This window comes from Amblyomma maculatum, chromosome 6 (assembly GCF_055883805.1).
Source record: "Amblyomma maculatum isolate TAMU_Amacu chromosome 6, ASM5588380v1, whole genome shotgun sequence".
NCBI classification, from domain to species: domain Eukaryota; kingdom Metazoa; phylum Arthropoda; class Arachnida; order Ixodida; family Ixodidae; genus Amblyomma; species Amblyomma maculatum.
In genome coordinates, this window is record NC_139349.1 from 34,773,831 (window position 1) to 34,844,876 (window position 71,046).

General features: G+C 44.4%; 4 protein-coding genes across 4 annotated transcripts; all 4 read right to left on the reverse strand.

The window, feature by feature from the left end:
* Window positions 1-6,362: 6,362 nt before the first annotated feature.
* On the reverse strand, window positions 6,363-25,890 carry LOC146185482 (retinaldehyde-binding protein 1-like). Its single transcript, XM_084607837.1, has 5 exons — window positions 25,734-25,890; window positions 19,277-19,516; window positions 18,329-18,522; window positions 7,732-7,842; window positions 6,363-6,593 (listed from the first exon to the last, which is right to left on the reverse strand). Exons 1-5 carry the CDS (start codon window positions 25,888-25,890, stop codon window positions 6,363-6,365), a joined length of 933 nt encoding a protein of 310 aa, XP_084463963.1.
* Window positions 25,891-29,233: 3,343 nt separating this feature from the next.
* LOC146185483 (clavesin-1-like) lies at window positions 29,234-41,557 on the reverse strand. The gene is made up of 5 exons (XM_084607838.1): window positions 41,390-41,557; window positions 39,010-39,249; window positions 36,079-36,272; window positions 33,171-33,281; window positions 29,234-29,520 (listed from the first exon to the last, which is right to left on the reverse strand). Exons 1-5 carry the CDS (start codon window positions 41,544-41,546, stop codon window positions 29,290-29,292), a joined length of 933 nt encoding a protein of 310 aa, XP_084463964.1. The 5' UTR covers window positions 41,547-41,557; the 3' UTR covers window positions 29,234-29,289.
* A 5,673-nt stretch (window positions 41,558-47,230) lies between these two features.
* On the reverse strand, window positions 47,231-52,033 carry LOC146185484 (alpha-tocopherol transfer protein-like). The gene is made up of 5 exons (XM_084605535.1): window positions 51,857-52,033; window positions 50,556-50,795; window positions 49,411-49,604; window positions 48,525-48,635; window positions 47,231-47,540 (listed from the first exon to the last, which is right to left on the reverse strand). Exons 1-5 carry the CDS (start codon window positions 52,011-52,013, stop codon window positions 47,310-47,312), a joined length of 933 nt encoding a protein of 310 aa, XP_084461661.1. The 5' UTR covers window positions 52,014-52,033; the 3' UTR covers window positions 47,231-47,309.
* A 3,422-nt stretch (window positions 52,034-55,455) lies between these two features.
* On the reverse strand, window positions 55,456-62,237 carry LOC146185485 (alpha-tocopherol transfer protein-like). The gene is made up of 5 exons (XM_084605537.1): window positions 62,081-62,237; window positions 60,525-60,764; window positions 58,959-59,152; window positions 55,935-56,045; window positions 55,456-55,686 (listed from the first exon to the last, which is right to left on the reverse strand). The coding sequence occupies exons 1-5, from the start codon at window positions 62,235-62,237 to the stop codon at window positions 55,456-55,458; spliced, it is 933 nt and encodes a 310-aa protein (XP_084461663.1).
* Between the last annotated feature and the right edge of the window lie 8,809 nt (window positions 62,238-71,046).

The window sequence follows — 71,046 nt, forward strand, 5'->3', positions numbered from 1 at the left end:
TTATTAGCTTTTGATTCCTATCTAGCCGCACAGCAAAGAGCATATGTGCACCGAACAGTATACGCTTGGGTAATTGGTTTCGAGCGGCTCTCTGTAGGACGTCAGTGCGACATATCTTTATAACATCCACTAAAAATTCTTCAAATGTTTCGTATTCGGGGAGGTGTTCTGAAGCAATTCTGTGCCTAACCAAAGTCTCCGCAATGCTGTTAAGAAGATTCGTGCAGTTTCCCTCAAGTGGTATGCGGCGTGTAACGACAAAACGCTGCACGCATGTGTAAACTGTGAAGGACGCCCCCCCCCCCCCCCTCCCCCTCGCTATGTTTGTCTGTCTGTTGGCGCTGGCAAGAACGTCCCTTAGGAGCCATTGTGCAGCATCATCATGCTCGGCTAAGTACGAGCTGCAGGCTTCAAGCATAAAATAACAGCACGCACCTGCTCGTAGTCGTAATTCAATGTACAGGTTATTACTTCGTGCCAAGAAATATTCCACGTTACATTGCCAATCATTTTATGCGAATGCTCTGCGGGGGTTCCCATTGCGAGGCACTCTGTGTGGATGCTGTGTGTTCCCTTGATCCTGTCACGATTATAACCTCTCGTATGCCCAAGGGCCGCCATAGGAAAAACGGCCTAACGAAAATATTTATTCGCGTCCACGTTTTAACGCCTGTAAAAGCTTTTTAACCATAGCAGTGCGTTCGAGAAGAGCTTGACCACATGTGACCTTTTGCTCCACTTCATGTTGCGCAGTTTTGAATCTTTTGTAGGTCCGAAATAAACGAGCGTCTTTTAAGCTGGCGTGCATTTTTACCTTTTCCTCTCCGCAGGAGCTTTAATATAAAAAGAGCTTGCAACCAAGTCAGGAATAACATAAACCTGATCAAAAGTCTTTTGTGAAATGGTTTTAAAGACTGCATTTTACTTTCACGCTTTGAGTTGCGGTAAACAAGGGAGCAGCTTGTCCACAGTGGTTTTTCCTGTTAAGACAATAACATTTCCCCGTAATTTCCTGGTATGGGCGGTGGATGGGATATTCAAAACAATCTATGAAATTCTTTCCATTCTATTTTCGAGAACTAAACTGTCCAATGCGAGCGATCGGCAAACGATCCGCAAACATTGACATCAGAGGGGGGAAGGGGGGGGGGGGGGGGGCGTCCAGACCACACATTCATAATTATACTCTAGTGATAACTGCTGTGTGTTCAGGGACAGATGCTGTGAGATTTGGAGCGGTAGTTCTTAGTCTGGCTGACCGGAAAATCAGCAACGCAGCAATTCTAACAGCACGAGAAAATATTTACTGAAAAAAAAAAAAGGGGGGGAAAACCGGAGGCAACGATACCATGAAACTACGGGATAGAACGACACGGAAAGGCTGTCGCAAAGAGTCTAAAAAAAGAGAGACGCAACAACAACAACAACAACAACAAAACAAACAAACAAAAAAGAAAATGAGGAAAGCGAGTCAAAAAGGAGACGAAAAGCCGAGCAGAATCCGATGGCACCTGGGATATAATAATAGGAAGAGTGGAGCAAACGAGAGCAGAAATATGACGACCGAATACGTCAGCCGAAAAGGAAAGCAAACAAGGTTAAGAAACAACGATATAGCAATATACCTGTTCAGAAGAGCGATGGCGTGAATTTTACTTTGGCTGGAAATCTTAATAAAAGACAACGTCACCCACGCATTGTAAAGAAGGAGAAGGAAAGGTAGGGATGTTAACCAAAAGAAGAAACCGGTTGGCTAACCTACCTTGGGGGAGAAGGGTGAGTGTACATTAAAGTGAAGGATAGGAGACAGTTACCAGAATATGAGGTCAGTAAAGTATTTATTTATTTATTTTTTTATTTATTTATTTATTTAATTTTTATTTATTTATTTATTTATTTACCCTCATGGCCCGGGGGCATTACAGAGGGGTGTGGGATGCATAAAGTATATGAAAGTGCAGCACAGGTAAAAAAAAAAATACAGTACAAGTACATAAAAAACATGCGCAAAAAGAAAAAGGAAAAGAAAACTTCACAATGCAGTGGGGATAAGTAAAATCTATGTCAGGAAGTAAAGGGAAACAACATAGTAACAAGCATACATACATTCAAAGAGAAACAATGGCTTTGCGAAATGCGTCGTTATCTGTTATGCATGCGATGTCATAGGGAAGGTGATTCCAACTGACACTTTTTCTAAGTATGAATGAGTCATGGAAACATTTTGTGTGACTAGATGGAACCCCAACTTTATGGCGGTGATCAATGCGCACTGATATGTAAGATGGTCTTGTTAGTAATCTTTCTTTCAGGTAGCTGTTGTGGTAAATTTTATGAAAAAGGGATAATGATGCGACTGATCTGCGGTGAGATAGAAGTGGAAGGGACAAACTTGATTTCATGGCAGTTACACTACTTGTTCGGTGATAGTTTGACAGTATGAAGCGACAGGCGCGGTTCGGCACACCTTCCAAATCGGAAACGAGTGAATCAATGTCAAGTATATTCAGTAAATCGGTTTAGTCGGTAAATCACTGCCTATCGTGCAGACTCGTGGTTCTCAAAAAGTGGAGCAGTGTCTGGGAGGCCTTCATCGCGGACGATCGCCAAGACCAGTGGCCTAGAATCTTCATTACTATCAGCGGGCATCCACCTAGACGCTCCAACGCACGGCAGAGAGACTTTTTCGGCACTGTATGTGATGCACTGACAAATAATGTGGCATATTGTCCTGCCGCACCCTCAGGTGTGGCACATCAGGGCTGTTTGCCATACCTATCACAAATGAATAATAGTTGGTGAACGCTATACCAACCCATGGGCGGTACAGCAACATTACTTTACGTTGGGGTAGACTATCTGAAAGCCGGAGTTTCAGGTCAGGGTCCAGGGATTTTAAGCGGGAGTTTGCAAACTGGCCAGAATTGCACAAGACGAGCGCAAGCTCCTGCGCCATTGTACGAAGCCTGCCCGCTCCGTCTGCTCTGGAAAAGGGGATCAACAAGCAACCACCGTCTTGGTGGGCGGTTCGCTCGACCTCGTCCGCGCGGAGATTGCCCACTGAGCCGCTGTCTCCTGAAGCCATTGGTAGATGATGTCATGTCCTTTTTTGATGGCATAGTGATGGTGTTCTCGCATTTCCACGACGAGTTGCTTATGGGCTTCATGGTGAAGAGCAGCTTGCAAGGCTTGCAGGGCTGCTTTGGAATCCGTGAAAATAGGCCACTTCTGAGAGCTCTGCTGACTGATATGCGAAACTGCGACACGAAGAGCGGTTAGTTCTGGGGCAGTCGAAAAACTGTGATGAGTTACCTTAATTGATTTTTTCTGGATTTCTTGCGAGGATCATCATGGAGACTAAAGAATTGATGGCGTTCACTGAGCAGTCGGTGTAGGTGTGCAGGCTGTTTGCATGGTGCTTATGGAAGTATTCAAGGGAGACTTTTTTGAGCTCTGTCGGCGATAGCTCGACCTTCTTCTTTATGGGGTTATTAAAATAAGCCCGCGGGGTTGTGGAGGCTCCATAGTGGAAAGTACGGTCTTGAGGCGGATTTAGACTGGGATGGCAGAATAGCGTGATGAGCATCAGCAGTCTCTGTAAACGATGTATGCGGCCTGGTAATGTTAAGACTCGCCAAATGATCAGAGGGAACCCGGGAAATATGTCGGAAGTGTCCCAAATGTGTCTTCAGAGCGTCAACTGTTCAGTAGGCAGAGGTGGGATGGCCATTGCCCAGGAAGAGCAATATAAAGAAGGTGTCCGAATTTTCATTGGGGACATCTGCCCTTTCAGCTGGCAATGATATAATTTGTGTGGATTAGAAATGCGTGTCAGTGATTTCCATCTCTTTCCTCTGTAGAATCTTTCTATATGCATTTTTTATTTCGAACATACTTTTATTATATATGGGTTTTAAATAGTGCACATATAACCTTCGATAGGGAGACCATGACTTTAGTTTCGATTTCGCGGCTTTCACTTTCGCTGTGAGTTATTTGACAACAAATAAAAAAGTATTTACTCTTCTTGCTAATTTATTCATTAGTTCATGCCAAAATCATCTCATTTTATCATGATTTCAGCTCACACCGTTCACGCAAGAGCTCAAATAGATCAAATTTGCGCGGGCCAAGCATGCCGGATTCGAATAGAGTATATGCAAACCACCCTTTCCTGAATCACCCCTGTCGGGACGGCGCAAGAAAAGAGCAACGGTCAGAGGGCGCGCAGAAGGTGTCTGGTCGTTTTTGGCCATTAGCGCGTGCGATTCGCCAGTCAACGCTATGCGTGGCACTCTCAGGTGCCAAGCTTCCATGAATCAGCCGCCTTCGGATTCTGCAGCAGGGCCAGCTCGAGTTTTGACGCCAGTTAAGAAGCCGGAGAGTAAGATCTCCCTAGTTAGCGGGATTCCGAGGACCGCCGTTGCAAATGGACTAACGGAAGCCTAGAGAAAGGAGAGAGTGGGAGGGGGGGAGGGCGAAAGAGGAAGAAGAAGAGCGATCGGAAACATTTTGTGCCACCGTCTGGAAGACGTTGAAGCAACGAGCATTAGATCATTGCTTTAGTAGGAATTTATACGCATGAAATAAAAATGCATTGTAGTACGAAAAGTGAAACGTTTATTTTGCGTACGATAGACACACTCATAATTCACTTCCACGCATCCAAAGAGAAGCTTCAATTCAGGTATCACCTTTTACTGTTAGATATTGTTACAGGTGCCTTGATATGGCCAATTATTGCAGCACAGCACAATTACCACATTAGCGCCCAGCTAAACGCACACACACTTCACATCGTCTTTTCTCAGCGTAATTGCTAGATTCTTTTTTGCCACATTACCCCCCCCCCCCCCCCCTCCTTGGGAGCGGAGAAGGCGTTTCTTCGCCCGCATTAACCAGTCGGCGCACGTGCAGGTACAAGTAGCAGTGAGCGCCATGAGCTCGCTCCGACCATTGCCAACATGGCAGCCTGCCGCTGCAACAGGACCGACGAGTCACGGCCGCAGCTGATTTCGTTCATTCAAACCAAGACTGAGAGCACCACAATCATGGCGAGCAAATGCTCTGGTCACGTGATTTTATTTGTATTTCGCGGGCTTTCTTTTCAGCCTGAGAAAAATGGTATACGTGGAAATAATAGAATGCGGGTTTCTGAAGGTGCTCTCCAACTTTCCAATTCACCTTAAATAATTGCAAAACAAAAATTGCCTATGGTGCTGTAGGCTTTCATTTTTTAGACTGTGTAAGCCCTGCTTGATCATACCGTGTTTTTTTTTTATTTTGTAATGCATCACTAATCTCATTAGCAACTACAATCTCGTTCTTACCGTTTCTGATGTCTGCGCATGTACGTAATACATTTCCAAGCGAGTCGAAGTTTTCATTCAAAGAGCATAAGTTGTTCCAATATAATGCAATAAATTTTTCTTATTTCTAATGGTATGGGTTGCCTAATCGATTACGTATAACATAATTAATATCCAAGGTGATCTCACTGCACGGAGGTGTTCAGAAAACAGCTTTTTGCACGTACTCTGCCAAACCTTAAAAGCAAAGGTCGGGAGCGGCCAAACTCCTGTACTGCTCGCGTGCGTTGGGAACATGTTGTTCTTCCTAACAAAAGCGGGTTCGTTAGTTATGTGCACAGTCAAAAATAATAATAATAAGCCAAACAATTCTACGAAATTGCGGCGAGATTTCGAGTACGCTTCCGTTTAATTTGCGTGCAATCTACTGACAGTTATCTACGTAAAATACTGCAAGGAAACAAATAAATTGGTTGGAATAACCGCGGACACAGCCAGGAAGTGCAGACATTGGAGCTCTAATATGATGCTAAACTTTCACTTTAGCCCTTCTACGCATAGCTAAAACTATTACCCTAGGATATACTTCTATTACTGAAAGTATTCTCTTCAGGCTGTTTCTTTGTTTTTAGTTTAAAATGCGGGCGAGAACATGGCGCGCTCGTGAGGAATTTCTCGCGAAGTAGGTGTTTTGTGCTTTCGTTGAGAGGTTGCGTAAGAACGCGAAAACTTAATAGACAAACGTTTAAGAACTACAGGTTTCAGTGGCAATATGTGCGTGGGAAGTACGCGGAGTATTACGCAGGGCTGCCTGCAAGGATTAGTGGAGTTGGTTGAAGTAATTCATTCTAGTATGAGGGAGAATATACATGTGTTAGAAGAGCATTTGCATTGCAGCTAGCTGGGATAATAACATTGACGATCAATTGCTTGATGTCATTTGCTCATGCTCATCGCATCAATTTCTTAGTATAAATTTTGATACACGTTAAGGAATGTGCAAGAATCTACTTTTATACACTTAAAAATCCTTCGTTTTTTTTCTTTATTTATTCAGAAAAACTCCAGGTCTTTTTCTAACTCCTCCTCCGTGGCGAAGTCGCCGAGGTACTTGTTCGAGTATCCGTAGCGGTTCTCAGCTTCGAAGCGGTTCTCCAGCTTATCCATTTCATTCCAGAAACCATCGTAATCAAGTGGCGGAGCACTCCCTCCAAGATCTGCCGGTAAACACACCGGTGGAATTTCCTTGTGCAGGCTCTCTAAGTTTTGGCCATGGAATTGAAACTTTAGGAGAGGAAACAGATGAACAGAAAATGTTTTGTTACAAGCGCACGAATTGCATTAAAATGCAGGCATGAGAGCAAAATTTTCACCATCAAGTTCAGAAAACATTTCATCTTGCTGGTCTCTTCACGCAGGACAAAGGCCACAAACATTAAACAAAACGTAATAATAGCAATTGCGTTAAAGCTTTCCGCGCTGATAAAGCTTATTAAATCGAGCAATTGATCTAATCTTGCAGAACTCAATACTATTGGTCACTATACCTGGGGCATAAGTTATACTTATAGATTATACAAATGACTTCACAATAGTTAACAAAGTATTGGTTATTACCTCATAATAAGTTCAAAAACTTACGGGCGCCCAATTCATGTAAACTGCGTGGTGATAATTCTCGACAGCACTAACCTATAACAGACACGTAGGTTACCGCAATCAGTGTTGTTCTAAATTCACTCGCTACCATATCAATTACAGGCGAGCAGCAGAAAGAATACTGAAGCAAACAAAAGAAAATCCACGTAGCCTATGGACGGAGATTAGGCTTTAAGACGCAAATCGTAGGACAGCAGGAAAGAAACAAAGCAGTGACCTCTGGCTAATTGCCGGAACTAATTGATAACTTAGTTTTCGCGCGCTCTGATATAACTTAGCTAATATTAAGAATGAAATACGATTGCTTAGCCCCTGTCAGCGTGAAACAAACGCGCCTGTCTTACGGTCGTGATATTATGACATAATAGGGGGCTTATTCCAATAATGCCGCTTAATTTAATACCCACCATCCACTATAATTGCTTGCTAAATGAGGGCGAATTGGTAGATTTATACAGTATGTCGCTTTACATATCTTCTAATAACTCGGGATTAGATACCAAAAGCCGATCCAGACTCCGAGAAGAATTACTAGTTGTGAGGGCGATCAGCGCGCATGAAAGCTCGATAAATGCTTGTATACTAAAAACACAGACGCTGTACCTTACCCTACTAGTTTACCCGATTCTTGAAGGGTTGTACAGATAAACTATTACTGCGTCAGTCAACCCATGCTGAACAGAACCGTGGTTTTTTACTACCGCTGAAAATATATAACCCGCCCACATTTTTTTTAGAACGTAACGTGATGGCTGTCGCTCACCCTTCTGGCCAGCTTGCTCTTCAAGAAAGGCTTCATGAAGGCGTACATTATGTCGAAAGCGTGCGCCTGATACACCACGTGGATGGCTTTCATCCTAGATGGCATGCAGTCCTGAAGAATTCAGCGTTTTGAGTAGAAAGAAAAAGGGAAAAAATCGGTTCGATTTTTATTATATAACAATTATGCTTTATTGTTTGCACTTGCGAAGCGCAGTATTTGCCGCCTTTCATGCAAGAACTTGTAGCTCGGATAAAATGTTCCATAATCTAATTCCGTAGTTCATTTCCACTTCTCATGACGTTTCCATATTTCCAATGAGGTAACACATGTATTTACTAGGATGTCCTTGGCAGCAAGTTGCCTGGCAAGTATACATGAGCCCTATGCAATAAAGCCATTAGCATTTAGCGATTGCTTTACGCACAGCGCATAGCATAGGCGATCACCTGCCTTTTCTGGCACTCCTTAAGGAAAGATGAATATTATAGTAATTAACCGCCGCGTAATTATCTGACAATCAAACTTTTCCTTAAACTTTTGCTACCTCTCACTGCATCACTTGCTGGGCTTTCTAAATGTCTGAAGGATATCACTTTACGCACTGAACTAATTATTTGATCCACTCGCCGACGTAAATATTTCATATATCGTTCAATTTTCATGAACTATTAACGCTGATTTATTTATGAACTTCACTTGCTAACACTAAGTTTTCTATTCTTACTCAGTAGCTCTGTTTCAACTTTAGTTTAACTTCTTTTTGTAGAGTAGGCCGTATTCGCTGTAATCACCTACTGCAGTACAAATAGAGTGTTATTTTATTCGCTACTTGTATGCGCAATTATTGTTTGATAATAAGTGTAATTGACAAATTATTCTACTCACAAAAACCTTTCTTCAGATTTCCCACTTATCACTTACTGTTTTGAGCTCCTTACAAGCTTTGCTTCAAGAAAATGCGGAACCGATAACGCCACTGTTGAATGAGTAGAAACAAATAATTGGCTAGCTAAAGCAGCAAAATTAGCTAAGAATAGTCTGGCAACAGTAATTACATCTATTTCTCAATTCCGTAAGCTAAGCTTTACTATTCTGTAGACACATGCTTTGGAATCAAAAACATTGAAGCGGAGCGCTAATAATGATGAGGTCGTATAGTTATGGCCGGACCTATATAGTTCGATGGATGCGTGCAGTTACTATGAACTATGCGGCTTTGCGTAGTCACTCACATACATACCGACATTCCGAATCGAAGTAGTGCCAATAGTATTTATACTGATTTAAGAGTGCATATTGCTGGGCTAGACGGTCATGCATGTGTAAGGAATGTAAATGCACCAAATAAACACGGACAAAAAGAGTACAAGGACGGGCGCAAACTCGCGACTGACTTTATTCTGGAAAAACGCTCATACTTATAGTTCCATGCCATTGCTTACATCGCACGTGCCAGCAACTTGCTTTCATTGTTATACAATTTGATGGACACATCACTTATGCGCTTATCACCTGAACTTTCAATAAAAAAAGGCCTCTGCCAGCCCACGTACCGTCTGGCCCCAACTGCGCTACAAGAATTTAGTTCTATCCAGCAAAGGCCGACTCGGCTTATTAGGCGTAGCCGAGGAGCATGCGCCGCAATATAAGGGGAAATTGGGCCCTTTCCCTTTATTAATTGAAAACTGATGCTTCCCCAGTTGCTTATTTATACAACGGCCCCTTTTGGCCTATGTATACTTTTCAGCATGTCAGAGGGATTTCATGCACGACCCCAACTGAACATCTGCCATACCGGGTGGCGTGACGTTTCGTGCATTCTCGCACGCACCTTTCCCCGGAGACGATCCGGGGGCACAAGGAAGCCAAATTGCGAGGTGCGGAGAAAACCACCGGCGCACCGTAGCGATTGATTACATTCTTGAGGTTGTGAGGCACCCTGTGAATAACGGTACAACCACCGGTTGGATCTTTGGTCGACCGTCACCTTCGGGAGGTGTTTCTACATTGAATTTTTGCAGAAGCTTCTCTGCGACACTATGAATGACATAGGCAAGCCAGCTTTCTGTAACCTGCCAACCTGATTGTTGAGGCTTTCGCTGATCAGGTTAACACATGACTTTTAGAAGGCCTCCTTCAAACATAGCATAACAATGGCACGTTTTACCGTCTTAGAATGCGTCGATTCAAATGGCAACAGGCCTTTTCGGGGTCGTGGCGAGTACATCCAATACCTGTGATCTGGTAATAAGGAAAGGATAATGCCTAAAAATTGCAATCTATTATCGTCAGGTAGATTGTGGGTGAATATTAAACCCATCCCGTGTCATTTAAAGACATATTAAGTATCTTGCATGGAGTCCATATGTATCAGAGTTGCTCTTTAGGAAAAATTAAATAGTCGTCCATGTATCTAAAAACATTACATAGCTTGTCGTCTATACAACTCACCAGATTACGATCAATATGGCCCAAGAAAATTTCTGTCAAAATAGGCACGACATAAGACCCGATACAAGTGCCCTGGCGTTGAACATAAACCTGCTTGTTAAAGAATACAAAGGTAGACTCAAGATAAAATTCTAGGAGCGTCACGAAATTGCAGGTTAACCCACTACTGTTCTGAAAATCCATGACACCTATATCTTTGATGCAAGAGCTAACGGCTGGAAATAGCGCATTATGCGGAGTAGAAACGAATAGGTTTTCGGTGTCAAATGAGACGGCTTAAAACACAGCTGAAGAGCTCTGCAGAAGAACTGAAATGATGTGGTCTAATTTCTACAGGGTACTTCCTACAAGAGGAACCCGGTTTGCACACACGCACTCCGTGAAAGAGACTTTATCTTTAACCGACATAGGATGCGTTTAATCTTCACCTACGAACTGCCTGACGATAATAGACTGCAGTTTTCAAATATCATCCTCACCTTAACAGATCACATGTATTGGATGTACTCGCCACGAGTCCGAAAAGACCTGTTGTCGTCTGAATCTGCTCATTCTAAGACGGTAAAACGCGACATTGTTATGCTATGTTTGAAGAAAGCCTTCCAAGTTTCTGCAGATAATCAAAGTAGAAACACCTCCGGAAGGGGACGGTCGACCAAGGATCCCAACCGGTGGTTGTACCGTATATTCACAGGGTGCCTCACAGCCTCAAGAATGTAGCCAATCGCTACGGTGCGCCGGTGGTTTTCTCTGCACCTCGCAAGTTGGCTTCCTTGTGCTCCCGGATCGTCTCCGGGGAAAGGTGCGTGCGAGAATGCACGAAACGTCACGCCACCCGGTATGGCAGGTGTTCAGTTGGGGTCGTATATGAAATCCCCCTGACATGCGGAAAAGTATTCATAGACCAAACGAGCCCTTGTATAAATGAGCGACTGGGGAAGCATCAGCTTTCAATTAATAATAGGAAAGAGTGCAATTTGCCTTTATCTTGCAGCGCATGCTCCTTGGCTACGCCTGATAAGCCGTGCCAGCCTTTGCTGGCTGGACTAAAGTTTTGAGGCGCAGTCGTCACCAGACGGCACGTGAGCAGGCAGAAGCATTTTTCATTTAAATTGCATATGATATGTGCATGAGTGATGTGTCCGTCAAATTATATAAAAATGAGAGATTGTTGCTGGCATATTTGCTGTAAGCAATGGCATGGAACTAAATATGTGCGGGTTTTTCGCCGATAAAGTCAGTCGTCAGTTTGCGCCCGTCCTTGTATTTTTTTTTTCGTGCTTATTTTGCATATGTTCGTTCCTTAAACACGTATCTATACTGCCCGGTTTGGTACGTAAAAAACCGCGGAACCTAAAATATTATCCCATGTAGAGTTCCCCAGGCGAGAATGTTGGTGCTGAACAGGAGCGCCGTAATTTAGCTTTCAGGCAGTAAATAAAATTGTGTTATATTGCCAGGGGGCGCTCGGAGCGAAAGACGTTGAAGTGGCGCTCGGAGAAAAAGAACGAAGTGAATCGGCTCCGGACTCGCAGGACGTACCAGACGTATTCCACCTGCACCGGCTCTGATAAACTAGCCCTAGTCGCCAACACCGTGACAAATCTGGTGGAGGTCAGGTCTGATGTCCCGTACCCCTCCGCTAAGCAGGAGTGCTGGTCATATATTCGAGGAAACGCCTGTTCACCGCACCAGCCGCAGGCAACGAGGCCTACCACCTGAGTTTTCCCCATCGGCTATGACTACCGGCAGCCACGACGTCGTCGCAATGCCTGGAGCGACCCCTACTTACGTAACGTTTCAAAACCCCCGCGTCCCAAAGACCTTTCACGGGGACACCTATGAAGACGTCGACGACTGGTTGCAGCACTACGAAAGGGTAGCTGCCTTCAACCTCTGGGATGACGCCGCCCGGCTTCGCAACGTCTACTTCAGCCTTGAAGATGGCGCTCGGACATGGTTCGAGAACCATGAAGACCAGCTGTCTTCCTGGAGTGAGTTCAAGCGTCATCTTGCGGTTACTTACGGTAGCTCAGATCGCCGCGAACGGGCCGAACGCGCCCTCCAATCTCGAGTTCAAATGCCTAACGAAACTGTCGCGGCATATATCGAGGACATGACACACCTCTTCAAGCGGGCAGACCCTACAATGTCCGAGGACAAAAAGCTGCGCTACCTCATGCTTGGCGTTAAAGAGCAGCTTTTTGCTGGCCTGGTGCGCAGCCCACCTAAAACTGTCGCAGAATTCCTTGCGGAAACATCCACGATAGAAAAAGTGCTTCAGCAGCGAGCTTCGGCACAGAATCGTACCGTCCACGCCACCTCCGTCTCTGCCGAGTTACCATCGCATGGCATGGACGCATCGGCGCTACGGGAGCTCGTACGTTCGATTGTGCGCGACGAACTCAGACTGCTGTATGGCGCACCTCAACTAGCTTCTACCTCCATTGCAAGCGTTGTCCGCGACGAAGTGCAGCAAGCGCTCCGGCCTCCGGTTCCAAGCGGTGAACCTCATGTTGCTCCTCCTCTTACGCCACCTGAGTCTCAGCGTCCCACATACGCCGAGGTGCTACAATACTCTCCACCCCAGCCGCCGACCCTCATGCCTGCTAACGCAGCTGCACCAACAACACCGGCCCCCGTGATTCAGTACGTAACGGATTCCCGACCATCTAGACGGAAAGCAGACGAGTGGCGTACCCCCGACCGACGCCCTTTATGCTTTCACTGCGGCGAACCGGGTCATGTCTATCGGCGCTGTCCCTACCGTCGACTGGGCCTCGAAGGTTTTTCCGCCGATTCTCCGCGGCCTCGCTACGGCGAACGGCCCCGAGCCGTTGAAGACTTCGTCAATGACCAGCGCCGTGGTGTTCCGTCTCGTCTGCGGCAATCTCGATCACCGTCGCCCAGGGCTCGCCCTTCGCCATCTGCTGCGAGGTCCTCATGGGCACCGCAGGGCCGACTGCCCAGCCCCCAGCGGGAAAACTGAAACCAGCGACCTTCGGGGGTAGGCTCGCTGGACATCGCTGCGCGGGAGACCCCCCAACGACGCGGACACGGAAAGACTACGAATCGACATTGGAAAAGTCCGCGGTTGCCGATTATAACGCTACCTCGACGCCACCACGACGCACCCGCAACGACGACGAATTGCCGGTGGAACCGACGACGCACCAACGCACCCGCAACAACGACGATTTGCCGGTGAAACAGACGACGCAACAACGCACCCGCAACAACGACGAATTGCCGGTGAAACAGACGACGCAACAATGCACCCGCAACAACGACGAATTGCCGGTGGAACAGATGACGCGACAACGCACCCGCAACAATGAAGAATTGCCAGTGGAACGGACACCGCAACAACGCGCCTGCAACAACGACGAATTGCAGGTGAAGCATACCGCGTACACCGACGCAGAGCACTCAAACACTCAGAAGCCTGATATTCGCGAGCAGCTGTCGTTGGACATACCAGTAATACTGGATGGCCGCCATGTTCGAGCTTTGTTGGATACTGGCGCTGATTATTCTATTTTGAGCAGCCAGTTTGCCGCGATTCTCAAGAAAGTTTTGACTCCGTGGGCTGGCACACACGTTCGCACTGCGGGTGGTCATCTGGTTACTCCTCTAGGCATGTGCACGGCCAGGGTTCAAATTCAAGAGTCGACATTTGTGGTAAGCTGCCTCGTTCTGAAAAGCTGCTCACGTGACCTAATTCTGGGCGTAGATTTTCTTCGTGAATATGGCGCAGTTATTGACCTCCGGGATTTTAAGGTCTCGTTTTCTACTGAGAAAGCAGTGGCCCTCAGCAGTACACAGCGACCACTCAATGTGCTTCGAGTTCATGCGGACAGTGTCACCCTGCCACCCCGAACCAGCACCTTCGTTAATGTCAAATGCAATGCACTTCACGATGGTGATGCAATAGCCGAAACTAATCTCTCGTTACTGTTGACGCAGGGAGTCTGCGTGGCTCGCAGTTTGATCCATCTTAACTGTGGTCAGTCCAGGGTACTTGTTACCAATTTTTCTCACGAGTATCGACACCTTTTTCGGAATACTTCCGTAGCTTTCGCGGAACGCATATCTGAAGTCTCCGAGTGCTTGTCCACAGAAACCGTGCCACCGCCCACATCCCTCGACAACCTCGACATTAGCTCAGAGCTATCGGTGAGCCAGCGTGAACAGCTGTTTTCATTGTTACTCGAATTCAGAGAGTGTTTTGCATCATCGTCAAAAGTGCATCAGACTCCCATTGCCAAGCACGAGATCGTGACGTTCGATGATGTGCGCCCAATTCACCAGCACCCCTACCGCGTCTCTTCGACCGAGCGCGAAATTATTAAGTCACAAGTTAAACAAATGCTCGAAGATGATGTTATCCAGCCATCGAATAGCCCATGGTCTTCCCCAGTCGTTCTAGTTAAAAAGAAAGACGGCACGTTACGTTTTTGCGTCGATTACCGCAAGCTGAACGCCGTAACCAAGAAGGATGTTTACCCCTTGCCGCGGATTGACGACTCTCTCGACCGCCTTCGGCGTGCGAAGTACTTTTCGTCAATCGATCTGAAAAGTGGCTACTGGCAGATTGAGGTAGATGAGCGAGATCGTGAAAAGACGGCCTTTGTCACACCTGACGGACTCTACGAATTTAAAGTTCTACCTTTCGGACTTTGTTCTGCGCCGGCCACATTTCAGCGGATGATGGACACTGTCCTCGCCGGGCTTAAATGGCAGTGTTGCCTAGTCTACCTAGATGACGTGGTGGTCTTCGCAGAATCGTTTGCACAACATCTTGAGCGCCTGCGGTCAGTACTTGAAGCCCTTCGATCCGCTAACTTGACACTTAAGCCACAGAAATGTCACTTTGGTTACCGAGAGCTTAAATTCCTCGGTCATGTCGTAAGCGCTGCCGGCGTGAAGCCTGACCCTGACAAGCTTACTGCTGTTGCGGAATTTCCGATTCCACATGACAAGAAAGCTGTTCGCAGATTTCTCGGCTTGTGCAGTTATTACCGCCGTTTTATCGATAACTTCGCTGATCTTGCTGAACCGCTGACTCGGCTAACCCGGGGAGACGCCCCTTTTGTTTGGAGTCACGAGTAAGAAGCTGCTTTTACCGAGTTGCGTCTCCGTCTCCAATCGCCGCCTATTCTAGCCCATTTCGATGAGCACGGTGAGACAGAAATCCACACTGACGCCAGTAACATTGGCCTTGGGGCGGTTCTCGTGCAACGTCAAGAGGGTGTGGAACGAGTCGTCGCCTATGCCAGCCGTACTTTATCCCGCGCGGAGATGAACTATTCAACTACTGAGAAGGAATGCCTCGCCATTATTTGGGCTGCTGCAAAATTTCGCCCCTACCTTTATGGTCGCCCATTTAAAGTGGTCACTGACCACCATTCCTTGTGTTGGCTGGCCAACCTGCGTGACCCATGCGGCCGCCTGACGCGATGGAGCCTTCGCCTACAGGAGTTTGACCTCACTATAGTCTATAAGTCCGGACATAAGCATGAAGATGCTGACGCGCTCTCTCGTGCGCCCGTCGAGCTCGCTTCACCACACAAGGGTGACTCTGGCAGTTTTCTCGGAGCTGTTGATGATTCAGATATGTCTCATCAGCAGCGTGCTGATCCAGAGTTACGAGCCCTGATCGATTATTTAGAAGGTAAGCCAGCCACAATACCTAAGTGCTTTTCTCGGAGCCTATCAACTTTCTGCCTGAGAAGTGGTGTACTCTATAAGCACAGCTCTAGATCCGAATCGAGAACCTACCTCCTCGTGGTACCCGCAGCTCTGCGAGAGGAAATCCTTTCCGCGTGCCACGATGAACCAACTTCTGGCCACTTGGGCTATACTCGCACACTTGCTAGAATACGAAAGACATTCTACTGGCCCAACCTTGCCACTGTTGTCAAGCGCTATGTTAAGACCTGTCGGCAATGTCAGCGTCGGAAGGTTCCGCAATCAAAGCCCGCAGGCCTCCTCGTGCCCATAATGCCACCACGCGCACCGTTTGATCAAGTCGGCATGGACCTTCTCGGTCCTTTCCCTCGATCTTCCGGGGGCAACCGCTGGATAATCATCGCCACAGATTACCTGACTCGATATGCCGAGACCAAAGCGTTACCTAGTGGTACAGCATCTGAAGTTGCCCATTTCTTTGTACACCAGATCATGCTGCGGCACGGTGCTCCGACCTGTATTATTACTGACAGAGGGACTGCCTTTACTTCACAAATGATGACCGAAGTTTTTCATCTCAGCGGTACGGCGCATCGAAAAGCTACTGCTTACCATCCACAGACGAACGGGCTGACGGAAAGGCTTAATAAGACCATTGCGGACATGCTGGCGATGTATGTCGACGCCCAGCACAAGACTTAAGATGCTATCCTACCATATGTGACATTCGCGTACAATACGGCAGTCCAAGAGACGACACGCTTCACGCCGTTTCGCCTAGTTTACGGCAGGGAGGTTCGGACAATGCTGGACGCAATGCTCCCTTGCGAAACAGATACCGAACTTTCTACCGACGCCGAACACTTTGCCCAAGATGCGGAGCAAGCACGCCAACTAGCACGCGTCCACATCGCCCAGCAACAGGACAGGGATTCACGCCGGTACAACCTCCGCCACAAACAAGCTTCCTACAGCCCCGGGGACCAGGTGTGGGTGTGGACTCCTGTTCGACGCCGTGGCCTATCAGAAAAGCTGATTTGCCGTTACTTCGGACCATATAAAATCTTGCGGCGCCTCAGCGACGTTAACTATGAGGTGCTCCCAGATGGCCCAGAGCAGAGAGGCCGTCGGCTTCCTCGTCCAGAGACAGTTCATGTCCTGCGCATGAAGCCGTATTTTACGCGGTAACTGAAAGACGGCATCTGCAAACTTCTTTTTTTTTTCTTTCCATTTGCTTTGGTCCACCTGTGTGCACGTGTGCCGCGTGCGTCACGCTTAAGGAGGGAGGAATGCCAGGGGGCGCTCGGAGCGAAAGACGTTGAAGTGGCGCTCGGAGAAAAAGAACGAAGTGAATCGGCTCCGGACTCGCAGGACGTACCAGACGTATTCCACCTGCACCGGCTCTGATAAACTAGCCCTAGTCGCCAACACCGTGACAATATGCATTAGTATAACGAACCAACGTATGTAGTCAGATATGACGTTCAGGTGCCTCCGGGCCAAGATCTTACAGGCTAATGCGCGCAAGAATGCTTGAGCAAAACGTTGAACCATAGTTGTGTTCAGGAATTCCAGACTGTAATCGTTTCTTGCTGCAAATACCTTCTTTATGTACCGCTGCGACAACTAAGTTCTTCATGCCGCACATTCTTTCATATTTGTCTATTACCTAGGGTGCTTCGACAATTACATTTGCGAAATGACTTCATCCATCACCCGCTCATGATGTGTCGTCCCGAATACATCGTGCCTACAAAACCGGTATCCTATATGTATCAACTAACGCTTTCGTCTAGTTGACTCTGTCACACTTGATTGCATTTAATTGGTAGGCGCATCTGCAAATGATTGGTAACAACAGCCACATCATGTTCAATTTTAACTTTGCTTTTTATTTTCTCTCTTTGCCTCTCTGCCCTTTCCTCTATCAATTGCTTTCGGCTATAAGGGCAGATAAAATAAACAATTGAGAATGCACAATCTCGTTGAGACAGCAAACTACAAATAATATTATATATGTCCATATGTTCAGATTCGTGATTAAACAAACGTGTATGCTTTTCATGCATTTCAGCACCCAGTCAGATAAAATTCAGTGATCATTGTGCATTCTATTTGTATTCTGAGGTTAAAATGAATGTTCTGACCTCTTCAAGCGCTAGCACTCTTAGTACACTATACATACTCCATGATATGGTTTGGCTTGATTTGTAGGGTTTAACGTCTCAAGGCAACTCTGTGAGAGACGCCGTAGAGGAGGGCTCCGGAAATTTCGACCACCTGTGTTTCTCATACGTTCAATGACATCGCATAGCACACGGGCGCCTAGCTTTTCGCCTCCATCCAAAAGCGGCCGTCGCGACCTGGATTCGATCCCGCATCCTTGGGATCCCGGGCCTTAACAACGTCACCACCACGGCGGGGCTACTTTATAGATATGAACCGTATCGCTTACCTGAGCGTACTCCAGCCCTCTTTTAACGAGTGCTGGCTTTATAGCCAGCGCGCTTTCAACCGCAAAATTTTTGCAGTTCATGAGGATGACCATCCCCAGAGTTTGAGCTACGGGATCTGATGTAATGTGTTCAGTGCACATAATGCTGGCCTTCAGATATGCCGCGTGCGAGACCTGCTTTGCCGACCAGGCACCTGAATGGCAAGGAAAATGAGTATAAAGTAAGGATAATGGTTTCGCGCTTTTTTTTTTTCATTTACCTACGTTCATCGCGCTTTCTTCAGAGTGATTCTAGCAGAATTCAATAAAAAAAAAAATATGCGAGTGCCATACTAGGTTGTGCATTTCATATCCTTTCAGTGTAGGGGTAACCAGAATATGACGTTTTGACGTCGAATAAATGGACTGCACGATCTTCGTCTGAGCTGAAGTGGTCGCCGCCTCACCGCGCGTCTCTCCTCACAGCACCAACTCAATCAACATCACCAGGCTACGAATGCACCATTGCCCGCAGCAGGTTTCGAGAGCCTGCGACGCCCTTCCTTTTAGTTACCATTGTTCCACTGATTTTCATTCTACCACCGATATTCATAAAAAAAAGAGTTAGCATGCGTGGCGACGTACGTCAAAGTAATGGACTCCGAGTGAATTGTAACCAATTGGGCATCACTAGCGAGAGCGGATATGTTGACTCATGGGTGTCTTTTCGTAATACGACCTCTGTTATAAGAATTGAGTCAGCGAATTCGTGCTCAGCAGTCAAAGGGTCGCCTTGTAGCTTAGGAATATTGGCTTAGAATATACGAATATAGGGCATAGGCATCGAAGCTGTGCCGGCGGAAGATGTTCGCGACTGAGCATGCTTTATACCCCTGTAAAGTTCCGCCGCTCATTAGCTCACCCTCAATTCCCCCCCCCCCCCTTCAAATGTCAGCACAGAACACTTACCTATGTTTACGAACAAGATCGGCCGCCCATAGACGTCCTTTCCTGGCAACACCATCACCAATTTCCGAGTTCCGGGAGCCACTGTAGACGGGAAGAACTCGCGGTACAACGCACCGCAGCCGCACCGGTTGTAGTAATAGTTTCTGATGGTCTGCAAGGCTGCTTCCACGTTGTACTTCCTAACTCGCAGGAAACGCAGGAGAAATTCAGTGTCCATCCTTGAGTGCAGATCTGGCTCCTCTGCATGCAATAATATTTTTGGCATACCATGAAAAGCCACAGTGAGCACTGCTTCATGCCAAGTAGGAGGTTATGGCTGCGGTTGTTTGCGCAGACTATAGGAATTGTACTTAACGCCTTTTCAGTTATTGGACCGGATAGCTTCAAAATTGAATCTTATTTGATTTTAATCGTTCTTCTTACCTTTAATCATGGGCAGTCTTATTCCTGCACCGACAGATAAACAGAACAACAATCGTGGCAACAAAATGAGGCCAAAAAGAGTGATCGGTTTCGATGGTATCCTTTATATTTGAGCTTTGTAGGTTTGTGTATACACATAAATATCAATGCACTCGCAGGATGCAACATTGTGTATGCTAGTCGAGCCCTTTCCAAGGCAGATTGTAATTACTCCACTACGGAAAAGGACTGCCGGGCAACAACCAAGTTCCGACCGAATCTGTATGGTCATGTTTTTGTGCTGTCACCGACCACCCGCGGGGCGACTTACTCGATGGAGTCTTCGACTGCAGGGGTACGACATCACTATCGTATATAATCCGACCGAAAGCATCATGACGCTGACTGCTTGTCTCGTGCCCCCCGGAGCCGGCGCCAGGAGATGATTATGACACGGACAGCTTTATTGCGGTCTTAAACACGACAGATAAGGTGGTTCGACAAAGGCATGACCCACAGCTTGTTCAGCTAATGGCGTACCTCGAAGGAGACGACGATGTGGCACCTCATGTTTTCCTGCGTGTCCTACTGACAGAATTCGGAACGGTGCCCTGTACAAAAGAACTTCGACAGAAGCTAGACATCGTGGCTTCTTACTGGGCCTGAAGGTCTGCGCAGTGAGTTCACGGAAGCTTGCCATGGTGATTCTACATCTGGTCATCTTGGTTACAGCCGAACACTTTCATGGATTCGGGAAAAGTATTAATGGCCCAAAGTAGCTAAGTATGTGCGTCAGTACAAAAGACCTTGTCGCGAGTGCCCACGGCGTAAGACGCCACCCATACGTCCGGCGAGCCTTCAGCCAATCGAACCGCCGAGTGTCCCGTTGCACACAATCGGAATGAATTTCTTTGTCCCATTTCCCACGTCCTAGTCCGGAAACAAATACATCATCAAAGCGACAGACTACCGACGCGTTATACGAAGTCCCGTGCAGTTCCGTCTGCGATGGCATTTTTTCTTTCATTGAGTGTTTTGTCTTGCGGTGGCATGGTGCTCCGGCAGTTTTGATCACTGACCATGGTACCGCATTTCTGGCACAACTTCTGCACGATATCCTGCGTCTAAGCGGTACCATCCACCGTCGAACTACTGCGTATCATCCACAAACCAATGGGGTGACGGAGAGGCTGAACAAGATTATGACCAATATGATTGCCATGTACTTGGACGCCGACCATCGAAATTTGGACAATGTGTTACTTTATGTTACGTTTGCTTATATTGTTGCAGTCCAGGAGACAACACGCATGTCACCTTTCCAACTGGTGCATGGCAGGAAGGTCACTACAATGTTCAATGTTATGCTGCCGCACGAGCCTTCTCACGGTGTCGCTGATGATGCTCAACTAGTATGCGAGCGCGCGTAGGAGGCTCAACAACTGGCACTACTCAACATACAATACCAACAACACACCGACACTCATCGCTACTACCTCCAGAGATGTGACATTGGTTTTCGACCTAGTAATAAGGTCTGGTTAGGACAGCGATTCGCCGTCGAGGCCTGTCCGAAAAACTTATGAAGCTCTACTTTGGAACGTCCACTGTTGTTCATCGTATCAGTGGTCTCAACTACAAGCTGCTTCCCAGCGCAAGCCGACCATCCTCACGCCTTTCTTCACGTCCTGAAGTTGTTCAAGTTGTCTGGCTTCAGCCGTATTACGTGTGACCCTGAAGAGTCCTTGCATGTTTTCTCCGCTGCATCCTTATTGCAAAAAAACACGTGCAGACACCGACGACCTCTGGTGCTGCATGGTTATACACAAACACAACACACACACAAGAGAATTAAATCAAGACGTTCACACAGATGATGCGCTCGCTACCAACTGCCTGTTTTCGTGGTACGAAGAAGAAGAATGCATAACAAGAAAAACACAGGGAACGGAATTCTCGACAGATATTTTTTCTTCATATCTCAAGGGGTTGGATATTGTTAATATTCATTAGCACAGATGGAGAATAAAAGGGCGAAAACTTGGAATAAATAAATCTTACGGCGTTTCGTTGAAGTTTTTTGAAAGATTTTATCATTGGTTTTTGTATAAGGATCTTACAGCACCCATGCATAACTCGAACTTAAGCCTTATTAGTGAATTATAGACGAGTAATTTAACTTCAGCGGGAGCTTTCGAAAGTTTGTTTCGCAGAAAACATAGCTTGCGAAATGCGGACGAGCAAATATTCGCAACATGTGAATTCCAGGGCAGGTTGTTAGTTAATGTTAAAACTAGGTATTTAAAACTGCATACTCCATGTAATGATGATACTGTGAAGGAATATATTTTGTTTTACGTGTAACGCGAAGGAAATTGGTATTTTCTTTACTCATGACCATGCCCCATTTCTGCTACCATACATAGAGAAATACCAAGATCAGTTTGGTGACTAGAACGTCTAATATCCCGGTACAGCACGTAGTGATCTGAAAACAAACGAATCTCCACGTCAGGAATAAGTGTGTCAACAATATCATTAAAATAATTAAAAACTAATAAAAGCTCGAGTACACTCCCTTGTGGTACTCCAGAAGTGACTGCAAGACCGTCTGATTCCTCTTCGTTAATTGATACATACTGTTTGCGGTTTGTTAAATAGTCTGAAATGGAAGTAACCAACACGCCAAGAAGGCTAATTGCTTCAAGTTTCAAAAATAATTTGTCATGAGGGACTTTGTCAAATGCCTTGCTGAAGTCTATGAATGTTAGATCAACTTGACCATTACTGCCTAGGGCAAATGCAAGCGAGTGAAGGATTGCTATTAACTGGGTTACTGTCGAATATCCTTTACGAAAACCATGCTAAATTTAGATAAAATATAATGAAGATTTAGGAATTCATTTATGCGGTTGGCAATAACGTGCTCAGTTAATTTACAACACGAATCAATTAGGGAAATAGGGTGGTAGTTATCCAAGAGCAAACGATCATCTTTCTGGGTACAGGGACGACTCGGGTGGTCTTCCAGTCGTCTCGCAACTCTCCAGTTCGCAAGAATGTTTTAAACAATTCACACAAGAGCTTTACCAATGGTTCAGCATGTGGCCGTAGGAAGATGTTTGGAATGTTGTCGAGACCACATGTTTTTTTTTTTTATTTTCTAGTTCAGAAGCATAGAAAATGCACCGGCGTAAGTAACAAAATTTACTTCCGCGTCGTAAAACTGGGCGGCTGAAGGGGTACATAAGCTAGCTGTTGAAAATACGGCTTTTAGCCAAGACATTGTTAAGCAGCAATTCCCGCCCTCAGCTACCGGTGGCTCTTTTCCCTGACATTTTGCCGCCCACTGACTGCCCTTGAGTGTCCACCAGTTCACGTTCCGGAAACGCGAACCAGAGTTCACCTTGTGAATCGCTTTAACTTCGCATGCCCCCAATATTGCTTCCCTACGCCCGACTTTACCCGATTAAAACCCGACAGGCACCCATCAACCCACTTGGTCGTCAACAGCAGCAACTTCTACTCCTAGCGCCTCGCTGAAGCACACGTGAAAAGAAACTTCCGCAAGGATCAAAGAATACGTTACGTAGTAGATGATTTCTTCAACATTTGCTGCATTTTTGCTTTTTGCTTTTTTTAAGTACGGCGGACATGGGACAAAGGCGAACTATCACACGCGCGCACGCTAGGTTAAGAACGAGGTAGAAAAATACAGGACGGCCATAGAGAGAAGTCGATTGTTGCTGTGCTCGGTTGAGTCCTACTTACGATACAGCGCAGCCCACCGGATAATCAGTGTTTGGCAAGGTCACCTGCCATCTTTCATCTTGCAGAACCATCTTCGGGATTTTTCGCTCATTACCGATAGGCCGAAATTTGTATCTAATGTGGCCTTTAACGCTTTCGCGTTAAAACCTCGCCGGGAAGGAGTTTCTAAACAAGGCTAAGGGAAAAAGACCAGGTTCGCTGTCCACTAAGTTGAACCACTGCGCCACCCCAGTGGTAGGTTTCTTGTCATAGGCTGCCACTATTTAACGCTCTGCTTCGGGTGCCGTCGTCTTCAACTCCTCTCGCCTAGTTGTAGCGAAAGCTACACTTTCACGCATTTCGCGGTGCCTGAAAAAGAGCGGCATTGCGCATGCGCCAACACAGGTTTTCACCACAGGTGCGCCGCATGCGGCGTCAGAAGTGCACCGCCGCCGACGGCGCCGCCGCAGCCATGTGTGACTCCACAGGTGCGCCGCCGGCGCAGCTGTGCGCTTGTATAGGAGACGAGGCGTTCGGTCTTGTCAGACGCGCGCCTGCGTGTAGGAGAAAATTTGGCTGCTTTCACTACGTATGTCCAGACATAGCAGGGCTAATAAGCCACGGCCCTTTTATTAAGCATCCTGAAGTGAAGCGCGCGCTGCCTCAGCTGCGGAGCTGGTTACGAGGGACAAAGCCGACGGCGACGGCTTTGCGAAACGCAAAAAGGGGCGCCAAAGAGCAGCGCTCCAAAAGTGGTTGTGGGTCCTAGTCCTAAAGCAGCCAATGTTATCGATCGAGCCTTAAAATTGGTCGTGCGTTCAAACATGGTCAACGGTTTTATAAAGTTCTAGAAAAGGTTGTGGGTTCCAGTTGCGGGAAAGATCGTGGATTGGAGTCCCACACTCGGCAGCATTGAGAGAGATGCTTTCGCATTACTGCACTTCAGCAATCTTTTTATGCACAGACTACCGCAGGAGAAATAAACGAACGAAGACAGGAAAAGTAGAAAGGTAGGCTTGAAAATCAATATGCAGAAGACTAAGGTAATGTTCAACAGCCTCGGGAAGGAACAGCAGTTTACATTAGGTAGCGAAATACTGGAAGTAGTAGACGAATATGTCTACTTAGGACAGGTAGTAACTGCAGATCCGGACCACGAAAAGGAAATAACAAGAAGAATAAGATTGGGATGGAGCGCATTTGGCAAGCACTCGCAGATTATGACTAGCAGCTTACCGGTATCGCTCAAGAGGAAAATATACAACAGTTGCATCTTGCCTGTACTCACCTATGGGGCTGAAACGTGGAGGCTAACCAAGAGAGTTATACTTAAGTTGAGGACAACCCAGAGGGCTAAGGAACGAAAAATGGTAGGGGTAACATTAAGAGATAGAAAGCGTGCAGAGTGGGTCAGAGAAATAACTCAAGTTACCGACATTCTAGTAGAAATTAAGAAGAAGAAATGGACATGGGCAGGACATGTAGCGCGAAGAGAGGATAACCGATGGTCGCTGAGGGTAACAAACTGGATTCCAAGGGAAGGAAAGCGTAGCAGGAGGCGGCAGAAAGTTAGGTGGACGGATGAGATTAAGAAGTTCGCAGGGGTCAAGTGGATGCAGCTAGCACAGAACCGGGTTAAGCGGAGAAATATGGGAGAGGCCTTCGCCCTGCAGTGGGTATAATCAGGCTGATGATGATGATGATAAAAAAAGGCTTATAGCTCTTCCGAACTCATGTCTAGTGTACGTAGTAGGGATTTACCCCAACTAGCTCAGGTGAATTTTTTGTTTTTCAATTCTGAATACTTAAACAGTTATTAACAATGAACCTTTTTAAAAGTACCGTTAACCACTGGAGTGTGATTAGGGAGGTTTCGGGTGCCATAAAATTCGCCTGCCCAAGCTGTACGGAAGAGTAAGTCTTTTAATGCGGAGAACGTGAAATTAGGCTGTGACCTTGTCGCAGAACACCCGCATCGCATTCGGGAGGAATGGAGTCCGATCCTTTATGCCGAAAGGTATCCCCCGCGACCCCACTTCGTGCTCAGGCTCGTCACAAAAAGTGGAAACAATCAAGCCAGCCTCACCCTCGATTTTGTTTTCGTGATACTCATCATGCAGGGAACTTTTTTCGCGGCGGCCTTTGGTCATCTCGGAAATTTTCTTTACTCACTCACTGCACCATTCTTAGCATCGTGTATACAAACTTGGGCGGTCAGAATAGTTCACAGGTAAGCCCGTTTAGGTTGTATGTGGAGCTAAAAAAAGTGAAATACCAAATTTGTTGACTTCTCACGCTGGCTCACCTGATAAAAGCTTCACAAGCTTCTCCAGTGACTCCTTCCTCCTAGTAGCAGTTTCGCCGAGGTGTTCTTCGGCCCCGCGTTGTAGGTGAAAAGGAAGTGCTTCTTCAGAGGTGTCGTACGTGTCTTCGGTTGATTTCCGCCTGTACATACCCTGCATATTGCGTCTGGCCACGCAGCGAGTATGCGCCCGGATAAGATGCGAGTCGAGTGCAGATTTGACAAAACTAGCCTGTAAACGTATGGAATCCGCTTCGTAAATATATTTAGGATTGCGGCATATGAACAGTTATTCTTATTTCTGCCTACCCACTAGTGCATGTCGCCAGCAGAGCGGACAAAGGTTCAAAAACACCGTTTATGAAACGCCCAACGAGCCTTGATGCCTTCTCAGCAACAGAAAAATTTGGCCCCATGGAATCCCTTCTCGGCAGTATGATGTGGCAAACTTAAACAAAGAGCAGCACGCTTGTATAATTATCTTTTAGCCTCTCTCCCAGCAGGACGTTATTACAGGACATCACGTTAGCCTATTTTTCGTAGAAATCTCTCTAATTATTTGCGTTGCAACAGATGTTCAAGGGCCGATTTCTTTCTATAGCGGTGCGGAGCCAACTGCGCATGGCGAAGTTTGCTCATTCGAATCGAATTCCCTGTTATCTATACAGCAGGCGTGTAGCTTTACGTAGAGTTCTGTGTAAAGTTTAATGTTGCGAAGCAGCAGGCGCAAAATAAGCGCTTGCGCGTAGGACGTCCACGTTTTGTCGACGCTGGCAGCTGCAGCATCTCGCTACTCCTGAATAAGTTACAATATTGTTAAATCTCTTTGTTAAATCTTCATTGTTAAATTTCTTTTGGTAGCTGCGTGGTCTAAGGCACCCTGATCTAGCTTCAAGAAGTAGGGCACTGCTTCTTGAGTTATCAAAGAAAGCTTCCTTCCTGATTTGCCTTTTTTACTTTCGGTATAATTCCACATTCCGTTTCTTTTTCATCAAATGTATCCAGTTTTTACCTTTTGCGCTTTTCACCTGTTGCTTAACGCGCGTTATTTCTTCGTCTTGTGACCAGCATACTTACTGGCTAGTTTCCCAGTTCTTTTTCTCCATTGTGAGTCAACGATTTTTAGGTATAGGTATTTAAATACTTTAGCTGCCCATCTGTTACGGTCCAATTTCCTCAGGCGTTCCTCATATAATATTTTACTCTGTTTTCCGTACTTCGAAAGATGCCCAACCCATACCTCCCTGTACCTCCTCATTTGTGGTTTTGCCATGGGCACGTAGTGCTAATCGTCCGACGGCTCTCTGATTGTTTTCTAATGTCGACTGTACCTCTGAGTTTAGGGACAAAACCGCATTTCCGAAAGTAAGCCCGGGCACCATAATTCCTTTCCAAATACCCCTCAAAACCTCATTCCTGTTGTATCCCCGAAATGCCCTATGCTTCATTATCCCGGCATTTCTTCGCCCTTTGGCCTTACGTGATTGCTCATGCTTTCAAATGTATGCCAATCCTTCGTTTACCCTTACCCCGAGATAATTATATTCTGCTACTTTTGGTATTTCATGGACTTGTATTTTAAAACCCTGATCAGTTGAGCCGTTGAAAATCATCAGACCCGACTTAACTGCGCTAAACCTGAAGCCTAGAGCGTCCCCTTCGTGTCCGCAATACTTAACTAGAGTTTGCAATTCTTCCAGACTCTCAGCTAGCAGCACACTATCGTCTGCATACATCAAACGGGGGAGGCGCTGCTCTACCGCTTTTCCACTTAATCTATATGACAAGTTAACACCTAGGTTACTTTCTTGTATCCTCCGTTCCAGGTTTATCATATAGCGCATGAACGGCAACGGTGATAGAGGACAACCTTGTCTTAATCCTTTGCATACCTTGACTGCATCGAAATGCCATCTAACGGCAGCGACAGGAACCGCTACAATGGCGAAATGGGGCATTGCCACTATTGTCTCGATCCCAGATAGCTGTTACAAGATGGCCTTGCAATGCAGTTTTCCTGAGCTCCACTACCTGCTGTGTGTTGGATAGCACTTTTGATCACGACTGTACATCAGCAGAAACCTCAACTTGCATTGAAGACCTTAAAGCCGCGGTCACATTGTGACGTACAGGTGCCCTTGATGGTAGCAGATCCACGCTATCTTGAAGCTTTCCTTTCAGCTGCAGGGGCGAGGAGCTTTGTTTTACTATTACCTCCATTGTAAGTTCCGTGTGAACAAGAACGCGCAAGCACTACATAGTGCAGATCGCTCATTGTTTCCGCAAGGCAAATGTCAGAACATGAGCTGAAAAGCCCTTCTACCTCGGCTCCCTCTCTTCAAGAACACGCGGACTTGAGATGGGAACAGAACACCTAATGAGGAATTTACTATCAATATAAACACGGGTAAAATGGTTACTTCTAACGTTATCGTTCCTTCTCACCACTGATGCCATTATCCTTATAAGTCATTTTACCTCTGCAGTCGTTCTTCTAACGCGTTATGTTTTAGCTCTTGACGGGAGCAGCACGACTTTCTCGCGTAATGAAGCCTTTGTAGCAAAAATTGATATTTCTTTGGTAGATTCGTGGTGCACGTAAGCTTAATAAAGACACATCTGAGAAGCAAAAGTTGTAACTCCAGCATGAAACTTAAGGCGAGAGTCAAGTACAGCTGCCTGAGAGCATTATTATAGTCATCTTGATGTGGCACCACAGGGACGAGGACAGATACGGAGAAAGGCAGACGAAGTGAACTTGGTCTGTCTTTCTCGGTATCTGTCCTCGTCCCTGTAATACCACATCAAGATGAATACATACCAACTTGACCAATTTTCTACTCACGATATTATAGGTGCTTCACGTATTTCATTTCGGGATACCGGGAAGAATACCAAGTGACTTATAACTCTCCTGTGTGGGTACAGTTAATATTTCTGTGTTATACGGATTGCAACCACCGCGCTGTATCCACATGTTTAGGGTAAAAAATACAAATAACGTTCTTGTGCTTTATTAGTCTAGAGCAAGTAAAAAAATATGCCATCCTAAATTACTCAGACATCTTCGATGCAATGTCTCCATAGCAAATGTTTTGCTTCATGAACTTCAACTTTATAATTTACAATTCTATTTCAGTGATTGACTACAATTAACTGCTCCGGTGCGAAAGCAGATAAGATGTAATTGGTGATCAGCTCCCAGGCGCTCTTAAGTGATGCTCATTGTGTCAGTATATTAGTACCCCTTTGCATGCACATTGCGCCATGAGTACGAGGCAGATGTGAGCGAAGAAGTCTATTTTTACACAGTCGCTAAATGAAGAAAACAAAGGCACTTTTTGTGCTTAACAATTTTATTTTTCAAGAACGCTTAAATTGGCAGAATTTCCTTTTTTAGCACTCTGAATCGACTCAAAAGACTTTAAAGGGTAACGGAATCAAATTTCAATGCACAAACGTTTTAGGTAGTGGATTTAGGCTAAGCGTTTTAGGCTAAGCGTTTCACGACGTTTGCCGATCATATATTGATTGCAATTTTAATCGTTCTTTTAGTGCCTCACAAAAAGTCGAGATCTTTTTCAATCTCCTCTTTCGTGGCGAAGTCTCCGAGGTACTTTTTGGTGTAGCCGTAGCTGTTCTCAGCTTCGAAATGGTTCTCAAGCTTGTCCATTTCTTCCCAGAATCCATCGTAATCAAATGGCGGAGCGTGCCCCCCTAGATCTGGTGGTAAGTACTCTGGAGAGATTTCTTTGTGAAGGCGTTCGAAATTCTGTCCATGAAATTGAAACTTGAATAAAAAGAAGACATATGTATAAAAGTTTCAATATCAGTCATTTCAGACTTATGAGATGAAAGCACAAAGATTAATGTATTCAACCTCTCTTTGAAGTACGTAATACGAAAAAAAAATCATGTAATTGTGCTTACTCTTTACAACAATTATGTATCATACAACGAAGAAAAACCAGCTGGAGATGTTTACTTCAAAACAAAGTAAGCAGTGGAGCTCTTTTAGGAAATGTGAAAGTCCTACTCATTCGAGAGGGCAGGACAAAACTCTTGTTACCTTCAGGTGATTAACATTACTGGGAATGCATTATGAGCCACATGAGGTGGCTCGAAAGGTAATTTTTTAGGCATCAGAAACGCAGTCAGAGCCACTGAGCCTAACTAATGAGCTTGCAAACTTAACATAGTAACTGAGGGTCGCTGTTGTTTACTACTTAAGTTTTTATTTTTTTATTTTTTTTTATTTGAAAATACTGCAGCCCCTCAAGGGGCTATAGCAGGAGTGGGTACAAAAATGTGGAACAATTCCACGCATACAAAAGTACATACAAGCATTACAAATATAAACGCTAGAAAAACAACATACAATGCTACGACTCAATTGCCGACGCAAAATCAGAGATTGATAGTGCACGAATGTTGCCATCCAAAGAATTCCAACACTCCACAGTGCGCGGAAAAAAACTGTATTTGAAAACGTTAGTGCGGGCAAAAAAAGGTTGGATATTAAGATCGTGATGGCTCCTGGTTGCAGATGGTTTTGAAAACGAGATATGCTTACCCTCTGAAAGGTAATTAGCAGAATGAACTATGGAGTGAAGAAGTTTTAAGGACTCAGTTTTTCGGCGGGATGCAAGCGGGCTTATGTTTAGGGAAGACATCGCAGATGAGGGTGAAAAATGAAAGTCGTAGCGGCGAAAAATAAATCTTACAGCTTTACGTTGCACAGATTCTATTTGATCGATTTCACATTGCTTGTATGGATTCCAGACATTAGAAGCGTATTTAAGAATAGGGCGAATTAGAGTTTTGTACATGAGCAATTTTGCTTCTTTAGGAGCATCCCGTACTGTGCGTCGTAAGTAACCTACCTTTTTAAGAGCTTTAGCTGTGATGTAATCGGTGTATTTTGACCATTGCATATTGTGAGAAAAAACGATGCCAAGATATTTATATTCATGAACCCTTTGCAGTGATGCATAGTCGTAAATAGAAGGTGATAGGCGGTTGGTGAAAGACATGACAACTGTTTTACTGAAATTGATGTTCATCTGCCACGTATTGCACCAATCACGGAACATACCAAAAGACTCATTCAGAAGGAGGTGATCATTAACAGAGTTGATAGTGTGGTACAGTACGCAATCATCGGCGTATAGGCGGATCTTGGAGGTTATACTGTCAGGTAAATCATTAATATAGAGCAAAAATAGCAAAGGGCCAAGGACAGAGCCTTGGGGAACACCTGAGGTAACATCGGCTAAAGAAGAATCGACGGAATTGAAGCGAACAGACTGGGAGCGGTGTGAGAGGAAATCGGCAATCCAATCAGCGAGTTGAGAGTTATTGAGAATTACTTTTAGTTTGCATAACAATTTAGAGTGAAGGACCGTGTCGAAAGCTTTTGAGAAATCGATGAATATAGCATCGATTTGGTTACCGGCGTCTATGCTGAGAAGAATGTCATGTGCAAATTCGGTTAACTGAGTCACTGTACTAAACCCCTTACGAAACCCGTGTTGAGCTCTGGACAGAAGATTATTTGCTTCAAGAAATTCCATATTGTGTTTATAAATAATGTGCTCTAGGATCTTACATGAATGTGCAGTTAAAGAGATCGGCCTATAGTTAGAAAGCAGTTGTTTGTTGCCGGATTTATAGAGAGGGAGTACATTGGCGAGTTTCCATGAGGGAGGGACAATCCCAGTGGAAAGAGATTTTTGAAATATAATTGAGAGATATCGAGATGACCAGAGGGAATAACGTGCTAGGAAGGTGTTTGGGATACAGTCCGGTCCAGCGCATTTTTTTGTGTCAAGGCACAAGATAAGATTTAAAATCCCCGGAGTGCTAACCATGATATCTGAGATAGAATGATCATGATTAGGAAGACTGAAAGGTGGAATCATGTTATTATCACCTGCAAAGACAGATTAAAAGTAGGCATTAAATGCATCAGATATTTGAACAGGGTCAGTCACAATTTCTTCATTAATAACAAATGAGGTGGAGGAAGTGTTTGAGGGTAGAACAGAGCGCCAAAATTTACGAGGGTTATCTCTTAGCAGCCCTTGGAGCTCAACGCGGAAATAGAAATCTTTAGCAGAGTGCATTTTAATTCGAAGTTCATTTTTTGCAGCTTGAAATCGAGCAACAACATCAGGGTTATTGTTACGTGCCATGCGTCTCAGCCGGGCTACACGACGTGACATCTGTAAAACATCGCGATTAATCCAAGGAAGAGTCGGATTTCTTTTCTTTGTTTTGACGGGAACAAACTGTTTAATGCACAGTCTAACAATTTTTTCGAAATATTCAACAAGGTCATTAACGTCGCCGTCACGGCTGAGCGCGCAGAAGGCGTCGAAGCACTCGGCTAGTTTGTCGATTACGGAGTTGTCGTCTGCGTGATGGAAATCCGGAAATGACGTGAAGGTGAGGTGAAACATTTGCAGGAAATTAATTTTTGAACCGTTCTTGCTCGTAAAGTGCACGTCTCAGAGCTCTGAGTGCGTTCACTGTCCGAGGCGAGTTATTGAGAAAAAAAAATGGAAGCACTAAAGAATACAGAAACAGCAGGCTCGAGGATTTAATATTTCACCCGGTAACACTTATCAAGCCAGTAAAATAAGCTCCGATCTTTACCCAGATTTCTGTACTCGAGAGAATTTTGTACAAATTTTATCTCAAACCAGCAAGTATAACTTGCTTAGCGGCCGGCAGTTCTGTCAAAGCAAAGCGCAACAAGACTGTACTCTAGCATAAATTGCGGAATTCAGCATGGACACAAACCTCAACAATTTACTACTATTCCTAAAGGGAATGTCAACCGCTTTTTATATAATTTCACGCGATAAACACATTAGAATTTATAAAACTTGTAGATTCAGCTCTCCAGGTGCTTTTGCGCTGCCTTTTCAAGATATGACGTAGGCATCTTTGCAAAGAGCAGAAACAATGAGTAGAAACTAGATGATGACGTCATTGTCTGTGACGTTTCAAATTTGAACTGATTTCGCCCAATCCCTTCTGTTAGTCGTACGATGTCGCTTAGAACGATCAGGCTTGGATAACATTGGTTTTCATTCTGAGTGCAAACATTCGTTACCATGAACCTCCATATAGTCGACTCTTTTTTACTCTGCAAATTCTAAAACAATCTCAGATGCCCTTTAATAGCGTAAATCGGGCATTACAACTTTGGCAAGGATTTAATAGGAGTGAACGCACTAGTTACTTGGTTAAATTTTTCAATTTCAAGCGATTGTGATGGTGTTCAAATGGAGCTATAGTTCCCAAGGAGCGTTTCGAAAAGAAGGTACTGCTACCTGGATGAGCACATGGTGCCCTGCTTCTTTTGTCGCCTGGCTAAAAACACGTATTGCTGGACACTTTGCAGCAAATAGCAATATGCGTAACGCCGCTTACCCGTCCGGCCAGCTTTTTCTTCAGAAAAGGCTTCATGATGGAGTATAATATGTCGAAAGCCTGCCCCTGGTTCACCACGTGGAACGCCTTTATCCTCGATGGCATGCAGTCCTGATAGTTTGCCAATGTTGATAGCAAAATAATAAAGACAAAAAATAGATAGCCAGTTATGCTTACACAATAAAGATTTTTTAACATTGTCGCACCGCGAACGCTGAGTTATTTTGTGTTTGTGTTAAAAGGATGTTCGCTAGCACGTACCAAATAGTTCGCAAGGTTACTTCCATTGTTCTTTCCCTGTTCCCATAGATAAGGAAAAAGAACGCAAAACATCTTCCAATGAAGTGCACACGAGCACACAAGAGTTGGCCATTGCTTTTCAATGATTCTAGACGTACACTGCCTTGTTCGTCACCTGTTACTATCACAAGGGCAACTTTGGAGGATTACAAATTAAACTAAATTGAATGCGGTATATGCATTTCGCTTTATAGGCATTTGTTTGCTACGGTGCTTTAATACAGACCGAACACATCCATCACTGGTGTATTATTTTCCGAATATTTATTGCCATCACCATGCGAATTGTTATTCCCTTGTCCTTATACGTGTGTTTTGTTTCTGCTATAACTTTTTTGTACAATCGACTCTGTTCTTTTTAACAACTTCAACGAAACAAGACATGTGTCATTACGTTCTTTCTTGGCAGCTCCTAGTGTGCGTAATGAGACTTTAAAAAATGTAATTCAATCATTTCATTAAATTACGACTAAAGAACAGTCAAGTTATCGAATGCTCTAGCTCTATGAACATGGAAACTTGTTTGTTTGTTTTTTCCGTGTCATCACAAGTGCTGGCTGCTTTCAGGAAAGTATGTAAAAAAAACACTACTGATTTGGCAAGAATAAAATGAAATACAAAAGAAAGGAAAGTAAATCGGCGTAGTTATTATCGGCATAGTTATTTTTTTCCGATGTTATTTCACCTTAATTGCCTAAGCGACTTCATCCATGAAACATTTTGCATTATGAAGACATGTTTCACTGCTCAACTCATGTCCAAGAACAGTATTCGACATTTGGAAAAAAATAGCATTGCCCAAGCTTAATGTTAATTTTGCTTACTTTAGCGCCTAAACTTTAATTTGTACTACCTTCACTGCTTGGGTTTGCACCTAATCCGACATGCTCAGCATACTCGTGATCGCAGCATAACGCCATATTTTAGCCACACAAATATTTTTAGAACTTTTTTCCGTGTCAGCACTATATATAGGTCACTGGAACAGTGTACCGGCTTACGTCTTTGCTGTGCGTAATATTGGCGATTTTAAACATCGCGTAATTCATCCCCTTATTATTCATTATTCATTATTCCCTTCTTCCTTTACACGTTGTTTAGCTGGTATGTCGAACATGTTCAGATTCTTATTGACTCAAACACCCTTTTTCTTCAGTTTTGATTATTCTCATTATCTGGTGTCTCGCGAAATTGTGTTTACTTGCACTGAGCTGTTTCCGCCATGCTTTCTCTGAAAGTATAAGAGTTACTAGATACGTCTGTCGGCGGGAACACTCTATGGTACCCGAAAAAGGTGGTGGTGACGAGGGGAGCAGGGGTATAAGAAGAGAGCGCTTTTGACTATTGGCTGATGATGACAGCTCTCGGCGCGCTGATGGTCGGGCGACAAATTAGTTTCGCGCTGGCGGCCCTCCGCGTCGCTTTGCTAGTTTTTGAGAGAGGAGGTTGTCGCCGGGGTCGGAAAATTGCCCTTCCATGTTAATTGTCTGCACATAATTATGCGTGCGCGTTGGGCAGGGAACCGTTTGCAACCAAGGTTCGACTGGTCAGGTCTCAAAAATCATTCAACTTCAAAGTGGCAGATCGACTACGTCGAGAAGCACAGCTGCACAATATTGCAGCCAAACGCGCGAAGATAGCAGCCCAAGCTGCTAAAAGAATGATGTCATTATCTTCCACCGAATGGAGTACGCGGTGTGCTAAAATGGTAACCGATTCAGTGCAAGAAAAGCAGCGAGGAGCACCGTCAACATAAAGACCGAGGTCAAACGCCAAAAGCGAGATGAGAACGAAGTATACTTTCGCAAATATAATGCGTTTAATATACATCTGCAGATGCGATGCGACCACAAAGAATAATGCTTTATGCAATCTCACACATAAGCGGTCAAAGTGTCTCTAACAAAAAGTTTGTCCTCTATGCATCTTCTTTTAAAGTGCCTCGATTATGTGGCTCCATAATCATTGGCATAAGTTTTTATTCGTCTGAACGTCGATTGTGCCTGTATTTTATTTTGTTTTCTCTTAACATGTTATTTATTTATTTATTTTTTATTCAAGTTACTCACAGGCCCCTTCAACATGGGAGCATTGTATCTTATCCACATTGCCTTATCCTCGGGCTATTTGTAAATATGTAAGTAAATAAATAAATTCATATTCACTCTACTTTGTTCTTGTTATTGCCGTATAGAAATGCCAGCATTCGTGTTTTCAATAAAGTCAAGCGTATACATTGACACTTTTCTTTCAGTTCGCAAAGTTATCTGTATTTGATTGAACCATAATATACTTATAAGCATTTTCGAAATGAACCCATCCGTTAAACGCATCACTAGTTGTTGCGATTATGTCTTGCCGAAAAAGTCAAGTTATGCGGCAGAAGGAGCACTTTTTTCAAGTCATTCGTACCGCGCAGCATATTCCATCGACATCAACATTTTAGCTCTTCAACCTTTTCCCCTCCAAAGTACCATCGGAGATAACTCCAGTGACGCTTCTGCATCCTGTTTTGTATTCCCGTGCCAAAGTCTCCGTTCTGAGATCTCGAAGCACGTAGGTCTTCATAGGCCTGTGGATTCTACCATCACCATCTTTTGTCGCTTACCTGGACATACTCAAGCCCTCTCTTAATGATCCCCACTTTCACAGCCAATGCGCTTTCCACCGAAAACTTGTTGCAGTCCAAAAGAAGAGTCATGCCCAGTGTCTGAGCGGCGGGATCTGATGTAATATGCTCGATGCACATTATACACGCCCTGTGAAATAGGACGTGGGGAGTCTGCTTCGACGACCATGCACCTGAAATAAAAAGATAATGGGTAGTTTTGTTGGAAACAGGCAATAACTGTAAAACGTTCATAACAACCTTGAAACCGCGATGAAAATTTTGCCGTATTCCGCCGTAAGCTAATGCATTCAAATGAGGAGTCCAAAAGTATTAAGTTTCCGTAAAACGTTCATAGCAATCTTGAAACCGCGATGAGCATTTCGTCGCTTTCCGCCGTAAGCTGATGCATTTAACGGAGGAGCCTGAGGGTATGGCGTTTCCGCACAAGTGACCACAGCCGTCGCACGTCTCGCTCTCGATAGCACAAAAACATCTAGGCAACGAATGTTTCATTGCCCACTCTTCGTTGTGCGAACGCCTTTGCTTTGTCTCATTAAATGTGAAATCAGTTGGCTCATTCCGTAGTTCTGTTAATTTGGAGCTGAAAAAAGGCTGTGCAAGCGTTAGAACACACTTGGTAGAAGGCGGCTCCGGTTCGATTGCCTAGCGCCTGGGTTTACGAAATTGTATCCACGGTGACATGGATAGATTCCGTGACCATGTATTCATCAGCCATTTTTCACACTGGCTATCGGACGTGGAGTTTTCCGTGATAGGCATAGTGCGCCTACGCACACGAAATACAAAGACTAAAATACAATTAACCCTAATGACGCACGGACGATAACTGGAAGAAAGTGGGTATTAAAAATGGTTGAGTGGTAACCGATGTCTATAAGACAATGCACAGAAAAACAAAATAGCACTGACACAGAAATCTGGCGGTGGAAGAATTGTGAGCGTATGGTAATCTATGAAAGTAACAAAAAAGATCCTATAGCTAAAAAAGGACAGTGTACGCTGTGCGACGTGTAGATTACCAACAGCAATAAGTACCTACATACTGTTCAGTGTTTTGATATCACGCAAACAGAATGTATAACAGAAGAAAGGCTGTCACTAAACAAAAATTATCACGTGAAAGCAGCCAGCGATGGCACGCCGTGTAAGACCTATATGCTCATTGTCATCGCCTAGTTATCGATGTATAGGCAAAACCTTTATTTTTGATTTCGTTTAGTTGGCAGTTATGTATCGACTTTCTGGTGATGTCGATCTGCCAGATGCAAGGAACAGAACGCTAAAATGAGCAAAAACTTAAGCATAGGCATTTTTGTCACGAGAAGAGCTGACTATATACGTAAAAGCAGTCCCACTTGCAGTGATAAGGAGAAACTCTACAAGCACGTGCAAGTTCGGGCAATTGAACATGAGAAGGAGGCGACAAAAATGCGCTGTACCGCAATGTAAGATTAACGATTTTATAAAAGATAACCGTAAGAGAGGCCAATTTTAGTCATTTATGGGTGCAGAATATTCCCAAGAGATGCCTAAAAACAGACTCTTGAAAGCGCAATGTAACCGCATTCAATTTACATTATATAATGAAAGCGCATTGAATGTTGCAACGTAAGAGTGTTTTTAACCATCTTTTGGGGATATTCTGACCCATGAGTGAATAAAATTTGCCCCTCTTACGGTGTCTCTACATTAGGCAGATGCTTAGGCCGTCAATGGCGAGTTACAGAGCCCTATATGCAGGCATCCGAGTCGGCCGACTTTGTATTGGGAGAGTGATTTTTGCGTACTTTGAAACTGTCTTTTTGCATAAAAAAGCGCTTTCGAAAGTCTGTTTTTAGCCATCTCGTGCAGATATATTCTGACTCATAAATGAATAAGTTTTGCCCCCCTTGCAGTGTTCATTCAAAAAATCGTTAATTTTCACCTTCTCTTTCGTTGCGTATGAAATTTAAGCCAGAGTCACACGAACAGCAAGCTAAAGGTTAACATGAGCAGCCGCTCAATTTATAAAGCTTCTGTTACCTACGTACGATCTGAAACATGGTCGGGAGGACGGTATCCGTTGCTGCTAAGAGCGAATTTTCTGTTTTTTTGCGACGCACCATCTAAGTTTCTTACTTTCCTCCTTTCAAAGCACAATTTTATCGGCGGCGTTGAGGTCAGAGTTCTGCGTTTCCCCAAACTAAGCTCGAAACAGCCATGCAAGCCCGCAGAATACGCCAGGCAGCAGTCTGTCTAACTTATGTGCGAGATGAACCAATCAGCCTAATTTAATTCATCATGTTTCGAGGTACTTGCAAAAGTTTAAGAAACGGATGCGAAGAAATAAAAAATCGTAGTTACACAACAGGGACTAAGCCCTCAATGAATTCACCACGTAAGTTGCCGAGGCCCGAGAGATCAAAGTGACTAGGATGGATATTATCTTTAATTCATAGTGCATAGCTTCCGGGCGATCCTACACTAGGTAGATGCTCGGGCCGTCAATAGCGAGCTTAGTAGAGCCCTATGCAGGCATCCGAGTTTCCCGGCGTTGGAGTGGGAGAGTGATAAATACGTATTTTGAAAGTTAATAATTTCTTTTTCACTTATCTGCTTTCGGCTTCTTCAAATTCATATGTGCAGTTTTAAAAGCATTACGGCTCGTCTAGAAGGTAAATTTCTCCTGATTAACTATCATGACCTTCTTGTAAGCAACGGCCTATAGAAATGTAGCTGAATGTCAAAGCGACTACGACAAGTGGTGCGGGTACGACACGTGTTTACGGTCACTGGTTGTTGCAGCTGCCCATTGAAGTAGAACAGACGCTAGGTATCCAAAACAAAGGATCGGCTGCTCAACCACGCACTCTGTAATTGATGCAAAATTCACTCCTTAAATGTGTGAACAGAGACGCGACCACTTGCCTACGTTGCAGAGCAGGATCGGGCGCCCGTGCATGTCTCTCGCTGGCATCACCATGGCCAATTTGCGAGCGTCGGGCGGAATCTTAGAAGGCAGGAACTCGCCGTACACCGATTGGCAGCCGCACCGGTTGTAGTAGTAGTTTCTGATGGTCTGCAAGGCGGCCTCCACGTTGTACTTTCTCACTCGCAGGAAACGGAGGAGGAATTGCGTGTCCATCCTCGAATTCAAATCTGGCTCCTCTGCGTATGACGTTGAGGTGCAGTCACCAGTGTAAGATAAATACCAAGTACTACAGTGACGGTGAACCAGAACACTCAAAAATAGGCTTCTTGAGATGTAAAGGTGGCTTCTTTAGCGTAATCGTACCAGCATTTGCGGACTTGAGAAAACACGTAGATAATGGCAACCAGTAAGCTAAGCTTAAGCCCATAGTTTGTAACGTTTTCGTTGCAATAATTAGCGGTTTAGTCGCGATGCAATTACTAACACCTTCCAGAATTTGACGGCTTGTTCTCTTTCATATACCGATAGGAGAAAGGAGGCAAGCTCAAGAACAAAACCTCATATGCTGACTTTATTTTAGCGCCACTGCTAATTCCAGTCAGCTGTGCTTTATTTGAAAGCTTGTAGGTTTTCCCCTTCAGCGGCAGCCTTCTTAGCCTTTAGCACGCTGCCATAATTCACAGGAAAGATCAGGCAGGAAGTAGCGACCCGTTATGTTTTCCTGGTCCTTCCACTTCTCACGGTGCACTTAAAGCACAGCGCGCTTATGCGCAAATTGCAACCAAACGGTGCAAAGAAAAAACATTAGGAATATTCAGCAGGAAATTCCTGCTCACCGTGCTTCATCACAAATCACGAACTGTACGTAGGCAACACGGGTCATGGACGGGCTCGATCGGTTTGACTTGTTCAGTCAAGGTATTTGGCGTCACGAGGGGATTATGACGGCTTGAATTGTTCTAGCAGGCTTTGGCTACCCGGGACACGTGATGAAGGACGCTAGGGATGGTATACGAACGAGAATTGAAAAGAGGGAGTCAGTAATCAACGAATTAGAGAACGTTATGCGAGTGATACTGCCTTGGCTTTAAGGCGCCTGTTGTTAAGTGTTTTGGTTTCAAACAATTATCGGAAATGTACCGCTTAGAATATTGTCTTCGTGTAGCACTTATAGGAGCAAAGGGACTTTATTTACGAATGGCACTGGTTACTGTTTCCCCACCTATACAACTGACACCATGCCCTAAATTATTATGTGATTTTAAGCGACTCAGGTTTATAGAGAATCCGTACTCAAAGGCTGCTGGTTAATTTTTTAAAGCATGGGTTCGTTAACGTCTGCTGACCCTACATAGGTTGCAGGGATATCTGTACATCGCCTCCACTCAAAGTAACAACCGTCACCTGGACTCTGTGCATCCGCCACTTTGGAATCAGCGGCCGAGACGGATGCTGACAAACGTTTCCTCCGTCACACCTCGGGACAAGGGTCATTATCGGATTAGCCGGACAAGGCTGTCTCACTCGTGTGGCACCGAACGTCACTCAGCCCCAACTTCCTACGCGCCATGGTTACCTGCATAGACGCACCACGTAATTGCTAGGGCACATCACACAGTAAGCCGGGCCCTTCTACTGTTTCGGCCGAAGGAGCTCTCTGTTTCCGGCGGGCTGAGTGGGAACGGAGAGAAGACGCCGTAAACGTAATCACGTTGCCGAATGTGTGTATATCGTAGAGCGTAACCAAATCGAAACTAAGAGTAAGAATGAAAAAACAAATACCGACCACCAGCTAAACCGAATTAAACCGTACTTTCGCACTTCCGACTTGGTTTAACTTTTGTTAAAACCCTAATTGTTTTGTTGAGTATTCGGCCGTCCATAATGATATATCAGTTGCTTTAAGGGCAAAGGTGATATATACGTGGCATTATCGGTGTACTGCGGTACAGCCCTTTCACACGCGACTACTTCTTTCATGACTAGGTGAACGCTTCCACATAATAATAACGGTGCAGCTCCATTTCACAGGATACTTGATGCCATGGGACTTGGGACACAGCCTAGTGCTTTTACTAATGACAGCTGATTATCGCAGCTTCTTTCCTTTCCCCCTCCTACCTCCATGACACTGCCTGGTCGTCTTCGCCCTCGATGCTTTTGTGATATCGCCCCACCACGCAGCGTTATTTCCTCGCTCGGACCACCGATCTCCTGTAGCAGTAAAATATTCGTACGCATTGCGCCTTAGTTAACTGTATCTAACCCTGACTGTCCAGTACCAGTTCTGCAAATGTAGAGCTCCTTACGTTATTGTCAATTAAGCAAAAAAAAAATAGCAAGCATCCATCACTGCTCGTACTTTGAGTGGCTCACCTGCTAAAAGATTCACAAGTTTCTCGAGCGATTCTTTTCTCCTAGTGGCGGTTTCACCGAGTTCGTCTTCGGCAATGCGTTGTAGATGAGTTGGAAGTGCTTCTGCGGAGGTGTCGTAAGTGTCTTGAGTTGATTTCTTCCTATATACACCCCGCATGGCGGCTATCCACAAATAGAAAACGCACGAAGAAAAGCTACGATTCACGCACCACCTTTTCGATACTATTCACTCGGGGTATATGCACCTTTCCATGAGGAATTTCAGGACAACAGTACCTATATAGTTTTCTTGCTCATGCTTTTGTATGGCGCATACCATTGCAAAACAAGCGCAAAAGCGCCTGTTATTAAGCAGATGGCAAACCTTTTGGCCTTCCCCATTGAACACATGTTCTCGAAATTGAATACCTACCTCGGCAGCATGACAGGGAGTGTGTGTACCCCGCAAAGGGCTCGGAGGTAATTGAATCTGCAAAACTCTGTAGCTTTCCAGGTCATTACAGAACATATTCAATTTCTCTAACACAGTTGAGGCTATTATTGGACGCAGCGAAGTTCCCGCAGCCGACTACAATTTTTCCTGTTCTGGAGTGGACAGGTGCACTCTCCGTTTACTGAATTGTGACGCCCCGAAGCTGTATAGGCATTTAAGGACTCTCACTGTCTCTGTCTGTGGACACCGGCAGGTACACTAATGCACTCGGAGCGCTAATTGCTGAGCATTATGCTTCACACAGTTCAAGTTTGCCGCAACAAAATCACACACGTGCTCTGGTCTCCTTGGCCTACAGACGGAGTTCATTCTGATCTTTGTCGCATCGAAGCAGAAAACAGTTCATTCTGCACCGCCATTTGTTTTACCCGTGACCTCTATGGGCGAGGTATACAAGAATGCGAGAACGCTCACATGCGCTGTGCGCTGCCGTCCTCTTCTTCCTAGCCCTATTACAAACTCTACACTAGACAGGGGCCGCGTAGAGTACCAGTTTCGAGATGAGCGGGACCTCCAATGTTTACTTCCACAAATTGGTTTCGTTTTTACCGCGCCGACTAATAGGTCCTGTCAAAAACAAGTAGAATACTTGAACAATATCCTGACTAGGCTCTTTGAAGAAATGTGTTTCAGAACACTGCATTATCGTTGCAGAGATAGCCTACGTAGAAGAAAATGCTTAATGCTTTTGCCTGCAAAGCAATGAAACATTTTCTGTACATTTACCTCAGGGCTGGATCTTCCAATATTTCTTTGCCGTCTATTAATTAATCGGTCGTGTTGGCACATTTAGGGCGTGGTTTTGGCCACTTGGCTGCTGAATCCAAGGAGGCTGGATCAAATGCCGGCCGCGGAGAGTCACTTTTTGATGGAGGCAAAAGGCAAGGCTCCTGTATATTGTGCGATGTCAGGGCACGTTAAAGGACACCAGGTGATTAAAATTCTAGAGACCTGCACAACGGCGGCCTTAATAGACGTAAAGCACTATAAACGAAACTATACCAAACATCTTTACAGTCTTGTAGACCACGATTTCGAAGTTGAAACTCTTTACCAATAATGAGTGCCAAATACCGTGCAGAGAAATTCACTGGTGGTTCACCGTTACCTCTTTGAAGTACAATATTTACAAGACCTCTTTAACGTAGGCTGGTGAAACGAGTTGTCTGCTCGTCGTTATCCTACCAACGCCGTTAAATCGTCGCTCGCGTGTTTAGTATATTTCGTGCCCAAGACAGCACTCATTCGCAAGCCACTTTTCGCTGCTCACTCCTCGGGGATGCTGAACGTAAGTACAGTAATTATTTACTTTGTCAACTCGTTCACTTAATTCTCTTTTTCTTGCGTGAGAAAAAGCGTAGAATAATTCGTTCTGACGTAGGGGTAAAACCCTGAGCCACAACCTGTCTGTGGCAGTCGCTAGATATCTCCTAGACTAATCCTGCAGGACGACTGTGAAATCAGATGACACAGCTCCATTCGAGTGATAACGCCTGAATGTGTGAGTGGTGTTAGTTCAGATTATTTAAATATTAAGTTGAGGACAACGCAGAGGGCTATGGAACGAAAAATGGTAGGGTAACGTTAAGAGATGGGAAGCGCGCAGAGGGGGTCGGAGAAATAACACGAGTTAATGATATTGTAGTGGAAATAAAGAAGAAGAGATGGGCATCAGCAGGGCATGTAGTTCGTAAAGAGAAAAACCGATGGTCGCCTAAGCTAACAAATTGGGTCCCAATGAAAAGAAAGCGTAGCAGGGGGCTGCAGACAGTTTGGTGGTTAGCAGGGGTAAAATAGATGCAGCTAGCTCAGGACCGAGTTAATTGGAAGAATATGGGAGAGACCTTCGCAGTGCTTTGGGTATATTCCGACTGATGATGATAATTCCGGGTATCCCCCTTAGATGGATAGATTCGTAATAAGGTAGCAGTTACACATCAACGTACACTCAAGCCTAGAGAACCAACTCCAAAGATGTTGGTGGGGAGCATTTTTCAGTTGCCATGAGAAGCATGAGGTCTCGTCAGAGTATTTTTTGTATACGAATAATTTGTTCTTCTCTTTATATGGCGATTGGACGATCCCCCTGTACAGCTATCGTCGGCAACATTAAATGCGGCGAATGCAGTCATGACTCGGCAAGGGTGGGCAAGGTGCCACACTGCTCGAATGGGCTGCCAATGTGCTGCACGTACGGTACAAAACGATGGTCTTTTTTCCCACAAATTTGTTAACTTTCTCCAAGCTTAAAACGATATAGCGTGTTTCAGCTCTGTAAATATTTTTTCCCTTAGTGGGGACTTCCCCGCGCATAGCGCTTAAGCAAGTGCTCGCAAAGTACCGCAAGAAGAAACGGGTTTGATCAGCGCCCGAAGGACGCACGAAACAAGGTGTTAAGCGTTTCCGCGTCCTCTTCAAACTTCTTCGTTTAGTGTGCCTGCAAAACAGACCGCTAGCAGAGTGAGCAGTGCCAAGCTGTCCCTTCCAAAGCGAAACTTGACAGCTGACAGACGCCCGGTTAGGCTCTTTTGACGGGATGAAAATAGGCTGCTGCTTTAGCAAACATACCGGGAAGTGAAGCCACACTTTATAGTTGTGGCTTACGTTCGTGTTTGGCTATAAGAGCCAGACACGAGCGTAGCTAGGTTAAAAGTAAGCTGAGCTTCAATACCTTACATATGTCCTGTGTTAAGCTGTTTTAAGGAGGTCTGCAGTCAGGGTGTTACGACACACAGTATAACTAACCAAAAAACACATGACTGAAACTGACTTACATGGGTCTGGCTTCCCAGCTAAGACTCAAGAAGAAGAAGAAAAAAAGATTTTTTTTACTAAATGAAATTGAGTTTTGCTGTAGGATTCATACAACTGCCAGTATTTCGATGTTCACTAGTTAACGCTTTAAAAAAGCATTTACGTATTAAACGCTCTGGTGTGAATAGAAAAGTTGAGTGCCAAGAAAAGAGTCTCAATCAGTGGTTCGGCCAAGGTAGCCTTGGCGCACCTAGTTCTATTTGCCAAAAATGAAATCATGTGAAGTTTCAAAAAAGAAAAAAGACCCGTCATGTGACAGCGCGATCTGTGGTGGCGATTGCGACTTGAACAGCTGCAAGATTGGCGTCTTCTTTGCTAACCACATCAAAGATATGTGCTTTGCTGCTGGTTTCAGCATCACTCCCAGCGGCTGCAGTCGAAAAAAGCTCGCTGTTAGTTCCCATCAACGTTTATCTCGCAACCGGCAGCAAAGCCGGTTGCCCCGCCGTGAGCAGCGCCAAAGGTGCGAATCTGGCAGCGCTTCACTAAGTCGCTGCGCATTATTTGCGATGCATTCGAGCACATGGGGTGCTCTGTCACGAGGTATTTTTAAACTTTGCGGGCTTTAATGAATGCTGTTTAAGAAGGACACTTTAAAGGCTAGCTCGTCTTAACCGCCTGTGTTAGACCCATTTTTCTGATGGTCAATACTTTTCTATCCACACACGAGCGTTGGAAGTTATGGTTAGAAATTGAGTTCTTCATTTTCGAACAATTGTTTAAATAGGCAGAGAAAAAAAAATACCAGCCGCTACTATAGACAACATGCACTCGGTTTCAGTTCAGAAGGAGCACTTAGGTCTTTCGTTTTAGATACTGGTCCACCTAACCCGAAACACTATAGGCACGGTGCGAGCCGGGAGGAGATAATAAATTAGACTTACCTGCATGCTATATACCTTGAGGCGTTGAAATGATGAAGACTCTAGAGCATCAGGCGCATAGGGTAACGGCAGTTGTGTAACGTGTTATGTTAGCAGACCAAGGTTACTGTGTAGTTGAATAGTTAATTTCGTGGCAAAAAATAAATTAACCGAACATTTTAGAACGTCTGTCATTACCTGAGATTTGCAGACTTTAAGGAAGGCAGCAGTCTTGATGTTTACCAGGCAGGCTACATTCAACTCGTGACAAATGCCTTATCTTTGATCTCTAAGCGGACTTCTTCTAGGGCCAAACGCAACGAGTCTGCATCCCAGGGTATTAATGGCCTCCCACATGACTTTCTTGCTTTTGGTTTTCTATAATTATAGTATAAGTTGAAAAAATTCTCTATGCTTGAAGGTATCGTGTATTTTTAGTAAGTTAATTCTCGTGAGCTGTACGGGCAAAGAGTAACTTGTGGGGCTTTCATTATTTTTTCTTGCTGCCGCCTACAAAAACCTGAAATTCTGCAGATTAGGTTATTATCATTATTATTTTGTAGCATTAATTGTTCAGTATACGAACCCATATGGGAATAAAAAGCAGTTTGCCTCGCAGATTGAATAACCTCCACCACTGAAGAGGAAGAGATAGAATTAATAACGTTAAAATAATTGAAAAAGCTAGTTTGGACACAGCTATTCTTGCTGCCTCAATGTCATAGTTACTTTTTTTTAGTAAGTTTTAAAATTACCTGACTTTGAAATCATATACTGAAACGCACATTTCAGACATAGAGAGGATAGTTTGGCGTCCATGCAAGGCTACCGACATAATATACCAGCTTCTATAGAAAAATTCCTTTGTCAAAATAATGTTTCCATCAAACACGCGCCGCCTTCCCGCCCGTACATTTTGTTGGTGCAGTATATTCCTTGTGGAGCTTTGAGTATCGTTTCTTCTACAAATTTTCGGCCACGTTTATGCTCGTTCAGTACGCGTTCTTTTGTTTCTCTGTTACCCGCAGTTGTCTGTTATTCTTCTTGCTAATTTAACATTTTCTAGCAATTTCATGTCCCTCATTTTGCCGCATTCTATTCTACTGCAGTAAAACTCCCTTAAAGCGCTAGGAGTCTCAGTTCCTGCACAGTGTATTCGCCATTATTCTTTTTCTTTCAGTTACTTGTGTTTTCTAGCAGCCCATCTACCTTCTATGATACTATATTATACTTGGAGAGCTTTGAGTGTAACTTCTTCCACAGTTGATTCCCACAGGTTCTGGTTCCTTTAACTGCCAGTACAATTTCTCTACACTAGCTCTCAGTACTGATTGGATGGTATGACGATATTTCCAAATTGACGTTTTCACATGGTCTCATTTTCGTTTTTAGTAAATATTTTTCATAAAGCTTCGAGTCAAATTTTAAACATAATATATTCCTCTCCATATCCTCATTTCCAGCCCAGATTACCTCCAACATGCTCACGAGAGAAGTGTACAACTAACGCGTCAGTTGGGAGCGGAAATTCAAATGAAGTGCCGCATAGGCCGTTGTCCATGGTTGGTGTTTCGAAAGAGCACTTTTACATCGCTTTCTTTCCCGTGTTAGATGTTGCTTTTTGTTTCATATTTTTAATTTCGCACCTGCACAAAATAATCTTAGGTTTTTATTTCGCCGGAGGGCATGACGTTCTGCACAATGTGCGCTTTTTCTGTAGTACATGCAAAAGCTGGTCAATAAGGCAAAATCACAACAGCGTATGGTCCTGAGGGTCTGGGCTGTCAGCTGGTAGATCGTCCTTTTCTTTCATGGAATATCCGAAGCGGTTGGCGGCTGCAAATACCTCTTCCTCTGCGTCCAATTGGCTCCAAAATGCATCGTGGTCGACGGGCGGACCTTGGCCTCCGTACTCCTCAGGTAGTGCTTGCGGCGATATTTCCTGATGAAGCTTCTCGAAGTTTTCACCGTGACAAAGAAACTTTGAGGGCGGGGCGAGATAGCAGAAACGAAAGGTTAGCCTCCAGTTTTCAGACATGGCAACAATATTCTTTCAGTGTTTGCTAGGAGAATAATAAACACTTATTTAATAAAAGTTATTATCACCAGTGGATTAAAATGTCCATGCTAAAAAACAACGATATTCAGACCGTGGAAAGCGCAGTTGTTACCGACTCGGTTTTTTTTTTTTTGTCTCCTCGTTTTGCTCTTAATTCACTGCCATACTAGCACAGTGTGTTCACAAATTAAATTTTGCTGCACATTTTTGCTGTCAGAAGGACTTTGCATACATGGAGAAAAAAATCCAAAATAGACTCTGAACAAGCGGCGGCAGTAAGCAGAAGACTGGTGGGTCGGAAGACCGTACGTTACTTGGTAATTTTGGGTGAATCTAAAAAAAAACTTGAAATTTCCAACACCGGAGTCCATGAAGTTCGGCTGTATAGTAATATAAGGGGTTATTTATGCATCACTAAGTTGGGAGAGATATAGGTTTACTTACAAAGAAAGGCAGAGAAGTCGGTCTTAATCATGATTCTCTGGCAAGGATGACAATTATGAACCAACTTTGAAGGAAGGTCATCATACAGGTAGAAGTACAGACTTTTTTAAGGTTGCTTTTGCTCCGCATTCTCAAAGCGCCATAGAAATTCATTTGCGAAATAATTCACAATAACCGCTGCTTCCTTTAACGTATCTTTAATTCTCGGTGATTATTGCATAATTAGCTACCTGCGCTGACCAGATCCTCTCATCTTTTCCCTTTTCCCGAATGCCTATACATTCATTTCTGGGAATAGACTGACATAAACATCTGCGATAAAAACTTGTACTCTTATCGTACGACAGAAGTTCGTCCGGAATATATAAGCGCCGCGGCTTTATTTTATTTTTGATAAACAAATTAATAACAGGTGTACGTAATATGAGGAATAATACGAAAGCAGGTGGTGTGAAAGCTTACCCTTTCGCGGAGCTTTGCTTTTAGGAAAGGTCGGATGAGTGCGAAAAATAGGTCGAAAGCATACGATTCCTTCAGGATGTGTACTGCCTTCAGCCTCATAGGCATGCAATCCTGAAGCGATACAAGACACTTTTGATTAATTAGTGAAAATTTGCACGGTTTCTCGTATCCATCAACTGGTTATCCTTTTTTGACCAAACTAAAGGAGAACATTTTGGACTCTTTAAACAAACTGTGATTTGTCATCTCCGATTTCTGTTTCAATTCCGCTGTAGTTTTCCAAAATGAAGAATTTTGAATCATAACGGTGTCAGCAATTGTTTGGTTGAACATTTCAAACCTTAAGGCAATATTTTTCTATATACCTTCAGCTAGAGAATCATTTTGTAAAAAAAAAATAACAAAGCTTAGCACAACAGAAGCCATTTATAATAGATGGGTGTGGTATGTACAGGTTTCATACGTGAAGGCAGCTTTATGTCGAAGCTTCTTTTACTGTAAGACTTGTTATGTTAAACAGTAGTGCTGCTGTCTTTGCGGAGAGCGTGTCGTCGTTCCACTGAAATCTCGCAGCAAAATTCTGACAACCTGATTTTCTTGAAGTAAAATTGATTGCAATTAGCTCTTTTACTTCTTAAGGCACGAGAACTGGATCACTGTGTTAAATTTAACGGCTCTGAAGAAAACATGAAGGTAAAGTAAATACTGTCCTTATTCGGGCTCTCATTGCTTGTGTTGTGGACACCTAGCTGTATTGCTCTGTTGTCAACTGCACGGGCAAATATGTTATCACACCCTTCGGGTTTGCTCACTTAAACCTGACTGAAGAAAATGAGTCACTTTGTTCAATCCGAGTGCATTGCCCGGCCTTGTTTCCGATCCACACCTGGACGTATTCAATGGCCTTTCTCAAGAGTCCCAGGCTTATTGACAATATCTTGTCGACCGAGTACTCGGCGAAGTCTATCATGAGCGCGACACCCACTACTTGTGAAGCTGGATCGGCTGCTACGTGATCCATGCAGATGAGCCAAGTACGCTGGAAATCAGCGTACGGCAGCTCATCGGGCATCCAAATATCTGTAAAAGAAAAGGGAGAGATCGACTCACTGCGTACGAGCAGAATAGTAGCAGGTTTGTGACAAATCTATTAGTCATTACTAGATCTTAAAAACACCATTTTGTATTAAGTAGGAACACTTATTAATAAATTATAGCCTTCATATATTCGCATATCAGCAGTACAGCAGCGCGCATGGTTAGGCATATCAAAGGTGTTCTGTGGTGGGAGGAGACTCGCTCCGCATATGGCGCCCTAACCTAATGCTGAGCTGACTTTAAATTTTCATATTCTAGGAGTGAATTTTATTGAGGCACCAGACGCTGCAGATATTCACTGAACATCTTAGAAACTGTAAATTGGCGAATTTTTAAGGCAACATAAATATGTCAACATTTGTACACTTAATTCAAAACAGTATTCACTACGGCCAGCGCTCAGCGACTGTGTGAAAAGGCAAAAGAAGCGAGCCATTAAAATTAGCCTATTTCGCTACTGAAGGTAAAAATTTCCACAGCATAAGCTGACGGTGGGGTGGCAATTGAGGTAAGAACACCAGTAATGCTGGAACCTTGGCTACGCGACCGCCCTTTCATTGCCCACACCTTTTTTTTTTTTTTTTTGTAGGCCTTTTGACACACCGAATAAAATAAAAATTGCTAGGAAAGCTGCGCTTGCCAAAGACCAAGAGAAAGAAGGAGCAACACAGATATTATATTGTAATAAATGCGCTATGGTAAGGTGAAATGGCAATAATAGGTGATCTTCATCTGACCTTTTGGCGCCAATCATTGAACACGGGTAGACTGTAGAGAAAAGATACAAGAGTGTACATCCTGAAATTTACATACGTCTCTTCCTTGTTTATATTCTTGTTATGATGCTTTCTCACACCTTGAGATTTATTAGGCCCCACAAGTGAGATGTTTCCAGGATCGTTTAGGCGCACAACATTGGAGCGTAGTGCTTACTTGGCTTTACGAGGATTATCGGACGCCCGTGGACGTCTCTTTGAGGCATCACAGTGACCAGTTTCCGACCAGCTGGGGGTGCTTTGCTGGGCAAAAAATCGTTATAGATGGAAGGACAGGAAGCTCTGTTTCTGTAGTAGCTGCGGATAGTTTGCAGGGCTGAGCCTACATTGTACTTCCGGACTCGCAGAAACCGCAGCAAAAAGTTGGTGTCTGTGTTGGCGTTGAGTTCAGGTTCCTCTGTGATATGGAATAAAAGCAAAACCAAGAAGCTCGCCTACGTTCCTCGGTCAGTTTATATTATGTAGAAACATATGGAGACTTTTGTTTTAAATTTCATTGCTTGTATTTCCTCTTAACCTGAATTGGGCTGTAATATTTAAAGGAGAAAGGTAAACAAATCCAAAGTAGAAGTAAAAAATTAAGGACATCAGCTCCGCCGTTAAGGACATGAGAGTTTCGTACAGACGGACAATTATTTTCGCTTTCTGTTTTTCTTCTTTTTTTTTCTTTTTAAGTTTTATAATAACTCGGTTCAATACGCGTAATTTCGCCTTGCACCAACTCGGTGAACCGGTTAGATGATGCTAACTAGGCAGGGCTTTCGCGCTAAAAACGCCACCGACATATATATTTGCAAGCCTACTTTCTAGCGATGAAAATGGTTAAACTTTAAAATTGGACCTTGATTATAATAATAGGTTAACGAACGTTATTCCGTTTTTTTTTTATGAAACCGACGCTAGAATTGAGCGAAATGTTTGTGCAGAAATGTTGATCATGTGGAATGTTAGTTATGTTCAACAAGACAAAATTGTCAGATGTGAGACCGTTATTAAAAGTTGTGTTATTATCTGGATGAGTAGTGCAAACTAGAAATATTAAAAAGCAACAAAGACAGCCTTAAGGAACCTCAATGGAAGCATAAATGCATAAATGAACACATCAGAGAGCAAGCTAACCAATGGAGCATTACAAAGAAGCACACTTACTTTGCACTCTACTTTAGAGTTAAAGATAGTGTCAAAATGCGTAGAGGAACCAATGATTATAACACCGATTACCTTAACGACGTCTGTGTTAAAATGAATGCCTTCTAAAAACTCGGTTCATCTAATTATTATAGGAATCTCTCTTCAATATTCCTGTTGAACAATATAAACAAGATGGAAGTATCAGCGTCACGATGACATGTATTTTGTAGTTGCCTATCTAATATAGATGCGATAATTTTTTCTTGCAAATTTCTGAAATCCCGGCTGGTCCGCCCGGATGCCTACAGAATAGCATAATTGCCTCACCAGACAAAAGTTGCGTGAGCTCTTCCAGCGCCTCTTTCCTTCCCTGAGTTGTCTCTCCGAGCTCTTCTTCAGCAATGCGTTGTAACGCGAACGGAAGCGCCCCTTCAGAAGTATCGAAAACATCATTCTCCGACTTTTTCTTGTAGACACCCAGCATACTGAACTGCGTACGATTGAGGCCCTTCGTGTCCTCGAATCTGCGACAGCACAACTCCTTGTTTAACGTTCGCACTGCTTCGAAACGACACGGCTTGTTGTGATCGCGATGTAATTATCATCAATCCGTTGTACACGGATGGCTGCATTCAGAACTTAGGACGCGCAGCAGTCTGACGATCATATTTCAGTGTCAGCGCACGGTCGGCATACAGGTACCGACTGTGCAGCTGGGAAGATCAAAGGCCCACACGTCTGGTGCCTTAACAACAGATGACCTCAATAGACGCACAGGTTACAAAAGTTGTGGCTATTGTTTTTTTTTTTTCTCTCTCTCAATGCTGTCTCTATACGTATCCTCCAGGAACATGCGCAGCACATTCTGTAGCTTTCAGGGCTGGAATGAACGGTCACTTCAATCTTAGCGTGCAACGTTTATGCACAGGTTCGGCGGTCGAGACGTGTCGCCGTTGTTGCCGGTGTAACGCAGCTAAAGAGAGACTTTTTTTTTTATTCGAGACGTTTTTCATCAAGCATAGTGAAAAAGGGAGCGGCAAATAGGAGAAAGCTAGAGGGAATGTAAACTGGTCTGACTTAAACATTCGTAGAAGTTTCCGATAAACTGATTTTCTAGTGTCCACTTGAGGTAGTCACATTCAAGGTCCCCCCGCAGGCCTTCTTTCCGTAGGTAGCGCTGTCTCCCTGATGCCGTAACTGGGCAAGTCCACAACAGCTGTTTCATATTGCACAGGTCCGGTGAAAAACCATAATATGGACATTTGTCGGTCACTTGAAGCCATTCGTCACGTCACCGATGATGCATAGGAGGGGTCAGAACCGCTCCTGCCCGAATCCGGCGCACAGACACCTCCTCTTCCTCCTGGGTCAGATTACGGGGGAGTGGGTACGAACACGGAGGAATTAGAGCACGTGTTCGCTGGGGGAAGAATTCTTTCTCGGAAACACGGGAGAGAAACGGATCTGGGGGAAAAGGGGAAAGTGGCGGGATGTCTGATGTGTCAAGGTGTGTCACTGTATTCACGTGGACATTTTGTGAGTTGTGTTCACGAGCCACAAGAAAATCAAGAGCCAAAGAGAATTTTGAAAGCGAACGAAGATCCATAACCTCTGTGCCGAACACTCGTGGCTTTTTATTTTTTTCTCTTTCCTGCGAAGTCTTATTTGGCTAATGAGAACAAAAAAAGTCTCGAGTCAAATATAATTTTTCAGAAAAGAGAAAGAAGAACCACGAGCTTCGCGCCACTTGCTCGTGACTATTCTTTTTATTTTGACTCGAGAGTGCTTTGCATGTTCACGACGTACATATAAGCATCTCTCGCATTGTTCGCCGAATATATTGCGAAAGCGCTTACATAGCTGCGTTGAAATTTCTTATTAGGAATATAGTACCGCCCTTAGCCTTTTTATATTCTGGACATCAGTAAATCTGTCTATGGTTTGAAGCAATCGGTTCAGTTTTTTTCTTGCGAATTATGCACTGAGTTCAGTTGACGTCCTGTACGCATGAGCATTGCTAGGGCGAAAACCTAGGGAGGTTTATTTCGTACATTTCTTTCGATCAATTATCCCTGCCATTCACAGACACAATGTTGTACTTTTGCAACAGGGCCATGGTAGGTCCCTGCTCACAGCCAGCAAGCAGCCGCGCTTGTGTAAAAAAGCCCCGCGGTATGGTATTAAAAAAAAAAAACGAAAAAAAAGCATTTAACTAGTATGTGTTAACTACTGAGAACCCAAGTATTGTTACAAGGCACGCTCTGTTGTAACCGCAACTGTTCGCCGTCACGGACACACTCGCAAAACAGAGCCTAGCTTCAGCGTCGTCGTTCGTCACTAGTCCAGCACTCCGTCATCGTTTCTGTGACTGCGTAGCGAATAATAACCCCCCCCCCCTCCCCTCCCCATCTAAGTGGAAGAAGCACAGTCCCTGTGCGTAGATTACACAGGTGGGCGCGAAATATAAATAGGCGGATGAGCTTCACGCATCAATGTTCAGTATCGGCAGCGGAAAAATTGTAGTATGTAGCGGCATCTGACGACACAAGAACGCGAGGTCTTCACAAAGTTGATTTATATACGATCAGACGGCGCCAGTGTTCAGTGGCCACATCGCAATGGTAAATGTTTTTCTAGTCGAACGTGCTTGTCTTCGTGTTGCGTATTCAGCTTTGAATTTCGAACTGAGTCTTCTTTAAGCGTGGCTAGATTAAGAAATTTGAAAATAGATTCAGTATTTCGCAGTTCCGTCCTGCAATGCAAAATCCATCTGACCTGAGCGGTCCCCGCTGCGATGTCACATTGATGCGCCATCGATGGCAAAAATGTAGTTCACAATAACAATTTTGGAAGTGGCACAGCAGAGTCCTTAGCGTGCGACCATTACAATGCAGAGATGTAGGAACCTTTCTTATGTCATTGCCCAGCTTCAACACTAGTGCAATGTATTTCATTACAGTTAAGATACTTATTACAACTAGCAAAGATCACGACACTTTGAACGCTGAATTACAATGAGACATACGTGTTACACGTGCCGCTACTCAGAAAATCCGGGCGTGGACATTGTACTGAGTACGGCAACCAATCTTTTGCACCTAATAGGCATTCCTTAAAACAAGAAAATGTTTTAAATTGTATGTGCTTGATCAAACATTTTAAGACGTTGTTTATTGGCGTTTCAGAAAACGGAAACCTTTTCTTGGCGTCATCTGCTTTCCCGTCTTCGATACTCTGAGTTTTGATTTCTACGTCCGCACCTCGAAATAATGATGATGACGAGCCAGCTTAATAACGCCACTCTGTGTTCCCGAAAACTCAGGCTGTCTCGCAACAAAGGGCACACCGGCCCACGAGTCTTAGTGCACCCATGGTGGCAGAAATGAAGTGCCCCCAGCTTTCCCTGTATAGGTAAGAGTAAGAAACTCTATGCTTTAAACCAAAGTTTTGTGCCTGTACCGCATTTTTTTTTGTCCTTAAAGCAGAGCCGCAAGCTTTATTAGGCACAAAAACATTAGTGCAGATGCTCGACACTAAACAGGGCTATATTCAAGTTGGACTGGCTTATATGTGAAGTGAGGTGAAATTTTATTTAGTTTCTTTACAAATAAACAAACTTGGGCAGGAAAGGCAAAAGGTATTATGTACCCCTGTGTAAGGCCTATTCTCCGAAAACATAACAATCAAATCAACCGTGACACAATAAGTAATCGTACAGAAATGCAACTTCAATACGTGCAGTCTGCATACACAGGATATTGGGAATTGGCACACAGTGCTTAGAAAAACTAATTTCGTAACACAAGGCTTTGTACTAGGTCATAAAACAAAAAATCGAAAATTGTAATTGCATGCGACTACCTTGGGACAAAAACAACAATCTTAGTTGTCGTCTAGACTTGTTAGAAAATTACACTCTCCTTCTGTCAGAGTGAGGTCAGTTCCCGAGGCTGCTCCAGGCAAGCCGTCATCTCATCTACATTCCTTCCAGAGCATCCGTAACGGTTAGAAGCTTCGAAGACTCCCTCTTCGGCGTCTACTTGATCCCAGAAGGCCTCGAAGCCGGCCGTTGTTGCCTGGCCTCCATACTCTTGCGGTAGAGACTTGGGATGTATTTCTTCTCGAAGGCTGTCGAAGTTCTCTCCGTGGAAGCGGAACTATGGCAGTTGAGCAGTAAAAGAAATAAACATTCAACGCTCAATGTGAGCAATTACTGTTTCTAACGGCAGCACAGATGTAGTCTTTTGTTTTACCGCATATATTTTGTTTAACTCACCTCGTTTAGGAATAAAAATACTAGCTAGCGTAAACTGAGATACCTAAGTGGCAAGAGAGGGAAATTTTAGCCTTACTCTGGCGGCTTCGCCTACATCAAAATAGAAAAGAAATCAGGATGTGCGCTTACCCTTCCGGCCAGCTTGGCTTTCATGAATGGCTTGAGGATCGCAAAAATCATGTCGAAAACGTGCGACTGCCTCACTAAGTGCACTGCCTTCATCCGCATTGGCATGCAGTCCTGAAAAATTGCAAAATAAACTCGTTTTATGTGCAGTGTACACGAGTATTGTCCGAAGTGGAGTAGAGTAATTACTGTTTTGCAAAAAGAGTGCAATCGCAAATATGTCTCTATGAGTGTTTTCCTTTGTAGCCATATTACTGCTCTTGGCGGGGGGCTATTGGAGACGTACTCTCTTATTACAAATTGAGTGGCATCAGAAACTCAGCGCCTGCGTGAGTAACGTTGAAATTTTTCTCATTGTCTCAAATAATCATAGTTACTCGAGTCTCGCCAAACTGCGTTAATCTGAAATCATTGAATCTCATGTTCGCGAAACAGAATTCCATAACAGTCACGCATGATTTGAGGCTATTAAAAATCCGGTAAAAGAAATGCACGAGCCTGTGCAACGCTTTATTCGAAAATTACACAGCTCAAAGGCTCCAGGTAAAGTCTCTCCACACTAAGGATATGGCACCAACATTAGGTCTTCAGCCCATCTTCTTCAATTTGGGATTTACCCCTTTTTGCGCCTAAGTATAATTTAGAGCTCTCACGTTTCCATCGTAAGATTAGCAGCGATCCCTAATTTGCTGAATAAAATTGTCAAATCAGTCGCATGCGTGAGTAACAGCAAAAATCATTAGAGTTCGAGTGGAATAGCGCGTTTTTCTACTGAGAGGTTTTTCTTCTCCACACCAAAAAGAAAAGAAAAGAACAAATGAAATTTTACTAGCTTTTTACACGCCCGCAAGTTTTGAGCCCTTCAGAAAGCGCTTGGAAGAAATAATGAGTTAGTGGGAAACTGACAGTAAATGGACAATGTCCCTACCTTCTCAGTACATCAATTCAGGTAACCGATTGTGGCACGGCGGGTCAACTTTAGTTCGTTTTTGAGGGTTTGCTTTTTATCGCCTGCCCATGAATATGTGGTTCTTTTTAATCTAATTTAAATGCTTGAAGGCTCATGGATAAAAAGAAAAGCATTTTTTTTCGTAGCTTTTAACTTTGGCATTTAATTGGAGCAGGATAAAAAGCACTTTGTGTGGGCAGGGCTAGTACTTCGGAGTGTTTGCTTTCTTGCCTGGACACCGTTAGTTTGCTTTTTCTCATATATGCCTAGCAAATTTTTCCAATGCCGGGTTTAACGCGATAGCGCAGAAGGCGGTCTCCTTCTGCAGAAAATCTGGCGTCGGCATTGCAGGCGTTGTCGGCGTCGGCCTTAATGAGCAAAAAATCACGGGTACAGTTGCGGTAGGTGGTAGCCGGGACCTGACACTGCCGGAAGCGGACTAGTTGTAGGATTGTGTTACTTCACGCTTGACACGGCCGATTGGGCATGAGCTGTCAACGCGGGCTTGTCGATTTCCGCTGAGGAATGAAGGGAATTGAACCCTCGAGAAGCGTTGCACCTTCAGTCAGACACGTGCATACTAGGCCACGCATGTGATTACAGAGGCCATTTCATTGTTAGCCAGGTATTTATGCCTATAGTAGGCGTGGTTTTGTAGCGAAAGCTACATTGGCCACAGTCTCGACATTTCGGCGTGCCTGTCCGCGAGAAGAAGAAAAGGAGAAGGAAGAGAAGAAGGAGAAGTATAAAAAGAAGTAGAAGAGAAAGGAGAAGATGAAGAAGAAGAGGGAAAAGAAGAAGAAGAAAAATAATAGAAAGAAAAAGAAGAAGGAAAAGGTGAAGAATGAGAAAAAGAAGACAGATAACTAGGTAGTTGGTAGAGGCGAACGACAAGAGCGAGTTGCTAGCACAGAAGGTTCGTTCGAACTTTGGGACGGCGATGCGCCGTATTTCGACCTAGAGGCGATGTCATACCCCTAGACGTCTTCTACACATGAATGAGAATGGTCAACTATGAGAGGCAAGGTATGTGAAGTGATTCCTCTATGACATAAATAAAACTGAAACCATAGAGTAATCTACTATGTGCAAAATCCATGTCTTACTTTCGATGGAGGCGAAAAGCTAGGCGCCTGTGTGCTGTGCAATGTCAGTGCACATTAAAGAATACCAGGCGGTCGAAATTTCCGGAATCCTCCACTACGGCGTCTTTCATAGCCTGAGTCGCTTCGGGACGTTAAACCCCAAGACCAGGCCCATAGCCATTTTTTGCGACCTTTAGAGTATAGTATTACGCTGACGAGACATGTGACCTATTTCATTTAATTAACTCTGCTAATTGACGTGAGAGGTTGCAAACTGTGTTAAAGTTATTTGGTTCTTCCTAATGCACGAAACTACGTTTTGCACACATTTCCCAAGTTCGCCCTATTGGATAATACAAATGTTTGCTCTCGAATGCTAGAATTTAGAGATACAGTTTGATGAGTCTTAATCCCATAAAAGGCCTTTTTGACGTGGTAACTGTTTTAGTACCGTGAAGGAAATTGTCCGGTGTCGGAGAGTGCATGACCTACCTGATGGAGGTGAAATGACGGATATAATCGCACTGCCTATGTTGAAATGAGGGCTGTAAGGAAAACCCGGCTATAGAACTTGGTAGTGATACTTAAATGACAGGGGGTTGTGATTGGCCTATACTGATACTTGCTTAGTCTGGTTGCGAATAGTGATACAAGTCGTAATGTACATGCTCTAGGTATTAATCGAGCTTATTTCACCAATTTCTTTATAAACGTAATGTGTAATCTAGCGCTAGGAATTCGTTTGCGAACAAGTGTGATAGAACGTCTCAGTAGGGTAGATATTTAGGGGAGTTGAAATTGTATCATGGTAAATCTACCAGCGCGAAATATTGGGACGTGAAAGGAGACAAAACAGGCGCTGTCTAAAGACATTTCATGATTCCGTTTGCTTCCTTTTGCGTTCGCCTTTCGCGCTGGTTACACTGTGTCACAGAAATAGCAACAGATAGTTGCAGTGGGGTAATATTTACGAAAAGTTCGAAAATTTCCAACCTGGACATACTGTAATGCCTTTCTCAAGAGGCCCATGTTGATGTGCAGTAGTTTGTCAACTGAGAACTGGTCGTAGTCAATTAAAACAACCATTCCCAGCGTCTGCGTCACCGGATTAGACGCCATGTGCTCCAGGCAGATGAGGCAGGCCTTATGAACGTCTGCGTACGTTAGTTCCTCCGGAATCCATAAGCCTGAATAAAAATAACAAAGAAAAAGTGGCCAAAATAAGTGACTCAAATAATGTTGCAGTTTTTCTGCCATTTTCGATAAAGCACGTTAACCGGATACTACGTTTCACGATGACAAACCTGGGTTACTGAAGTCCATGGGTCATGTTCGTAAGATAGGCGCTGTACACCGCAGAGAAGAGGGGAAAAAATGAAGTGGTGGTGAGAATGCGGAGCAGTGAGCGGTTGACGTGAAATCTGATGTGGTGTATGCTATAGCACGTCCCGCGCTCATTTGATAGAGACTACGCCAGCGCACTAGAATTCTTATTGGGCGACGTGACTCTGCGATGCGAATGCCAGCAAACCTGGAGATAGTGGTGCTATGTGGCGACTCAGTTTCCGCCACCGCAGTTTCATCCGCAACAAGTGCAATCCGAACTTCATCGAAATAAGAGCGCCGTGCGAGGTTTACTGCAGATGTAAGGAAAGTAGGGGACCAAGCTGCTTACTAAGGGACAATACGAAATATAATGTGGCGTCTCTATCGTCGTAACCAGTACTGGGAACCGTCGACCGTGTCCCTTGAGGCTCCATTTTTTGTGCACCCACATACAGCTCTTTCATGTTCGCGCTGGGGAGCAATAACCAGTTAGTGCTTTTTCTTGTAATGCACTAGATTTTGAAAATTGTCAAGGCTAAAACTGCCAAGCACCAGCGTCGGTACCCGGTGGTGCCTAGTGGGCATTCTCCTCTCTTTATCCGCAACCTGCCAATCAAAGGAGGTGTAGAGAGTGAAATCTTGCGCTACAGTAGAGCGAAAGCATATAGAGAGAGAAATAATCCGCTGCACTAGTATAGTGTAGAGGATCAAACGTCCGGACTGTGGACTGGACTGAAAACGATAAGGCTAAAAATAATAAAGCAAAATAATGAAAGCAGTGATTGAGAATTGAAATGAAAGCAGAATAAAATCATAATTTCAGAAGAACCGGAATCAGAATTTACCGGCTATAAATGCTAAATGCTCTCGCATTTGCTTCGCGCCAGTACAATTGATCATGTATATTTTTTATGTTCTGTGCGATCAAAACCTGCAAAGACAAAAAATTTGTTGCGTAGTTTGTTTTCTCTTAATTTAAAGGGAACGTAATGAACTAGCTTAATATGTAGTGACTGGTTTGTTTCCTCTCTATTTCTCTCTCACTCTCTTTATTCTGTCTTCGTTGCCTCAGAAAGTTAATGATATCGTTCATAGTGTCTGTTAGGACGAACGGTTTTGACAAAACTGGGGATTTCAATTTTCATCCGAGGCCAGTGCTCATCTGTCATCCAACATTGCGTCTATATATCGTCATTGAAAACATAAATAGCATGCACAAAACACAACACCTGCCTGGTTTCCATAGCAATATGGGCCGCCCGAGGACGTCGGGCTCCGGCAACACCATTACTAATTGTCGAGCCGCTGGCGACACCGTGCTTGGTACGAATTCGCTGTAAATGTCTCGGCTGGCAGCACGGTTTCTGTAGTAGTTGTTGATAGTCTGCAGTGCCGCATCCACGTTGTATTTGCGGACTCGAAGAAAGCGCAGTAGGAATCCCACATCTCTGTTGGCGTTGAGTTGCGTCTCCGCTGTGAAGGTTAATGGTATAGAAAATATGAAACTGCCCATGGCAACTCACACTAAGCGTCCATGGAATGCCGGTTGGATATTAGAAAATTATAAACGATGGTACATTGAGAGCCGGCATGTGATCCTTGGGGAATACGGCAGAATGAAGCAGGACTAAGACGAAACCTCACCGCGCTACATATTAAACGTTTCGACAAGACTGTCTTTGTCTGGCCCCGACAAAGACAAGCCGTTCAGTACAAACGTTGGCTACCAAACAGATGCTTAGTCACTACTCAATGACATAAGCAAATTAAATGATAATCACTGTAAGCACGTAAGATATGATTTTATGTCGACGTCTACAATGGAAACTGATATCCCATAGTTCAGCCTTCGCGGGTGTCTACCCCTATTAAACGACTTTGTGGAGTCTTCTAAGTATACCTCTGTGACTTTATCTTTATGAACCGGAAAATATCACAGGATTTATTCTCACCAGGAACTTATTCTATTTCACTATTAGTATAGTGGTCCTTGTTTTCCAACGTAAATATGACGTTTGACTGCTCCCTGATATCGAAACTTTGTTCTCATTGCTGCACTGAATTATGCCAGGACGTCAATTTAGCTTCCAGTTCAGTTTATTGTTACCTTTGATAATTTTAGCCTGACACCCGTTTCTACTGTCCTATATATAAGGAAGAGTACGCGATGACTCATAGTCACCCGTAGAGACTATCCGAGCAATCAGAGACTGTTGTTGTTTTACTATTGCGACGTTGTTAGGCGAGGCTAGCTCGTACATGAATTTTAGTATAAATTCTTCCTCTTTGACGCTTTATGTACTGAAAAGCACATTGCTAAAATTCGCAGCTTGGAACAGCCGAGCACTACGCCAATTTTTCGCTACCTGAAAAACAAAAAGGAAAGTTACTGAAGCACTGGGGCACCCATTCCGCAATGTTTTGACGGGGAAAGCTCTGGCGTCCCTGTGAGACATCCCAAAAATGGGTGCGGAGAAAGAAGGGCTCAAAGGCTGGAGGGCATGCCTCAAGTATGTCTGCAAATATCCGCACACAGATTAACTATGCTGTTCGGCTACGGTTGCAGTTGTCTGCCTTATTCGAAGTATAATTGATTGTAATATATATATATATATATATATATATATATATATATATATATATATATATATATATATATATATATATATATATATATATATATATATAGACTTCCCGTAGTTGCTAAGTATCAAAACTTGATAAAGGTTTAACTTCTCGAAACTTGGCTCGCTAGTTTAGGGTTACTATGAGAGCTAAGGGAAGCTTACCGTCCAAGAGCCTCAAAAGCTTTTCAACCGCTTCTCGCCTCTTTTGAGGAGTTTCTCCAAGTTCCTCTTCTGCGACTCGCTGCAACTTGAAGGGCAGGGCATCTTCAGATGTGTCCCATATGTCTTCAACGCATTTCTTGCTGTACATGCCTGACATGCTCGTGTAGTGTGACGTCCACCTCAGCCAAGTTCTGAGCCTAATGGCAGCGAATCGCGGTGAAGGCGAAGAGACTGCGCTGTGCACTGCGGGTATGCGGAAAATGACACGTATGCAACCCCAAAACACCAGAAGGAAGAAGAGAGTGCTTTGCGGCTGATCCTTCAGTCGGTGGCCAAGGAAACAACACCGAACGAAGCACACGGCAGTTTTCCAGGAAGGTTCCCGATGCTACTTAGAACACTGTTCAATATCCTGAAGCACACTTCCGGTACGAAACGCTCTCGTATTTTCTTTAGTGGCATGAAAATATTAGAATTTTTAGTTGTTTGTTTCGCTGACCTCATCAAGAAATGTCTATTATTCAATAGGTTCCAAAATAACCTGAATATTCTCCGACATTTTCAAGTTTTTTGAATAGATTCGAATGAGGTCCTGGGAGATAGGATAAGCGTGCATATTTCAGCGACTGTTTAGAGGTATTTGATAAAGTCGCGAGGAGGCAGCATGCTGTTTAAGCCGTCAATTGCAACCACATTCAGCGTACCGTTGACAGACCAATTTGACTCAAATTATGGCCCCCGAAATCATTTTGCAGGGTGCTATCTGTTCACTCCAAGCCATTTACCTTTGCATTTTAATGTTCTTTCTCTCCCCCACACGCCTACTCTCCTGATTTCCTCCTTATCCTCTTCAAATACACTTATTATGTCCTTTCACATTACGCGCGCTGAACTGGACTAACTTAACGTGTAGCTTCTAAGACTCACAACAACAGGTGACCAGATCAATATTAATTGAAAACTGGTAAACAGCTGCACCCCTTCATGGATCACTGCCTTGTCGTGGCGGAGGGGCTTGCGAAACTCGATGAAGTCGTGAGCTCTGCTGTGTAGGGCCACCCAAGATAGACAGGTCACGGCAGAGAGTTCTGACAAAATGTGATTCACTGGAGAAGGTAATGGCAACCCACTCCAGTATTTCCTGCCAAGAAAACCCTATGGCCAGTCACAATACCATTAATGATATGGCGCCGGAAGATGAGCCCCCCAGGTTGGAAGGCGTCCCACATGTTACTGGGGATGAATAAAGGGCGATTCCTAGTAGCTCCAGGACGAATGAAGCGGCTGGGCTAAAGCCAAAAGGACGCTCAGTTGTGGATGTGTCGGGAAGCGACCGGAAAGTCCGATGTTGCAAGGAGATATATCACATATCAACATGGAATGTAAGATCTATGACGCAAGGTAAACTGGATGTCGTCAAGCGAGAAATGAACCTATTGAACATTGATATCTTGGGTATCAGCGAGCTCAAGTGGACCGGAATGGGATAATTTAACTCCGGCGACCATTATGTCTTTTATTGTGGGCACGAATCCAAGAGAAGGAATGGGGTCGCTCTCATAGTAAACAGAAGAATGGGTAAAGCAGTGCTAGGGTACAACCCCAAAAACGACCGAATGATTTCACTTCGGATCCAAGGTCACCCTCTCAACATAACAGTTATCCAAGTCTATGCACCGTCCACTACTGCTGAAAAAGCTGACGTTGAGAGATTTTATGCGGACCTACAATGCCTTTTAGACCGCACCCCATCATCAGACGTCGTTTTTCTCGTAGGAGACTGGAATGCTAAGCTCGGGAGTGAAGAAATATCCGGAATTGTAGGCAAGTTCGGTCTTGGCGAGTCAAATGAAGCTGGACAGAGGCTAGTAGAGTTTTGTCAAGAAAACAACCTGACCATAGCGAATACTCATTTTCAACAGCACAAGAGGCGCCTGTACACATGGACTTCACCGGACGGTCTGTACAGGAATCAGATCGATTATATTCTTTGCCGGCAGAGATGGAGAAGCGCTATACAAGCAGTAAAAACAAGGCCTGGGGCCGATTGTGGCACCGATCATCAGCTTCTTGTTGCCAAAATTAAGCTTCGATTGAGGAAAACTCAGAAAACTAGAAGGCCTTTCAGGTATGATCTGGATCAAATTCCACTAGAATATGCTGTGGAAGGGAGCAATCGATTTCAAGAATTAGATCTAGAAGACAGAGAGCCCGAAGAGATGTGGACTGATGTTCGTGATATAATACAAGAAGATGCTACTAAGGTAGTTCCAAAGCAAAAGAAATGCAAGAAAGCAAACTGCTTATCTGAAGAGGCTTTGCAAATAGCTGAGGAAAGGAGGATGGCAAAAGTTATGGGGGAAAGAGAAAGATACAAGGTTCTCAATGCGGATTTTCAGAAAATAGCAAGGAGAGATAAGAATGCCTTCCTGAACATACAGTGCCAAGCAGTTGAGGACAACAGGCAATTAAGGAACACAAGAGCTCTGTACAAGACAATCAAAGATATCAAAAGAAGCTTCTGTGCTAAGCTGGGCGTGATAAAGGACAAACGAGGCAAGGACCTCACTGCAGCCTCAGAGATAAAGAAGAGGTGGCAGGAATACACAGTAGAACTGTACAAGAAGGACCCGAATGTGCAAACCCAACATAAGACGGTTGTGATTACTGATCTCGAGCCGGGCATCCTGAAGAGTGAAGTTGAATGGGCCTTAGCCAGTCTTGCTAAGAAGAAAGCCAGCGGAAGTGATGGCATTCCAGCTGAGTTGCTTCAAAACCTCAACCATGACGCTTTTAGCATTCTGCATACATTATGTCAGAAGATTTGGACAACCCTGCAGTGGCCACGGGATTGGAGGAGGTCAGTTTACATCCCCATTCCAAAGAAAGGCAGTGCCAAATATTGTTCCAACTACCGCACGATCGCACTTATTTCGTATGCTAGCAAGGTGATATTGAAAATCCTCCAAGGTAGGCTGCAGCAGTATGTGGATCGGGAGCTTCCGGACATGCAAGCTGGGTTTCGCAAAGGCAGAGGAACTAGAGACCAAATTGCCAACCTCCGCTGGATCATGGAAAAAGCAAGAGAGTTCCAGAAACCCATCTACTTCTGCTTTATTGATTATGCGAAAGCGTTTGACTGCGTAGATCACAGCAGATTGTGGCAAGCTCTCCAAGAGATGGGAGTTCCAATTCACCTCATCTGTCTCCTCAGGAACCTGTATGAAAGACAAGAGGCCACAGTCAGAACTGGGCATGGTCTTACCGATTGGTTTCCGATTGAGAAAGGAGTGAGGCAAGGCTGCATACTGTCGCCCTGCCTATTTAACCTATATGCAGAGTGCATCATGAGGAAGGCCGGTCTGGACGAGTCTTCATATGGAGTGAAGATTGCTGGAAAACGTATCAACAACCTTAGATATGCGGATGATACCACTTTAATGGCAGAAAGTGAAGTGGAACTCAAGAGACTTCTGATGCGCGTAAAAGAAGAGGGTGAGAAGTTTGGGCTTAAACTGAACATCAAAAAGACAAAGATCATGGCGTCTTGCCCTATCAAGTCCTGGGGCATCAATGGACAAGAAGTGGAAGCTGTGACAGATTTTCTCTTCTTGGGCTCCAAGATTACCTCGGAAGGAGACTGCAGCCATGAAATTAGGAGACGCCTGCTTCTGGGAAAGAAAGCAATGGTTAGCCTTGACCGCCTAGTAAAGAGCAGAGACATTAGTCTGCCAACCAAGATCCGTATAACTCGTGCTATGGTCTTTCCAGTTGTGATGTATGGATGCGAGAGTTGGACTGTGAAAAAGGCTGACCGCCGAAGAATTGACGCGTTTGAATTGTGGTGCTGGCGAAGACTCTTGAGAGTTCCTTGGACTGCCAGAAGATCAAATCAGTCGATATTGTCGACCATAAACCCTGACTGCTCATTGGAGGGTCAAATTCTAAAGTTAAAACTCAGCTACTTTGGTCATCTGATGAGAAGAGAGGAGTCGCTGGAGAAAGATTTGATGTTGGGAAAGGTTGACGGTCGCCGGAGAAGGGGTAGGCAGCAAACGCGATGGTTAGATGGCATCCTCGAGGCACTGCAGATGAAGTTATGTGATGTTAGGAAGATAGTGAGAGACCGGAAAGCGTGGCGTGAAATGGTCCATAGGGTCACGAAGAGTCGGACACGACTGAACGACTGAACTGAACTGAAACAGCTGCAATTTCAAATTCAAATTGTAGTCATGTTTGTGGTATTCACAGTGCGTGGCCTCATGATATCCATAGTGGAGCGGAAAGTTGAGCAAATGTAACAAGATTAACTGCAAAAAAAAAAAATACAGTGCTGCTCGAAGACAGCGGCAAGAAGTAGCGCATTCGCGCTAGATTTCTTCGCGCTACAGGCGCATTCGCACGCCACGATTGTGCTGCTCTCAACCGAGGCTTCAGTGAACTAAATCCGATGCGGCCGTGACTCCATGGCCCCGCTACAGAGGCCGCTTCAGGCAGTCGGCGCACGTGACGGTAATAATTTCAGCGAGCTCCGCGCGTTCGCTGCAACCATTGCCAACATAATAGGCTACCGTTGGAACTGGGCACGGCCGCCTAAAAGTTCGTTAGCTCAAACGGAAATTGAGAGCACCACAACTGTGCCGCGCGAATGCGGTACTCACGTGATATATTTGTGTTTCGCCGGCTTTCTTTAGAGCTTGGAAAAAAGATACACGGGAGGGTTTCCTTATCGGCAATAAATCGAATGGGTGTTTCAGAGGGTGCTCTCCAACTTTGCAAATCACATTTATTGTCTAAAGGTAACAGTGAGTAGATTAGGACATTCAATTTCTAATTAATTAAATGCAAAATAAATATATTCTCTGGCGTGCGTCAGACGGATGACAGCTGCATAGAAGTGTTTTTTCTGGCCTACCTCAAATGTTTACTTTTTAACCAATCGCTAAGGTTAGCTTGGACACCCTGTATATGACACTCAATATACCGCCTATTTGCGAAACCTGTTCATGTAAAGTAGGCTTTTTATGGTGTATTTAGACGCAGAAAGCCGCAGCCGCATCACGAAGAAGCAGAGAATGAGTGAAAGATGAAGCATCACTCTGGATTGATTTGGATTAATTTTGACTACCTGGGGATCTTTAACGTGCGCTGATATATCGCACAACACAGGGAAGACTTCTTCAATCTTTAACGTGCGCTGATATATCGCACAACACAGGGAAGACTTCTTCATTTCGCCTTTACCAAAACATTGTCATCGCAATAAGGTTTAAGCATTCAAGGTTCAGCAAGCAAGGTTCAGCATTCACTGCGGCGGGGTGGCTTTAAACAGCATCTCCTTAACCTGCGAAGAAATGTTTGCTGGCACTGCAACCGTTAATGTTGACACTAAAACTCCCAATAAAACGATCAATGCCTGCCTTTTGAGCTTACGCTGGGAAAAAGCTCATGTCGCGTTAACTGCATATTTATTTCTTCATTGCAGCAAACCACATATGCAGAAATCACCGAAAGAATGCACTAAAGGTATGGTGCAGTGACAAAACGCTTTGCCGCACATTACATAAATATTGGCATGTGACGCTGAAGGCGTATTAAAATCTACAGAGACGTCCAATTGTTTTTTGTTTTTTGTGACACCACTGCGTTGGGTGCAGATGGTAGAACACATCTGGTTTTTCCCTTCGACACTGCTTGGTGGAGAACTAACGCTGCACACTAAACAAAAAGTGTTATTTATAACGTACTGGAGCCAGTCAAAAGCACGAAAAGCTTGCAGCGGCACGAAAGGTAATGTATATAAAAATATTCATCTGATATTTTTGGTGGGCATTGATTTTGCTCCCTCATTTTAAACCAATATAATTTTTCTGTGTCATTGTAAATTCATATTCTTGTGGGTTTTCTTTCATACCCATTTCGACCAGTAACAGAGGCATTTTCAGCTTTATGTGCAGACTACGAGTGGCAGAGGACTAAAACACAAAAGTATCTGCACCACGGCAACGCACGCTTGTTTATCAGGTGTTCTGTTCGGATTAAGGTGCCTTATTCATTGCAACTTGGTCGCTTTATCCTAGATGTGTGATTTAATTCCGCAGCTGCGCTTCCTGAAGTGGACGTTGGCTAAGCATTTTAACTACAGTATACGATTCCGCGAAATATGCTGTCATAAACGATCGTACCAAATATCATGCTTGAAATGTGAATAAATTCCTACAAAATTGCTAGTCGTTTTGAGGACACGCGTTGGGTATCAGTTTGAGCCGTTTCCCACCCAATCAACATTGGCGCTCACGACCGCTTCCCCAGCAGCAGCATCGTGTGTAGCTGACTGAGCGCCGTATAGCCTAACAAGTCGCCGACATGCTAAAATTTGGTGTAACCTGTGAATAGTTTAGTCCATGGTCGTCTCTTGTGACCCTATAGTTAAGAAGGATGGATCAATATGCTTTTGTGTTGACTATCGCCGCCTCAACAATACTACTCGTTGAGGTGTATATGCTCTCCCACAAATAGACGACGCCCTAGACTGATTACAAAACACAAAATACTTTTCTTTCTTGGATTTGCTTTCTGGGTGTTGGCAACTACCAATGGCAACGGCTGATCCTGACAAAACCGCGTTTGTCTCCCGGACGGACTCTACGAATTCAACTTTATGCCATCCCAACTCTGTAAAACCCAAACACAATCGAAATAATGTTAGACACCGCATTGTGCAGCCTGGAATGGAACATGTTTGTACTATCCGGATGATATCGACATCTTTTCAACCGGTGTTTTCACCCACCTGACTCGCCTTCGCCAGGTCCTGACCCGCCCGACAGGCGCCGGCTTTCAACTCAACCCTAAAAAGTAATTTAACATAATTGTGGAGCGGAAGCTTCTGAGCTTTCTTCAAAAGCTCAAGGTGATGTTGTTCCACACCGGTGAACTTGAAAGTATTAGCCTATCCGCGTGACTCACTCACTCGGCGGGTGCACCGAACCACGTGGCAAGCCGCTCTCCTGCTGCAGGATGCTTCTCAGTGCTATTGGAAGAACTCGTTGCAGGCACTAGTTTGGCTATGAATTGAACAAGCCTGGCTGAATCTGACCGCGCGCAAACGCTGGACGCCGTTTTATATTCATAATATAAAGGTGTTGTGACATTGACCTAATTAAGTGTAGGAGTCCAACTGAACATGAGGCACATAGGGCGCCTTTCTTTCCACAAATACAAAAAGAAGGGACCAGAAATCGCATAATTAAGAGGCGGTGGTATAGGAGCTTAAGCGTTTACTCTCCAGATATTGTTCAAACGTTTCAAGATTGCTGTCGGTTTGCGCGGTGCTCCAAATTTTTTCTAAGCAGTGTTCACAAAAAAGTCCCAAGTACTGTTCACCATGGTGCTGTGCCATCTTAACAATTCAAGATGACGTTCACCCTAACGTCGGAGGCTAGGACTGGTGCTAAATGGTTCGTTTAGTTAATGGTGGTTTAGGGTCAGGTGGTGAAGGGTGGCATATCCCTGGCCCTACAAGGCTGGGACGGTAGATCTACGCCGCTTGCGGCGGCGACTAGCCATCTACCGAATTTTATGTTGTGTGCGGTCATTGCACCCGTCACCTCTTCGATGGTGGTCGATGGCTGTTGTTGCTGCGCGCGTCTTTCTCTTCCTCTTCTTTTTATTTTTTTCTGTATTTTCTTTTCAGTCTGCGCGAGGCAGCGGAGTTGGCTCAGCTACAGAGCCAGTAGCAAGACCGTGCATTTTATTTTATTTTCCTTCTTCCTACAGCCACAACAACAACAATCTCCTGAAGAATTTCGACCACGTGGGGATCTTTAGCTTGTACTGAAATCGCACTGCACAAGAACGCCTTTGCATTTCGCCTGCATCGAAACGCGGTACTCCAATTCAGCGGAGCGACTTAACCATTGACCCACCGTGGCGAGTATGGCCGGTGAACCAGCAGCAGCAGGAGGACGCCGCTGGTACAAAACGAATTGTCGTTACGTGCTCAAAATTTTGATACCCGAATTTGAAACACAGGAGTGAAATTCAAGCGTGCCTACCACTAAGTGGGCAACCGATTTGGACAGCTAATGATTTTCAATCGAACGCTGATCGGTGGTGTGCTCACATTTATATAATATAGATATGTCATTACCCTAATATTGTGACCCAATAGATGGTGGAAGAGACCAGAGTGGTGTCTAACGATTGGTTGGGCTACTACGTGTAAAACTTCAATTATAAATCTACTCTCATTTTGATGCGAAAGTTGCACCATTGACCATTGGGGCTCCAAAGTGGTCACAATTATCATATGCAGGGGAGTGCGTATCTTGCGAACCACTGGGCGATGGATAACAGCTTACGCTCCTGTACAGCTCTTATCGGCAGTGGCCGCAGTTTTTCATAGTGACGTGACCCATAGGGTGTTGAAAATTTAGTTTAGGTTCCGAATTGGCCCCCTGTGTTTAGAAAAGTGTTATTAGACATTAGACATTGACATGTCTGAAGACAAATGAGCAAAACTGAAAATGTACACGGTTAAGGACAGAGGACACTGCACATAATATACCTCATGACGAAGAAATATTCAAAAATCACTATTTACATTCAGAAAAAAAATTGGCTGCTCATGATGATGATATATAGAATTTCGAATCACAGTGTACAATAGTTTGACAAATAAGAATCGCTACAAACATGTACAACAATCGCATGCACAGTGCGTATTACACATGTGTTTTGGGATGTGTACAGTTGTGAACTGACATAGATATTTTCATTGCAACAGGTACCAAGGTGGGCTGAAAGCCACCCGGACACGTCCATTCGACACGCAAACAAAAGAGCAAGGCCATCTACCTTTCATCTGAAATCGGTTGATAGCAACAATTCTAAAAAAGGTGTGCACTGCCCCCCAAACGATTCGAGCAACGACGCATTGTTGGGCAATGTGACGATTAGATTCT

What these genes read in the sequence shown, in the direction of transcription:
- LOC146185482 (XM_084607837.1), bottom strand. Translation starts at nt 25,890, where the DNA reads ATGCAGGGTATGTACAGGCGGAAATCAACCGAAGACACGTACGACACC. An exon ending in GCTTGTGAAGCTTTTATCAG is followed by an intron (nt 19,517 to 25,733) that starts GTGAGCCAGCGT and finishes TATTGCATGCAG; the next exon opens with AGGAGCCAGATCTGCACTCA. An exon ending in AGAGCAAGCTGGCCAGAAGG is followed by an intron (nt 6,594 to 7,731) that starts GTGAGCGACAGC and finishes CCTCTCCTAAAG; the next exon opens with TTTCAATTCCATGGCCAAAA.
- LOC146185485 (XM_084605537.1), bottom strand. Translation starts at nt 62,237, where the DNA reads ATGTCAGGCATGTACAGCAAGAAATGCGTTGAAGACATATGGGACACA. An exon ending in GCTTTTGAGGCTCTTGGACG is followed by an intron (nt 60,765 to 62,080) that starts GTAAGCTTCCCT and finishes TAACCTTCACAG; the next exon opens with CGGAGACGCAACTCAACGCC. An exon ending in AAGCCAAGCTGGCCGGAAGG is followed by an intron (nt 55,687 to 55,934) that starts GTAAGCGCACAT and finishes CAACTGCCATAG; the next exon opens with TTCCGCTTCCACGGAGAGAA.
- LOC146185483 (XM_084607838.1), bottom strand. Translation starts at nt 41,546, where the DNA reads ATGCGGGGTGTATATAGGAAGAAATCAACTCAAGACACTTACGACACC. An exon ending in GATCCTGCTCTGCAACGTAG is followed by an intron (nt 36,273 to 39,009) that starts GCAAGTGGTCGC and finishes TTTTTATTTCAG; the next exon opens with GTGCATGGTCGTCGAAGCAG. An exon ending in GAGGGCTTGAGTATGTCCAG is followed by an intron (nt 33,282 to 36,078) that starts GTAAGCGACAAA and finishes GCAAACTATCAG; the next exon opens with GACTGCATGCCATCGAGGAT.
- LOC146185484 (XM_084605535.1), bottom strand. Translation starts at nt 52,013, where the DNA reads ATGCTGGGTGTCTACAAGAAAAAGTCGGAGAATGATGTTTTCGATACT. An exon ending in GCTCACGCAACTTTTGTCTG is followed by an intron (nt 50,796 to 51,856) that starts GTGAGGCAATTA and finishes TCCATATCACAG; the next exon opens with AGGAACCTGAACTCAACGCC. An exon ending in AAGCAAAGCTCCGCGAAAGG is followed by an intron (nt 47,541 to 48,524) that starts GTAAGCTTTCAC and finishes CCGCCCTCAAAG; the next exon opens with TTTCTTTGTCACGGTGAAAA.